Source organism: Paramisgurnus dabryanus, chromosome 4 (assembly GCF_030506205.2).
Source record: "Paramisgurnus dabryanus chromosome 4, PD_genome_1.1, whole genome shotgun sequence".
NCBI classification, from domain to species: Eukaryota; Metazoa; Chordata; class Actinopteri; order Cypriniformes; family Cobitidae; genus Paramisgurnus; species Paramisgurnus dabryanus.
In genome coordinates this window covers 4,926,346-4,987,293 of record NC_133340.1, presented here as the reverse complement: position 1 = coordinate 4,987,293, position 60,948 = coordinate 4,926,346, and the positions used below count along the sequence as shown (strand labels likewise).

The following is a 60,948-nucleotide window of genomic DNA, read 5'->3' as shown; positions in this document are numbered from 1 at the left end:
TTTAACTAAGTTTTGAGTGCTTTTATGTCACAGAGATGCATTCCAAAAAGTTTGTAAACCATTGCCATAGAGGAACAGTGCCTATAACACCAACATGTCACCAGCACCACCTAGTTAAGATTACATATGGGAATGGCTGAACCATTACATTACATACAGTTGTTGATATTTTAATATAAAATATTTGAATATGTAAATTCATCCCCACTACTTTTTTTGTATTAGTAAATTAACATACCATTAGATTAATAAATGTTGTTTAATGCATTGATCATTGTTAGTTAAGATTAGCTATAGTAATTCATTAACTAACAACAAATACAACATTATTGTCGAGTTACTCTCTTTTAATTTAATACCATTATTTTTCCTTAAGGACTTTTAGTTAATTCTATTTACACTTAATTATTGAGAGACACAATAAAAGAATAGTAATAAAGTATTGTAAGGGTTTATTATTTATTTATATTTAATAATATGTCAGCCACTGAGGGCCCAGCCGCAAAGTCTATTACAACTTTGCACTGCATATTCAGATTTGAGGAACATGGTCATTTATAATTTGTCTTTAATTGAAATCATTACAATAATGGTTAAAATACATAGTCTTCTTAACTTGTGGCTGTATAGTGTATTTGTCCTCTATGCATGTGAATGCTGTTTTGCACAATTTGCACATTTCCATAAGGTTACAATAAATTACACAGGTGGATAATATTAGAATCTAACATTTTTTATGTTTTCTGTAGATAAAGTGCTTAAAGTGTGAATAAATAAGTTATTATAAACACATTCTAATTTTGTCCCCCAAAAATAAAACATTTACTTTCAAATAAATTAAATTTGGAAAACAAGATCAACAGTAATGTTTACATAATTTGTTACTATTACTGTTATTATAATTATATTATTAATAATTATATACAATAATTAATTTACATAATATTACATAACACATAATTATCAAATAAATAAATCCTTCAGTAGTAAAAACATCACATTAATCACAGTTCTCTAGACATCCTGTATGCCCAGCAACACAGGACAGAATATCTTTTCAATGCAATACATTTTTTATATATTTAATTTTTTTAGAGGTTGTGAATATAGTAGCGAATGTTGTACGACCGCCGTCTATCCCAGCGTCTTCTCACTCCTGCACAGCAACCACAGAGCAAACACTAAGGATAAAGAAAATGTGAGAGTGAATGTTGTGTACTGGAATTTGAATCAACAACATCTAACAAGGCATAACCAATGCCTAATCGTTCAATATTTATTTCATTGTTAATAATACTTTACATACTATCATTATGAGACTTACACAAAGGAGAATCCAGCAAGGTATAAGCATGATGGCTATAGCACAGGGAACAATTATAGCCACAACCCATGCTGCACTAGTGCTGTTGTTTCGCCCAGTTGTGGCCACCACTGTGGGGTAAAAGGTGGTTGTAGCAGGTCCAGACGTGACGCTACCATTTATTTTGAGAATGAGTTCTTTAATAAAGGGGCTGGGTGATTTAATGTCATTGTCTGAGAAAACATACTCCACATCAGCCCGGATCACAGTGGAATTACCCCTGTAGAGGGAGAACATTTGTACAGTTAGAACCACATATACAAACAAAAACCTACACTAATATTTCAGATTTTTTATAGACCTGAACACGTGTAAAACATTGATGGTACTTTTATAATTTTTGGCAACTTTATAGAATTTTTTTGTGCTTGACTACAACATCGACACTCAAGTGATGCACAATTCTTATAAAATAAGGTTCTGCATCAAGACTTACGTGAAATTGGCTTGTTTGAACTGATAAGGAGTAGCTGTTGGGGAACTTAGGATTTGATTTAGCTGAAAATGAAGCAATAAATACAGATTTAGAATAATGTGCTTAAAGAACAATTTTTGTATTGGACATTAATATATTTTTATCAACAATGAAATAAAAAATCTCAATCCTACCAGTTTATTTATAGATTTCTGAATTAACTCGAGTGTTTGATTTTTCAGCACCGGGTTCTGAGCAATTGTCACATTGTTGATTATATATCCAAAATTGAGGGCAAAGACTTTTTCAGATATTCCTTAGGGAAAATTTAATAAAAATTAATTATTAGTTACCCAGTCACTAAATATAGAAATTTGAAACAATTTTCTTTTTTAGTAATAGAGGCTATTAAAGCCCATTACAGGTCCACATATGGTTCAATATTTAACAACTTTATTCATTTATTTATTATACTATTTGCATTTAAATGTTACAATTACAACAAATAAGAGGCTAAAACCTGACAGGAACAAGGAACAAAAGAAGAGAACTCACTCTGATAGGTGACATCCACAAAGCTTACAGGATCACTCAGTTGTGGGACATCTCGTTTGGTTCTGAGACGTGCATCTAATAGAGAGTAAGCTAACTGTAGAACAGTACTCTCATTTGGAGAACTCTTCACTGTGATAAACACCAGTCTAATGTAAATAATCACTTCTCCCAGCCTGCAAAAGATATTAAAAACAAATTTAAGTAAATAATTAGGTAAATCAATTGTCTCTTTAAATTGAAAATTTAAAGAAGAATCGATGGTCTTACGAAGTTGTGTTTGTCACCGGAGTGTTGGTTGTTGTTGTGCCTGCAACATACCATAATGATTAATGCAAGAATCATGCTTTCAATTGCAGCATATGATGATTGTGAAGCAAGATGCTTAAAAAACAATAGGCTTTACATTTAATTAAAAAAGTATTTGAATGAACAATTTAGACATACCAGGAGGTAAATGAAGATTATTGAGGAAACTGACGGGTTTTATGGTATCTTCAGCCTGGAAGTCATATTCCATACTGCCCTCAATCTTGTTTTGTGTGCTCCTGGAACAAAATCAGTGAATGATTTGTAAGTTTTGTGTTTTCTAATAACTGTTGTTAAATGGTTTTGTGTACACATGCTCAATTACTGTAAGACATGCAACGAAGACAAAGTATAAATAAATATAATGATATAATCAGTGGAAGTTAACACTTACGAGAAGTTGGAGGAATTGGGTTTAAAAATGGCCTTGCCAGGCTCATTCAGGAGAGTGTTCAGCTGCAGGGGAAAATCAAATTATTTATAAAACTTTGGGGAAGATTGGCATTAGACCTAAACTTTTTCACATGGAAAAGTGTGACTGCTTACCGCATTATTTGTAGTATCCTGCACTAGCTGGAATGTGTTGTTTCTGAGCTCAGGTTTTTCTGGCATGCTGATGTTACTCAGAACAAATGTCAAAAGAACTGCATAGGAGGTTTCTGAAGTTTCTGTATAGACAGACACATAGAGCCAGTTTTAATTGTGCGCAAGTATTTACAAAAAGTTACCACTTTAATATTGTGAAACCCTTTAAACTCAAAATAAAAATTCTTACTTGTATAACTGACATTAACCAGCTTCACTGGTTCACTGAGTTGTGACTCTCTGGAGTTTTGGAGATCACTGATAGCTTTGAGGACCAGATCCTGACTGGGCACTGGAGATGAGGAGTTGAACTGCAGTTTGCTTGTAACCACTGCTGACCCAAATCTAGAAAAAAATTCATTCCATTTCATAAAATTATCATTACATTTTATAGTTTTGGTATACAATAGGAACTCTTTGACTGTTTGAAAAGCTAGTAGAGAGTCAAAAATCAACACTTACACAAAATTTACAGGTGAGCTGCTTGTTTTTAGTGGTGATGCTGATGTAGTGGACGATCCTGCGATCATAAACAGATGAAACAGATTGATTAAAGGGGTTTTGATTGTGTGGTTTATTCACTGACTTAATATATTTAAGCTTTTTAAATGATAAAAAGATATACTGTATGAAATCTGACTTACCCTTGAGTGACTGGAGCTTTTGTATGAAGCTGACTGGTAGTATGGCATCTCCATCTCGGATGATATAATTCAAAGAGCCATTAATTTGGTTTGGTGTGCTCCTGAAAGAAAAGCAGAAAATACATTTGAAAAGAGCTTCAGTTCATGTGTACAAAAACATTTCCTAAAATATTTTATCGAACATGTTTTTAGATTTGTTGTTTTAAGATTCTGAAATGTTATAATCTCTTGCATGAGAATTAAACAGATTTGTCGTCATAGATCAGAGTAAATTAAAATCTTACAGGAAACTGGAGGAGTTGGGTTGCAGAGACGCCTTGCCAGGCTCATTCAGAAGAGTGTTCACCTGCAGGGAATAAAACCAAACCATTCGTCAAACTCTGAAGAAGACTTGCAGTGGACAAACACTCTTTTATTGGTTTAAATGTGAATGCTTACCGCTACATTAACAACGTCCTGGAGATGTGTAAAGGTGCTGTTTCTTTGTTTAATGTCCACTGGCATGCTGACGTTACTCACAGCAAATGTTAATTTGACCTTGTAGGAGTTTTCTGAGATTTCTGTAAAAAGGAATATACATTTTTATTTTCTCTTACCAAGTTTTTATATTTTCTCTCATACATTTGATGCTTTCATCTAACAAAAGTTTGAAAACTAATTTGATGACACTTACTCTCGTAGGTCACATTCAGCAGCTTGACTGATTCATTGAGTTGTGACTCTCTGGAGTTTCGGAGATCACCGATAGCTTTGAGGACCAGATCCTGACTGGGCACTGGAGATGAGGAGTTGAACTGCAATGTGCTTGTAACCACTGCTGAACCAGATCTGCAAAGGTAACCACTTTCATTACGTCCAGTTCAATGTTTAATAATACAGATTCAACTTTTTAACTTGTTTGTGAATTGATTAAAGTGAAAATCAAAACTTAGACAAACTTTACATACATCACAGGTGAGCTGCTTGTTGCCAGTGGTGATGCTGATGTAGTGGACGATCCTGCGATCATAAGCAGATGAAACAGATTGATTAAAGGGGTTTTGATTGTGTGGTTAATTCACTGATTCAATATATTTAAGCTTTTTAAATGATAAAAAGATAGATGAAATCTGACATACCCTGGAGTGACTGGAGCTTTCGTAGGAAGCTGACTGGTTGTATGGCATCTCCATCTCGGATGATATAATTCAAAGAGCCATTAATTTGGTTTGGTGTGCTCCTGAAAGAAGAGCAGAATATACATTTGTAAAGAGCTTGAGTTCATGTGTACAAAAACATTTCCTAAAATATTTGATCAAACATGTTTTTAGATATGTTGTTTTAAGATTCAAAAAATGTTATAATCTCTTGCAAGAGAATTTTACAGATTTGTCGTCATAGATCAGAGTAAATTTAAATCTTACAGGAAACTGGAGGAGTTGGGTTGCAGAGACGCTTTGCCAGGCTCATTCAGAAGAGTGTTCACCTGCAGGGAATAAAACCAAACCATTCATCAAACTCTGAAGAAGACTTGCAGTGGACAAACACTTTTTCATTGGGTTAAATGTGAATGCTCACCGCTACATTGACAACATCCTGGAGATGTGTAAAGGTGCTGTTTCTTTGTTTAATGTCCACTGGCATGCTGACGTTACTCACAGCAAATGTTAATTTGATCTCATAGGAGTTTTCAGAGATTTCTGTAAAAAGTAATATACATTTTTATTTTCTCTTACCAATTTTTTATATTTTCTCTCATACGTTTGATGCTTTCGTGTTACAAAAGATTGAAAACTTATTTGATGACACTTACTCTCGTAGGTCACATTCAGCAGCTTTACTGATTCATTGAGTTGTGACTCTCTGGAGTTTCGGAGATCACCGATAGCTTTGAGGACCAGATCCTGACTGGGCACTGGAGATGAGTTGAACTGCAGTTTGCTTGTAACCACTGCTGAACCAGATCTGCAAAGGTAACCACTTTCATTTAATGCAGTTCAATGTTTGAGAATACAGATTCAACTTTTTAACTGTTTGTAAATTCATAAGAGTAAAAGTCAAAACTTAGACAAACTTTACATACGTCACAGGTGAGCTGCTTGTTGTCAGTGGTGATGCTGATGTAGTGGACGATCCTGCGATCATAAGCAGATGAAACGGATTGATTAAAAGGGTTTCAATTGTGTGGTTTAGTCACTGTTTCAAGATATTTACGAATTTTAATAGTGAAAAGATTATAAAACTGACTTACCCTTCAGTGACTGGAGCTTTTGTAGAAAGCTGACTGGTTGTATGGCATCTCCATCTCGGATGATATAATTCAAAGAGCCATTAATTTGGTTTGGTGTGCTCCTGAAAGAACAACAAAACATTAAATAGGTAAGAAGCTTAAGTTCACGTGTATGAGAAACTTTTATCAGCATGTTTCAACATTTTAATGCATATTTTTACAAAGACATTTTTGCTAAATTGTCTTTAGACAGCAGTCAATTTAAATCTTACTGGAAACTGGAGGAGTTGGGTTGCAGAGACGCTTTCCCAGGCTCATTCAGAAGAGTGTTCACCTGCGGGCAATAAAACCAAACCATTCGTCAAACTCTGAAGAAGACTTGCAGTGGACAAACACTCTTTCATTGGGTTAAATTTGAATGCTTACCGCTACATTGACAACATCCTGGAGATGTGTTAAGGTGCTGTTTCTTTGTTTAATGTCCACTGGCATGCTGACGTTACTCACAGCAAATGTTAATTTGACCTCGTAGGAGTTTTCAGAGATTTCTGTTTAAAAAGGAAATACATTTATTATTTTCTCTCACCAAATTTTGAGTACTTTCTCATACATTTGATGCTTTCATGTTACAAAAGTTTGAAAACTAATTTGATGACACTTACTCTCGTAGGTCACATTCAGCAGCTTGACTGATTCATTGAGTTGTGACTCTCTGGAGTTTCGTAGATCACCGATAGCTTTGAGGACCAGATCCTGACTGGGCACTGGAGATGAGGAGTTGAACTGAAGTGTGCTTGTAACCACTGCTGAACCAGATCTGCAAAGGCAACCACTTTCATTAAGTCCAGTTCAATGTTTGAGAATACAAATTCAACTTTTTAAATGTTTGTAAATTCATAAGAGTGAAAATCAAAACTTAGACAAACTTTACATACGTCACAGGTGAGCTGCTTGTTGTCAGTGGTGATGCTGATGTAGTGGACGATCCTGCGATCATAAGCAGATGAAACAGATTGATTAAAGGGTTTTTTATCATGTGGTTTATTCACTGCTTCAAGATATTTAAGAATTCCAAATAGTAAAAAGCTTAAAGACTGACTTACCCTTGAGTGACTGGAGCTTTTGTAGGAAGCTGACTGGTTGTATGGCATCTCCATCTCGGATGATATAATTCAAAGAGCCATTAATTTGGTTTGGTGTGCTCCTGAAAGAAGAGCAGAAAAACATTTATAAAGAGCTTCAGTTCATGTGTACAAAACATATTTACTAAAATACTTTATGAAACATGTTTTTTAGATATGTTGTTTAAAAGCTTTTGAAATTTTATAATCTCTTGCATGAGTATTAAACAGATTTGTCGTCATAGATTAGAGTTTATTTAAATCTTACAGGAAACTGGAGGAGTTGGGTTGCAGAGACGCTTTCCCAGGCTCATTCAGAAGAGTGTTCACCTGCAGGGAATAAAACCAAACCATTCATCAAACTCTGAAGAAGACTTGCAGTGGACAATCACTCTTCCATTGGGTTAAATGTGAATGCTCACCGCAACATTGACAACATCCTGGAGATGTGTTAAGGTGCTGTTTCTTTGTTTAATGTCCACTGGCATGCTGACGTTACTCACAGCAAATGTTAATTTGACCTCATAAGAGTTTTCAGAGATTTCTGTTTAAAAAGGAAAATATATTTATTATTTTCTCTCACCAAATTTTGAGTTCTTTCTCATACGTTTGATGCTTTTGTGTTACAAAAGTTTGAAAACTAATTTGATGACACTTACTCTCGTAGGTCACATTCAGCAGCTTGACTGATTCATTGAGTTGTGACTCTCTGGAGTTTCGGAGATCACTGATAGCTTTGAGGACCAGATCCTGACTGGGCACTGGAGATGAGTTGAACTGCAGTTTGCTTGTAACCACTGCTGAACCAGATCTGCAAAGGTAACCACTTTCATTAATTCCAGTTCAAAGTTTGAGAATACAGATTCAACTTTTTTAACTGTTTGAGACTTCATAAGAGTGAAAATCAACACTTAGACAAACTTTACTGTACTTACGTCACAGGTGAGCTGCTTGTTGTCAGTGGTGATGCTGATGTAGTGGACGATCCTGCGATCATAAGCAGATGAAACGGATTGATTAAAAGGGTTTCAATTGTGTGGTTTAGTCACTGTTTCAAGATATTTAAGAATATTAAATAGTGAAAAGATTATAAAACTGACTTACCCTTGAGTGATTGGAGCTTTTGTAGGAAGCTGGCTGGTTGTATGGCATCTCCATCTCGGATGATATAATTCAAAGAGCCATTAATTTGGTTTGGTGTGCTCCTGAAAAAGAACAGAAAATTAAATGGGTAAGAAGCTAAAGTTCACGTGTATGAGAAAGTTTTATCAGTATGTTTCAACATTTTTTTATGAATATTTTTACAAAGACATTTTTGCTAAATTGTCTTTAGACAGCAGTCAATTTAAATCTTACTGGAAACTGGAGGAGTTGGGTTGCAGAGACGCTTTGCCAGGCTCATTCAGAAGAGTGTTCACCTGCAGGGATTAAAACCAAACCATTCATCAAACTCTGAAGAAGACTTGCAGTGGATAAACACTTTTTCATTGGGTTAAATGTGAATGCTTACCGCTACATTGACAACATCCTGGAGATGTGTAAAGGTGCTGTTTCTTTGTTTAATGTCCACTGGCATGCTGACGTTACTCACAGTAAATGTAAATTTGACCTCATAGGAGTTTTCAGAGATTTCTGTTTAAAAAGTAATATACATTTATTATTTTCTCTTACCAAATTTTTTATATTTTCTCATAGGTTTGATGCTTTTATGTTACAAAACCTTTAAATCTAATTTGATGTCACTTACTGTTGTAGGTCACATTCAGCAGCTTGACTGATTCATTGAGTTGTGACTCTCTGGAGTTTCGTAGATCACCGATAGCTTTGAGGACCAGATCCTGACTGGGCACTGGAGATGAGGAGTTGAACTGCAGTTTGCTTGTAACCACTGCTGAACCAAATCTGCAAAGGTAACCATTTTCATTTAATGCAGTTCAATGTTTGAGAATACAGATTCAACTTTTTAACTGTTTGTGAATTCATAAGAATGAAAATCAACACTTAGACAAACTTTACATACGTCACAGGTGAGCTGCTTGTTGTCAGTGGTGATGCTGATGTAGTGGACGATACTGCAATCATAAGCAGATGAAACAGATTGATTAAAAGTGTTTCAATTGTGTGGTTTAGTCACTGTTTCAAGATATTTAAGCATTTTAAATCATAAAAATATAATGAAATTTGACTTACCCTTGAGTGACTGGAGCTTTTGTAGGAAGCTGACTGGTTGTATGGCATCTCCATCTCGGATTATATAATTCAAAGACCCATTAATTTGGTTTGGTGTGCTCCTGAAAGAAGAGCAAAAATTTAATTGGTAAGACGCTAAAGTTCACATGTAGGAGAAACTTTTATCAGTATGTTTAAAAAAACAATTATGCATTTTGTTTAATTTCCGTCAATGTTTTGATATTTTTACAAAGACATTTTTGCTAAATTGTCTTTAGACAGCAGTCAATTTAAATCTTACTGGAAACTGGAGGAGTTGGGTTGCAGAGACGCTTTCCCAGGCTCATTCAGAAGAGTGTTCACCTGCAGGGAATAAAACCAAACCATTCATCAAACTCTGAAGAAGGCTTGCAGTGGACAAACACTCTTTCATTGGGTTAAATGTGAATGCTTACCGCAACATTGACAACATCCTGGAGATGTGTTAAGGTGCTGTTTCTTTGTTTAATGTCCACTGGCATGCTGACGTTACTCACAGCAAATGTTAATTTGACCTCATAGGAGGTTTCAGAGATTTCTGTTTTTAAAAGGAAAATACATTTATTATTTTCTCTCAGCAGGTTTTTTATATTTTCTCATAGGTTTGATCCTATCATGTTACAAAAGATTGAAAACTAATTTGATGACACTTACTCTCGTAGGTCACATTCAGCAGCTTGACTGATTCATTGAGTTGTGACTCTCTGGAGTTTCGGAGATCACTGATAGCTTTGAGGACCAGATCCTGACTGGGCACTGGAGATGAGGAGTTGAACTGCAGTTTGCTTGTAACCACTGCTGAACCAGATCTGCAAAGGTAACCACTTTCATTAAGTCCAGTTCAAAGTTTGAGAATACTGATTCAACTTTTTTAACTGTTTAAGACTTCATAAGAGTGAAAATCAACACTTAGACAAACTTTACATACGTCACAGGTGAGCTGCTTGTTGTCAGTGGTGATGCTGATGTAGTGGACGATCCTGCGATCATAAGAAGATGAAACGGATTGATTTAAAGGGTTTCAATTGTGTGGTTTGGTCACTGTTTCAAGATATTTAAGAATTTTAATAGTAAAAAGCTTAAAGACTGACTTACCCTTGAGTGACTGGAGCTTTTGTAGGAAGCTGACTGGTTGTATGGCATCTCCATCTCGGATGATATAATTCAAAGAGCCATTAATTTGGTTTGGTGTGCTCCTGAAAGAAGAGCAAAAAATTAAATAGGTAAGAAGCTAAAGTTCACGTGTATGAGAAAGTTTTATCAGCATGTTTCAACATTTTAATGCATATTTTTACAAAGACATTTTTGCTAAATTGTTTTTAGACAGCAGTCAATTTAAATCTTACTGGAAACTGGAGGAGTTGGGATGCAGAGACGCTTTGCCAGGCTCATTCAGAAGAGTGTTCACCTGCGGGCAATAAAACCAAACCATTCGTCAAACTCTGAAGAAGACTTGCAGTGGACAAACACTCTTTCATTGGGTTAAATGTGAATGCTTACCGCTACATTGACAACATCCTGGAGATGTGTAAAGGTGCTGTTTCTTTGTTTAATGTCCACTGGCATGCTGACGTTACTCACAGTAAATGTAAATTTGACCTCATAGGAGTTTTCAGAGATTTCTGTTTAAAAAGTAATATACATTTATTATTTTCTCTTACCAAATTTTTTATATTTTCTCATAGGTTTGATGCTTTTATGTTACAAAACCTTTAAATCTAATTTGATGTCACTTACTGTTGTAGGTCACATTCAGCAGCTTGACTGATTCATTGAGTTGTGACTCTCTGGAGTTTCGGAGATCACTGATAGCTTTGAGGACCAGATCCTGATTGGGCACTGGAGATGAGGAGTTGAACTGCAGTTTGCTTGTAACCACTGCTGAACCAAATCTGCAAAGGTAACCATTTTTATTTAATGCAGTTCAATGTTTGAGAATACAGATTCAACTTTTTAACTGTTTGTGAATTCATAAGAATGAAAATCAACACTTAGACAAACTTTACATACGTCACAGGTGAGCTGCTTGTTGTCAGTGGTGATGCTGATGTAGTGGACGATACTGCGATCGTAAGCAGATGAAACGGATTGATTAAAAGTGTTTCAATTGTGTGGTTTATTCACTGTTATAAGATATTTAAGCATTTTAAATGATAAAAAGATGATAAAATCTGACTTACCCTTGAGTGACTGCAGCTTTTGTAGGAAGCTGACTGGTTGTATGGCATCTCCATCTCGGATGATATAATTCAAAGAGCCATTAATTTGGTTTGGTGTGCTCCTGAAAGAAGAGCAAAAAATTAAATAGGTAAGAAGCTAAAGTTCACGTGTATGAGAAAGTTTTATCAGCATGTTTCAACATTTTAATGCATATTTTTACAAAGACATTTTTGCTAAATTGTTTTTAGACAGCAGTCAATTTAAATCTTACTGGAAACTGGAGGAGTTGGGTTGCAGAGACGCTTTCCCAGGCTCATTCAGAAGAGTGTTCACCTGCGGGGAATAAAACCAAACCATTCGTCAAAATCTGAAGAAGACTTGCAGTGCATAAACACTTTTTCATTGGGTTAAATGTGAATGCTTACCGCTACATTGACAACATCCTGGAGATGTGTAAAGGTGCTGTTTCTTTGTTTAATGTCCACTGGCATGCTGACGTTACTCACAGTAAATGTAAATTTGACCTCATAGGAGTTTTCAGAGATTTCTGTTTAAAAAGTAATATACATTTATTATTTTCTCTTACCAAATTTTTATATTTTCTCATAGGTTTGATGCTTTTATGTTACAAAACCTTTAAATCTAATTTGATGTCACTTACTGTTGTAGGTCACATTCAGCAGCTTGACTGATTCATTGAGTTGTGACTCTCTGGAGTTTCGTAGATCACCGATAGCTTTGAGGACCAGATCCTGACTGGGCACTGGAGATGAGGAGTTGAACTGCAGTTTGCTTGTAACCACTGCTGAACCAAATCTGCAAAGGTAACCATTTTCATTTAATGCAGTTCAATGTTTGAGAATACAGATTCAACTTTTTAACTGTTTGTGAATTCATAGGAATGAAAATCAACACTTAGACAAACTTTACATACGTCACAGGTGAGCTGCTTGTTGTCAGTGGTGATGCTGATGTAGTGGACGATACTGCAATCATAAGCAGATGAAACAGATTGATTAAAAGTGTTTCAATTGTGTGGTTTAGTCACTGTTTCAAGATATTTAAGCATTTTAAATCATAAAAATATAATGAAATTTGACTTACCCTTGAGTGACTGGAGCTTTTGTAGGAAGCTGACTGGTTGTATGGCATCTCCATCTCGGATTATATAATTCAAAGAGCCATTAATTTGGTTTGGTGTGCTCCTGAAAGAAGAGCAAAAATTTAATTGGTAAGACGCTAAAGTTCACATGTAGGAGAAACTTTTATCAGTATGTTTAAAAAAACAATTATGCATTTTGTTTAATTTCCGTCAATGTTTTGATATTTTTACAAAGACATTTTTGCTAAATTGTCTTTAGACAGCAGTGAATTTAAATCTTACAGGAAACTGGAGGAGTTGGGTTGCAGAGACGCTTTCCCAGGCTCATTCAGAAGAGTGTTCACCTGCAGGGAATAAAACCAAACCATTCATCAAACTCTGAAGAAGGCTTGCAGTGGACAAACACTCTTTCATTGGGTTAAATGTGAATGCTTACCGCAACATTGACAACATCCTGGAGATGTGTTAAGGTGCTGTTTCTTTGTTTAATGTCCACTGGCATGCTGACGTTACTCACAGCAAATGTTAATTTGACCTCATAGGAGGTTTCAGAGATTTCTGTTTTTAAAAGGAAAATACATTTATTATTTTCTCTCAGCAGGTTTTTTATATTTTCTCATAGGTTTGATCCTATCATGTTACAAAAGATTGAAAACTAATTTGATGACACTTACTCTCGTAGGTCACATTCAGCAGCTTGACTGATTCATTGAGTTGTGACTCTCTGGAGTTTCGGAGATCACTGATAGCTTTGAGGACCAGATCCTGACTGGGCACTGGAGATGAGGAGTTGAACTGCAGTTTGCTTGTTACCACTGCTGAACCAGATCTGCAAAGGTAACCATTTTCATTTAATGCAGTTCAATGTTTGAGAATACAGATTCAACTTTTTAACTGTTTGTGAATTCATAAGAATGAAAATCAACACTTAGACAAACTTTACATACGTCACAGGTGAGCTGCTTGTTGTCAGTGGTGATGCTGATGTAGTGGACGATACTGCAATCATAAGCAGGTGAAACAGATTGATTAAAAGTGTTTCAATTGTGTGGTTTATTCACTGTTTCAAGATATTTAAGCATTTTAAATCATAAAAATATAATGAAATTTGACTTACCCTTGAGTGACTGGAGCTTTTGTAGGAAGCTGACTGGTTGTATGGCATCTCCATCTCGGATGATATAATTCAAAGAGCCATTAATTTGGTTTGGTGTGCTCCTGAAAGAAGAGCAAAAATTTAATTGGTAAGACGCTAAAGTTCACATGTAGGAGAAACTTTTATCAGTATGTTTAAAAAAACAATTATGCATTTTGTTTAATTTCCGTCAATGTTTTGATATTTTTACAAAGACATTTTTGCTAAATTGTCTTTAGACAGCAGTGAATTTAAATCTTACAGGAAACTGGAGGAGTTGGGTTGCAGAGACGCTTTCCCAGGCTCATTCAGAAGAGTGTTCACCTGCAGGGAATAAAACCAAACCATTCATCAAACTCTGAAGAAGGCTTGCAGTGGACAAACACTCTTTTATTGGGTTAAATGTGAATGCTTACCGCAACATTGACAACATCCTGGAGATGTGTTAAGGTGCTGTTTCTTTGTTTAATGTCCACTGGCATGCTGACGTTACTCACAGCAAATGTTAATTTGACCTCATAGGAGGTTTCAGAGATTTCTGTTTTTAAAAGGAAAATACATTTATTATTTTCTCTCAGCAGGTTTTTTATATTTTCTCATAGGTTTGATCCTATCATGTTACAACAGATTGAAAACTAATTTGATGACACTTACTCTCGTAGGTCACATTCAGCAGCTTGACTGATTCATTGAGTTGTGACTCTCTGGAGTTTCGGAGATCACTGATAGCTTTGAGGACCAGATCCTGACTGGGCACTGGAGATGAGGAGTTGAACTGCAGTTTGCTTGTAACCACTGCTGAACCAGATCTGCAAAGGTAACCACTTTCATTACGTCCAGTTCAAAGTTTGAGAATACAAATTCAACTTTTTAAATGTTTGTAAATTCATAAGAGTGAAAATCAAAACTTAGACAAACTTTACATACGTCACAGGTGAGCTGCTTGTTGTCAGTGGTGATGCTGATGTAGTGGATGATCCTGCGATCATAAGCAGATGAAACAGATTGATTAAAGGGGTTTTTATCATGTGGTTTATTCACTGCTTCAAGATATTTAAGAATTCCAAATAGTAAAAAGCTTAAAGACTGACTTACCCTTGAGTGACTGGAGCTTTTGTAGGAAGCTGACTGGTTGTATGGCATCTCCATCTCGGATGATATAATTCAAAGAGCCATTAATTTGGTTTGGTGTGCTCCTGAAAGAAGAGCAAAAAATTAAATAGGTAAGAAGCTAAAGTTCACGTGTATGAGAAAGTTTTATCAGCAAGTTTCAACATTTTAATGCATATTTTTACAAAGACATTTTTGCTAAATAGTTTTTAGACAGCAGTCAATTTAAATCTTACTGGAAACTGGAGGAGTTGGGATGCAGAGACGCTTTGCCAGGCTCATTCAGAAGAGTGTTCACCTGCAGGGAATAAAACCAAACCATTCGTCAAACTCTGAAGAAGACTTGCAGTGGACAAACACTCTTTTATTGGTTTAAATGTGAATGCTTACCGCTACATTGACAACATCCTGGAGATGTGTAAAGGTGCTGTTTCTTTGTTTAATGTCCACTGGCATGCTGACGTTACTCACAGCAAATGTAAATTTGACCTCATAGGAGTTTTCAGAGATTTCTGTTTAAAAAGTAATATACATTTATTATTTTCTCTTACCAAATTTTTTATATTTTCTCATAAGTTTGATGCTTTTATGTTACAAAAGTTTGAAAACTAATTTGATGACACTTACTCTCGTAGGTCACATTCAGCAGCTTCACTGATTCATTGAGTTGTGACTCTCTGGAGTTTCGTAGATCACCGATAGCTTTGAGGACCAGATCCTGACTGGGCACTGGAGATGAGGAGTTGAACTGCAGTTTGCTTGTAACCACTGCTGAACCAAATCTGCAAAGGTAACCATTTTCATTTAATGCAGTTCAATGTTTGAGAATACAGATTCAACTTTTTAACTGTTTGTGAATTCATAAGAATGAAAATCAACACTTAGACAAACTTTACATACGTCACAGGTGAGCTGCTTGTTGTCAGTGGTGATGCTGATGTAGTGGACGATACTGCGATCGTAAGCAGATGAAACGGATTGATTAAAAGTGTTTCAATTGTGTGGTTTATTTACTGTTATAAGATATTTAAGCATTTTAAATGATAAAAAGATGATAAAATCTGACTTACCCTTGAGTGACTGGAGCTTTTGTAGGAAGCTGACTGGTTGTATGGCATCTCCATCTCGGGTGATATAATTCAAAGAGCCATTAATTTGGTTTGGTGTGCTCCTGATAGAAGAGCAAAAATTTAATTGGTAAGACGCTAAAGTTCACATGTAGGAGAAACTTTTATCAGTATGTTTAAAAAAAACAATTATGCATTTTGTTTAATTTCCGTCAATGTTTTGATATTTTTACAAAGACATTTTTGCTAAATTGTCTTTAGACAGCAGTCAATTTAAATCTTACTGGAAACTGGAGGAGTTGGGTTGCAGAGACGCTTTGCCAGGCTCATTCAGAAGAGTGTTCACCTGCAGGGAATAAAACCAAACCATTCATCAAACTCTGAAGAAGACTTGCAGTGGACAAACACTTTTTCATTGGGTTAAATGTGAATGCTTACCGCTACATTGACAACATCCTGGAGATGTGTTAAGGTGCTGTTTCTTTGTTTAATGTCCACTGGCATGCTGACGTTACTCACAGCAAATGTTAATTTGACCTCATAGGAGGTTTCAGAGATTTCTAAAAAAAAATACATTTATTATTTTCTCTTAGTAGATTTTGATTACTTTCTCATAGGTTCGATCCATTCATGTTACACATCCTTTAAAACTAATTTGATGACACTTACTCTCATAGGTCACATTCAGCAGCTTCACTGATTCATTGAGTTTTGACTCTCTGGAGTTTCGGAGATCACTGATAGCTTTGAGGACCAGATCCTGACTGGGCACTGGAGATGAGGAGTTGAACTGCAGTGTGCTTGTAACCACTGCTGAACCAGATCTGCAAAGGTAACCACTTTTATTTAATGCAGTTCAATGTTTGAGAATACAGACTTAACTTTCTAACTTTTTGTGAATTCATTCAAGTGAAAATCAACACTTACACAAACTTAACAGGTGAGCTGCTTGTTGCCAGTGGTGATGCTGATGTTGTGGACGATCCTGCGATCATAAGCAGATGAAACAGATTAATTAAAGGAGTTTTGATCATGTGGTTTATTCACTGATTCAATATATTTTAAGTATTTTAAATGGTAAAAAGATGATGTCTGACTTACCCTTGAGTGACTGGAGCTTTTGTAGAAAGCTGACTGGTTGTATGGCATCTCCATCTCGAATGATATAATTCAAAGAGCCATTAATTTGGTTTGGTGTGCTCCTGAAAGAAGAGCAGAAAATACATTTATAAAGAGCTTGAGTTCATGTGTACAAAACATATTTACTAAAATACTTTAGCAAACAATATTTTTAGATATTTTGTTTAAGCCTTCTGACATTTTTTAAATCTCTTGCATGAAAATTAAAAAGATCAGAGTTAATTGAAATCTTACAGGAAACTGGAGGAGTTGGGTTGCAGAGACGCTTTGCCAGGCTCATTCAGAAGAGTGTTCACCTGCAGGAAATAAAACCAAACCATTCATCAAACTCTGAAGAAAGCTTGCATTGGACAAACACTCTTTCATTGGGTTAAATGTGAATGCTTACCGCAACATTGACAACATCCTGGAGATGTGTTAAGGTGCTGTTTCTTTGTTTAATGTCCACTGGCATGCTGAAGTTACTCACAGCAAATGTTAATTTGACCTCATAGGAGTTTTCAGAGATTTCTGTTTAAAAAGTAATATACATTTATTATTTTCTCTTACCAATTTTTTAATATTTTCTCATAGGTTTGATGCTTTTATGTTACAAAACCTTTCAATCTAATTTGATGTCACTTACTGTTGTAGGTCAAATTCAGCAGCTTTACTGATTCATTGAGTTGTGACTCTCTGGAGTTTCGGAGATCACCGATAGCTTTGAGGACCAGATCCTGACTGGGCACTGGAGATGAGTTGAACTGCAATGTGCTTGTAACCACTGCTGAACCAGATCTGCAAAGGTAACCACTTTCATTTAATGCAGTTCAATGTTTGAGAGTACTGATTCAACTTTCTAACTTTTTGTGAATTCATTCAAGTGAAAATCAACACGTACACAAACTTAACAGGTGAGCTGCTTGTTGTCAGTGGTGATGCTGATGTAGTGGACGATACTGCAATCATAAGCAGATGAAACAGATTAATTAAAGGAGTTTTGATCATGTGGTTTATTCACAGCTTTAAGATATTTAAACATTTTAAATTATAAAAACATGATGAAATCTGACTTACCCTTGAGTGACTGGAGCTTTTGTAGAAAGCTGACTGGTTGTATGGCATCTCCGTCTCCGATCATATAATTCAAAGAGCCATTAATTTTGTTTGGTGTGCTCCTGGAAACAGATCAGAAAATACATTTATTAAGAGTTTCAGTTCTTTTGTAGAAGTAACATTTATCAAAATATTTAGCAGACATTTTTTCAGACATAATTTCTTTAAGATTCTGAAATGTTAAATCTCTTGCATGAGATTTAAACAGATTTGTGAACATGGATAAGAGTTAATTTAAATCTTACAGGAAACTGTAGGAGTTGGGTTGCAGAGACGCTTTGCCAGGCTCATTCAGAAGAGTGTTCACCTGCGGGCAATAAAACCAAACCATTCATCAAACTCTGAAGTCTTGCAGTGGACAAACACTCTTTCATTGGGTTAAATGTGAATGCTTACCGCTACATTGACAACATCCTCGAGATGTGTAAAGGTGCTGTTTCTTTGTTTAATGTCCACTGGCATGCTGACGTTACTCACGGCAAATGTTAATTTGATCTCATAGGAGGTTTCAGAGATTTCTGTTTCAAAAGGAAAATACATTTATTATTTTTTCTCAGCAGATTTTTCTTTTTCTTCATTATTTTCCATACTTTAGATGCTTTCATTTTACAAATGTTTTGAAAACTAATTTGATGACACTTACTCTCGTAAGTCACATTCAGCAGCTTGACTGATTCATTGAGTTTTGACTCTCTGGAGTTTCGGAGATCACCGATAGCTTTGAGGACCAGATCCTGACTGGGCACTGGAGATGAGTTGAACTGCAGTGTGCTTGTAACCACTGCTGAACCAGATCTGCAATGGTAACCGCTTTCATTTAATGCAGTTCAATGTTGGGGAATACAGATTTAACTTTCTATCAGTTTGTGAATTCAGAAGAGTGAAAATCAACACTTAGACAAACTTTACTGTACTTACGTCACAGGTGAGCTGCTTGTTGTCAGTGGTGATGCTGATGTAGTGGACGATCCTGCAATCATAAGCAGTTGAAACAGATTGATTTAAAGGGGTTTCGATCAGGTAATTTATTCACTGATTCAATATATTTTAAGCATTTTAAATGATAAAAAGATGATAAAATCTGACTTACCCTTGAGTGACTGGAGCTTTTGTAGGAAGCTGACTGGTTGTATGGCATCTCCATCTTGGATGATATAATTCAAAGCGCCATTAATTTGATTTGGAGTGATCCTGAAAGAAAATTTGAAAATAGATTTTTAAGAATTTCATGCTTATGGTAAACTTAGATCAACATGTTACAACGTTTTTAATGTAAGTTGTTAAATTTTCTGAAATATTATGATCTTACTGGAAACTGGAGGAGTTTGGTTGCAGAGATGCTTTGCCAGGCTCATTCAGAAGAGTGTTCACCTGCAGGGAATAAAATCAAACCATAAAATTCTGATGAAGACTAGCATTCCACTCATATTCTTTTGTCGGTTTATGTGAATGCTTACCGCAACATTGACAACATCCTGGAGATTTTTTAAGGTGCTGTTTGTTTGTTCCTTGTCCACCGGAATGCTGATGTTACTCACAGCAAATGTTAATTTGACCTCATAGGAGGTTTCTGAGATTTCTGTTTGCAAAGGAAATTTGTTTATATATATTTTTTCAGCATGTTTTATATTTTCATATATTTGGTACTTTATTTTGTCAAAATTATATTATACTACTTACTCCCATATGTGACGTTTAACAGCTTCACTGAATCGTTGAGTTGTGACTCTCTGGAGTTTTGGAGGTCACTGATAGCATTGAGGACCAGATTCTGACTGGGCACTGGAGACAAGGAGTTGAACTGCAGTGTGCTTGTAACCACTGCTATCTCACATTTGCATGTTGGCATATTTGGATGTGATGTTTCATTTGATGTTTGAGGGATAATGACTGGTTCTTGTAATGTTTTTGTTGTTAGATATGTATATGTAGCTCCTGATGAAGTAAACACTGTCCCTTTAGGTGTACTTTTGGGTATTGTTCCTAGCGTTGAGGTTAAAACTGGAGATGTTTTGGAGAATGATGTTGTTTTGTGCATTGTTGGTGATTTGTTTGTGGTAGAAGGTGTAGGGTTGGTTACTGCAGTTGAAGTGTTTCTGGTGGTTGGAGATGCAGAAGAGGTTCGATGTGCAGTCTGTGTAGCTGAAGACAGAACAGGGGTTACAGATGTTGTTGCTGTAGCAGTTTTGATTGTTGGCATGGAAGAATGCATTGTCTTGAATGCTGCAGATGTAGTTGGTGCCATTGGTTTTGTGGTTGGAGATGCAAAAGAGGTTTGATGTGTAGTCTGTGTGGGTAAATGTAGAACTGGGGTTGCAGATGTTGTTGCTGTGGCAGTTTTGGTTGTTGAGATGGAAGGATGCATTGTGGTAGGGGATTTAGTTGTTGTCTTGGTTTGATCATTTTGATGTGATGTTCCATTTGATGTTTGAGGAATAATGATTGGTTCTTGTAATGGTGTGGTTGTTGGAGATGCATGTGTAGTTCCCAATGAACTAAGCATTTCTGAACCTGTAACTTTATGTGTACTTTTGGGTACAGTTCGAGGAGGTAGATGTGAGGTCAGAACTGGAGTTTTGTTGGAGAATGGTGTCTTTTTGGGCATTGCAGTGGTTGTGTAAGTAGTTAAAGGTGAAGTCTTGATTGCTGCAGATATAGTGGTTGCAATTGGCTTTGTGGTTGGAGATGCAGAAGAGGTTTGATGTGTAGTCTTTGTGGGTAAATGTAGAGGTGGGGTTACAGTTGTTGCTGTAGCAGTTTTGGTTGTTGAGATGGAAGGATGCATTGTGGTTGGGGATTTAGTTGATGTCTTTGTTTGATCATTTTGATGTGATGTTCCATTTGATGTTTGAGGAATAATGATTGGTTCTTTTACTGGTGTGGTTGTTGGATTTGCATGTGTAGTTCCTAATGAAGTAAGCATTTCTGTACCTGTAACTTTAGGTGTACTTTTGGATACAGTTCCAGGAGGTAGATGTGAGGTTAGAACTGGAGTTTTGTTGGAGAAATGTGTTGTTTTGGGCATTGCAGTGGTTGTGTAAGGAGTTAGAGGTGAAGTCTTGATTGCTGCAGATATAGTGGTTGCAATTGGCTTTGTGGTTGGAGATGCAGAAGAGGTTTGATGTGTAGTCTGTGTGGGTAAATGTAGAACTGGGATTGCAGATGTTGTTGCTGTGGCAGTTTTGGTTGTTGAGATGGAAGGATGCATTGTGGTTGGGGATTTAGTTGATGTCTTTGTTTGATCATTTTGATGTGAGGTTCCATTTGATGTTTGAGGAATAATGATTGTTTCTTTTACTGGTGTGGTTGTTGGATTTGCATGTGTAGTTCCTAATGAAGTAAGCATTTCTGTACCTGTAACTTTAGGTGTACTTTTGGATACAGTTCCAGGAGGTAGATGTGAGGTTAGAACTGGAGTTTTGTTGGAGAAATGTGTTGTTTTGGGCATTGCAGTGGTTGTGTAAGGAGTTAGAGGTGAAGTCTTGATTGCTGCAGATATAGTGGTTGCAATTGGCTTTGTGGTTGGAGATGCAGAAGAGGTTTGATGTGTAGTCTGTGTGGGTAAATGTAGAACTGGGATTGCAGATGTTGTTGCTGTGGCAGTTTTGGTTGTTGAGATGGAAGGATGCATTGTGGTTGGGGATTTAGTTGATGTCTTTGTTTGATCATTTTGATGTGAGGTTCCATTTGATGTTTGAGGAATAATGATGGGTTCTTTTACTGGTGTGGTTGTTGGATTTGCATGTGTAGTTCCTAATGAAGTAAGCATTTCTGTACCTGTAACTTTAGGTGTACTTTTGGATACAGTTCCAGGAGGTAGATGTGAGGTTAGAACTGGAGTTTTGTTGGAGAAATGTGTTGTTTTGGGCATTGCAGTGGTTGTGTAAGGAGTTAGAGGTGAAATCTTGATTGTTGCAGATATAGTGGTTGCAATTGGCTTTGTGGTTGGAGATGCAGAAGAGGTTTGATGTGTAGTCTGTGTAGTCTGTGTGGGTAAATGTAGAACTGGGGTTGCAGATGTTGTTGCTGTGGCAGTTTTGGTTGTTAAGATGGAAGGATGCATTGTGGTTGGGGATTTAGTTGATGTCTTTGTTTGATCATTTTGATGTGATGTTCCATTTGATGTTTGAGGAATAATGATTGGTTCTTTTACTGGTGTGGTTGTTGGATTTGCATGTGTAGTTCCTAATGAAGTAAGCATTTCTGTACCTGTAACTTTAGGTGTACTTTTGGATACAGTTTCAGGAGGTAGATGTGAGGTTAGAACTGGAGTTTTGTTGGAGAAATGTGTCGTTTTGGGCATTGCAGTGGTTGTGTAAGGAGTTAGAGGTGAAGTCTTGATTGCTGCAGATATAGTGGTTGCAATTGACTTTGTGGTTGGAGATGCAGAAGAGGTTTGATGTGTAGTCTTTGTGGTTAAAAGTAAAACTGGGGTTACAGTTGTTTTTGCTGGAGCAGTTTTAGTTGTTGACATGGAATGATGCATTGTGGTTGGGGATTTAGTTGATGTCTTTGTTTGATCATTTTGATGTGATGTTCCATTTGATGTTTGAGGAATAATGATTGGTTCTTTTAATGGTGTGGTTGTTGGATTTGCATGTGTAGTTCCTGATGAAGTAAGCATTTCTGAGTGTGCATTTGTGGTTTCTGAAGATTTAAGTGTGGTTGTCACAGGTGATGTAGGTACTGATGATTTTTGCACAGTGTTGGAGTTCATTGTTATCCCTGTAGAAGCCTTTGGTCTTGTAGTTGTAGATTTCTTATGTTGAGGTGTGACCGGTGGGTTTGGCTTCATGCCTTTATGTGATGTTGGATGGCTAGTTGAGGTTTCAGGGGTGACAGTCACTGTTGTAGAATCTTTAGTGGTTATTTTTGCAGATGGAATTGAGCTTGGAGTAGTAGTCAGAGGTGTAGTTGTTGCTGAAGATGTGGTCATGTGTGTTGGTGTCACAGATGTCACTGTCGAATAGCCATTGGTTACTTTAGGAGTTGAAGCAGTAGTAATTGCTGAGTGTGTATTTGTAGTTTCTGAGGATTTTAGTGTGGTTGTTGGGGTCACATTTGATGTAGATACTGATGATTTTTGCACAGTGTTGGAGTTCATTGTTATCCCTGTAGAAGCCTTTGGTCTTTTAGTTGTAGATTTCTTATGTTGAGGTGTGACCGGTGGGTTTGGCTTCATGGCTTTATGTGAGGTTGGATGGCTAGTTGAGGTTTCAAGGGTGACACTCACTGTTGTAGAATCTTTAGTGGTTATTTTTGCAGATGGAATTGAGCTTGGAGTAGTAGTCAGAGGTGTAGTTGTTGCTGAAGATGTGGGCATGTGTGTTGGTGTCACAGATGTCACTGTCGAATAGCCATTGGTTACTTTAGGAGTTGAAGCAGTAGTAATTGCTGAGTGTGTATTTGTGGTTTCTGAGGATTTTAGTGTGGTTGTTGGGGTCACATTTGATGTAGATACTGATGATTTTTGCACAGTGTTGGAGTTCATTGTTATCCCTGTAGAAGCCTCTGGTCTTTTAGTTGTAGATTTCTTATGTTGAGGTGTGACCGGTGGCTTTGGCTTCATGCCTTTATGTGAGGTTGGATGGCTAGTTGAGGTTTCAAGGGTGACAGTCACTGTTGTAGAATCTTTAGTGGTTATTTTTGCAGATGGAATTGAGCTTGGAGTAGTAGTCAGAGGTGTAGTTGTTGCTGAAGATGTGGGCATGTGTGTTGGTGTCGCAGATGTCACTGTCGAATAGCCATTGGTTACTTTAGGAGTTGAAGCAGTAGTAATTGCTGAGTGTGTATTTGTGGTTTCTGAGGATTTTAGTGTGGTTGTTGGGGTCACATTTGATGTAGATACTGATGATTTTTGCACAGTGTTGGAGTTCATTGTTATCCCTGTAGAAGCCTCTGGTCTTTTAGTTGTAGATTTCTTATGTTGAGGTGTGACCGGTGGGTTTGGCTTCATGCCTTTATGTGAGGTTGGATGGCTAGTTGAGGTTTCAAGGGTGACAGTCACTGTTGTAGAACCTTTAGTGGTTATTTTTGCAGATTGAATTGAGCTTGGAGTAGTAGTCAGAGGTGTAGATGTAGCTGCTGATGATGTGGGCATGTGTGTTGGTGTCATAAATGTCACTGTCGAATAGCTTTTGGTTACTTTAGGAGATGAAGCAGTAGTAATTGCTGATTTCAGTGTGGTTGTTGGGGTCACAGCTGATGCAGATACTGATGATTTTTGTACAGTGTTGGATTTCATTGTTATCTCAGTTGAAGCTTCTGGTCTTGTAGTTGTAGATTTTGGAGATGTAGGTGCTACTGATGGGTTTGGACTTGTGTCTTTATGTGAGGTTGGAAGGCCAGTTGAGGTTTCGGGGGTGACAGTCATTGTTGTAGAATGATGAGTCACTTTTGATTTAGGTTCATGTTGTGATGTAGAGTTTGTGATTTGCACTATTGGTGGTGTTGTGGTGGTGGTGGTCATAGTATTGACTAAAATATCTTTAGCTTTACCTGAGGTTGGATCAGACGCTTTGGTAATGGAAACTTTTTTTGTTTCATATTGTGTTGTGATTGGAGCACTAGCTGCTGTTTGAGGTGATACTACTGGACTTGCTAAGGAAGGATCTGTGATTGCTGATTTCATAGTAGTTATGGAATGTTTAGCTGTGGTTTGGGGATATGCTGGTTTAATTGTTTGGTTTTGAACCTGCAATGTGGTTGGTTCAGTAGGTTTATTAACCGTTTCCGAACTAGAATTTGGACATTGTCTTGAGTGTCCACCATTGGGTCTAGAATGTGAGTTTGAATTTGGACAGTTGGGCCTAGGTCTAGAATGTGCATATGAGCCTCCAAAAATAATCCCCCATAAGCATACTGTCAACAACAAAAAAAAGTTTGATTCAGTTAAAATTCAAATAAAATACTGCATATTATGTATTGTATATTTATTGTTTGATTAGGACCTCATTCTTTGTGGATCACTGAAATAAACTGTATTGTTGACAGTTTTACACAGTCCAGAATTGTTTTGTTTTTTATTCTTATTTTTAAGAGTCGTTTTAATAACAGTAAAACTATCAGCTCAGACATGCGAAGAATCATGTTTAATTATTATTCAAAGGTTTGAAGAACCATTTATTTCATATTTATATTCTAAAAAATATTTTTCACCACAAAGTTTTTGAATGTTAAGTGTTCTTTTTTATGGCATTGTAAAGCACTTTTTACAATATTACAATCATATCAGCATGTCCAACTGAGATCAATTTAAAGTCAGTTTTGAATTATATTAGGGAATATACAGAGAATAGGGCCCTTTTTTCAAATTTACTTAACATCTAAATCCAAGCATAGAGTTTGTAGAGTATACTTACTTGTGAAGAGCAACGCTGCCCTTCTGCCATCAGATTTTGAAATGAAGCTCCTCCTAAAATTAAAGATCATAATAAATTATTTAGTTAGATTATTTACGGATGGTTACTGATTTTCTTTCACCCTAAAAATGAGATTTACATAACCTATGCTGTTTGTCCTGTAGTCTACCAAAATGTATAACATTTATATACAGCTATATCCTTTGTTATGAATAGCACATTGCTTATAATTTTATGGCATTGCACAACTACATCTATTCTGATTTTGCCAGGTGGTTGATGTCCTAAGGGCAACATTATGTTGAACATGGGATAAAATTTCAATCAACCAATCAGATAAATTCACAGTTTGTTTTAAGTTTGAGCTTAAAACCAAGATTAGCTGCTTATAGACCATTGCTTTTCACTTATAATTTCCCTCTGAATTAAGGGTTCAGTTAAGGTAAAGCTTGGGCTTTGGGGTGGGTTTAGGTTTTATTTACAAAAATTTGTTCTTGGTCAACACAATATTTTGCCCTGAGGACATCTTCCCTTGGCCAAATCAGGTCGAGTGCACAACTACCCTATGTTATCCTGAAAAAAAACCCCATAGAAATCAGCAGAATAAACAAAACCCTTTTTGTTTTTAGTTTTTGTGTTACCAGCAAGCCACGTCTGAGCGTTTATGGCTTTACCTGTCCTGCAGAGGGCGCACACAAACATGTAAGTACAACACAACTACACAAAGCCCGTCAGTGGCTATTACAATCTGCACTCTTAGAAAGGATGTGTTAGTTTTTAACACATTTGTGTTATTGTGTGTTGATTTTGTGTTAAAGTTACTTCAAATGTATTAATAATAACACAGTGATTTGCACTTAATTAACACTGATTGTGTTGTATTTAACACATCCATTCTAATAGTGGGTTTTGCTAAGGAAATTATTTTGTACCTCTTTTTCAAACATGACTTTCTAGTGCGCATAAAAATTACTAATAATATGATAAGATATCATAGATACTAGCAAGCCTCAAAGAAATTTTATTTAAATCTTTAATATCAGGATGAATGTGTATGCCTTTGGAATAAGAACAAAAGAACTTATGCATATTAATAAGGCAAACGAAAACAGCAAGCTCAACAACATGTGTAAAAAACTGCCAAAATGCAAATCACAAATGCAAAATCAAAATACACGTCAAGTAACGGATGTGCATTTTTTGACTTTTAGTGATGGCAATGAAAATCTCTATTGAGATGAGACAGTATAACTGTTATAATCTTTTAGCTCAATGGTGTAGTTACAACATTAACCAGCAGAGGGATATGGACAAACTCAAACACACAACATATTCTAATTCAACATCATTCAACGGCCAAAGCTGAAAACATAACCGAAAATCACATAACCATTACTGACTTCGAGTTAACGGAAGTGATACTGAGATGTTCGCAGAAGAGTACTGAGATGTGCCAGGTTAAACAGACATAGAAAAATTTGATGAGTACTGACTAGAGCAGACACAGAGAAGAAATTAACAATACATTTTTGTGAACTTTGCTTATTTGTCTGTTAATAATAATAAAAACCCTGTAAGCAACATCAACTTTCCTTCTGACTGTCAGTAATATGCATACACTTTTCCAGCTGTTATAGCACTGATTTATGAGGACTGCATCTCATCAGGTGTAGTTATGAAATATTGTCTAAAGCTAAAAAAGCAATGTTTAACTTGATTAGCATTCATATAAATGTAAATTATATTTATATAAATATTTTGTTATAAGTATTATTATAATTATATTGTAATATCAATATTTATGTATAATTAAGTTTTCTTGATTAGGTTTGATTGATTGTCTAATGTGACTTTAAAAATAAAATGTATTTATGTAGTCTCTACATGACTAATTGAATCTTGGTAACACTAAACTGACTTTCATTTGGTGCCCAAACACTATTAAAATAATAATATTTTACAAAATTGCTTCACACCTTTTTTCTTTTTTTACAATTTCTGATAATACTGTCTAGACATTTTATTATTTGTTTATAAAGAACAAGATTCATTTTAAGATTTATCAGAAATTGAAAAACAAACAGACTATTCTGACTATATATACTGACATAACGGGCTGTGATAAACTAAGAAAATGCTTTAAATAATTTAAATAGTGATCATTCACCTACCTTCTTGCGCCGTTCAAAGTCATAACCATGTATGCCAAAAGTATCGCAATATTCTCTCGTGATTTGTCTCTTTAGATTCAAAGTAACTGACTGGGGAAAAAAAGGGTGATTTGTATATATCAAAGGTGTGTTGACGTTTGTTGGGTGTGGAAACAGGTGTAATTGACCAATCCCTGTATCTTGTAATACAGAAACACATTGCTGTTATTCCCTATAAACAATAAGGGGTGTAAATTGAACAACCTGAATGTTAAGAATTTGATTCTACCGAAGAATAAAAGGTGTTTTGATCACAACAGATCTGTGAATAACCAAACACGGTTTTATAAAATGAAACTTTTGGTGCTGACATTAAACTTGGTCCTTATTGTGGAAACTTGCAAGTTAGTTGTTTTTCCAAAAGCGTGTGGTTTTACAATTAAGAGGTTATATTATGACTACATTGTCAAAAAAGATACTTTGGAAATTGGGTACAATTATGTACCCAAAACAAGTTATGAAGGTACAAACTAGAACTACAAAACGGTCATCTTACAGGAACCACCCCAGTGACAGCCAATTTTGTGCCTTTTTCCCCAAATATGATTTGTAACTTTTTTCTGTTTCTGTTACATTTGATTAGTGCACTAAATGTTAAGTTGTGAAAACTAAATCATCATATACTCTAATCACATTTAATGTCTTCCTGTTACCTCAAAAGCACAGAGAGTTTTCTAAACACATCTTAATGTATATGAAAATCCATACAAGATTTTTACATAATTTTCTTTTTAGAATCAGAAGGTGTATATATAAATTATCTTAATGATTTACACATATATTTTTTTATATTCAAAGACAGATTTGCTTTATTTGCTTTGTTATTACGCCACACACCAATCTTAAAATAAAAAATAGATTTTAAATAATTATTTTTGAAAGATTCCTTTAGGGTGTGATCATCTCTGACATCCCAATGCACAGAAGAATATATATTATATAAAAACAAGATAATTGAGGGTGTGCCTAACTTGCTTTATGCAACACATTCATGAACATATTCATGCACACAAATCTTTTGAGATGGACAATACAGTCATTTAATTAACGCGTATCAAACAAAACAACGGCATATCTTCACCAACTTGTTTTTTTATTTGTCTTCCGCGTAAAAAGAAACGTCAGTTATCTCACCTTATCATGCAAAAGGGTTCCAATATGTAAATGGAGTCTACATTTGTTAACACAGTTGATCAGTTCATTTAAAAGATTTTACAAAGTACATACAGAGTAGGCTAACACATTTTTATTGTGACTCTCACTGTCCCAGAGAATACTGACACACCATTAGCCATAAGTTAAAAGAATCTAATCTTGTAAACTAACAATAACTTTTTATTGTAATTTAAAGCAGTTTTGAGCTTTAAAGGCCTGCAATTAAGAGATTGTAATTTTAAAACCAGTAATATCACCTTAGGTTACTACTTATGTTTTTTAATTCATTCAGTCTCTTTTCTCGTGCCAGGTTGAAATTTGTCACAAATGACGTAACTTAATATATCAAATTAATATTTAATTCCCAATTTTATAAACGTGTAGCTAGAAGCTATCTTAAGATCGTGTCATTTGTCTTTTGTCTCATTAGTTTTTTTTCTTTGTCTTCTTGCTATTATAAAACAATTAAAGTATTTTGTCCATTACGTTTTTGTCCCTAAACAGTCATGATGACATTTTTTCCACTCTTGAGAATTATCTTTTTTAGCTTGTGTGCCATTAATGCTATAATATCTACCTTATTTTTGACGTCAATGCGGGTGCCGGCATCTTTAAGCTCCTTTGTGTAAAACTTCCGGTGAGCCACTAAAGCTAATGGTAGTCGTATTGTGAGGGACACGAGTGTGCCGTTTTGACGGGCTTGTTAATGATTATTATGAAATCCAGAAAGACCGGCATAATTTGTGCAGTTAGGGGTTGTCATAATAGCTGATACAAACGCAGTAAATCTCTACAAAACATTTGTTTTGACCATAATCTAGCACAAGAGCTGGATGTGTATGTGGCGCACGTGCACCCATGATCTGTATACACATCCATTCAGTAAAACCTTTCATAGAAATTGCCAGTGAACAATAAATACAATAAATGTTCAAAAAAGCTCATGTCTCTGTGATGTAATATTTTTCATAAAACGAAAACAACACTAATTTTTTTTATAGTTTATTATGGTTTGTTTAAATAAGTTACAATGTGTTGAATGAGAAAGATACGCGTGATAAGCTTGCCATAAAAACTCCAGGAAGTCAATTAAAAATTGCTGTTTAAAAAACCTCACACCAGGACAGTTGAGACATTTTAAACATACGCCTGAAAAGTTTAAAAACACAAATTCTTGGTCTATTTCATGTAAAAACACTCCCACTGTACAGGTCAGGGATGGAATTTAACTTTTTTGTCCACCGGCCACTGTGGCTGGTGGTTTTTAAAATCTACCAGCCACTCAATGTTTTTACCAGCCACTTTCTTGTTTTTAACCGACAATGTGTAACTGCATGTGAACATTTTCTCTATCTCTCTTATAAACACACAAACCATTAACTGATATACATTTCATTAAATGAGTGTGGCAGATTAAGTTAAACAAGCACCTTTAAGATGTTTTCTTTTTATATGAAATATAAGAGCAGAACATTGTTAAGGGGGTCACACACCAGATGCGCAGCTCAGCACCATGTCGAGTCGCGTCTAGGACAACTATCGTAGCTGTCAGATGGCGTCTACTTCAAAATGCAAAATATACATTAGCAGCTAATGCTAATCGTTAATGATTTCAGAACAAATATGATGTTATTTAATGTTAAACTATGTGAATGGCGCTCTGTGGCGCGACAGGGATTTGAGCAACTTCCTGAGTCATAGCTGCGCGGCGCCGTGTGTTTGGTTTTTTTAGAATGCCGCGGCGCTGAGCTACGCGTCCGGTGAGCGACCACCTTTAGAGTTGTCTCATCAGCCTCGTACACACTGCAAACTACTTTCGGGAGTGACAACCGCATTTAAATGCAAGAGTGAATCCTCTAAATTTTCGTTTCATGTACATACGGAAAAAGACTCATTTCCGGAAATGTGATGATTGACACATAGATAAGCATAGCCAGGTTCTGTCGTCTCGCATGCTTATCACTTTGACCAAAATAATTTAACAGCGTTTTGTTTTGCAATAAACCTTCATCTTGGCGTTGTGTAATGCACGCATTTGTATCCTGCAGTGTTGCCAGGTCCTCGTCCTTTTTGTAACTTACAGTATATACCGTTTTGGTGCTTAACCGTTTATGGGTTTTGGCCCATGAAGGGATCAAGTTTTTGGTGTTATTAAAGTGTGAACATGTCAGTATGAATATTTTGTGAATATCACGTTTAAACACTTCATTAACGACTAGTTGTTCAGTTTGGTTATGGGCACATTATGCAGAGTTTCTGTAAATGCAGTTGTCACTACCTGTATTTTGCGGGAGTTAATTCGGTTGTAGAATGCGGTTGTCAGTCTCGTAAATTACTGAACTGTGTGTGTACAGAACAGGATTAAGCATTAAAAGGTGAAGTGACAACCAAATTAATATGCAGTGTGTAGGGGAACATTGTAAACAACCAATCGCGGGATTCCCCATTGTCTGCTTTTCACCATCGTTCTTTAAAAAGTTTTTGACCTTTGACTCTTTGTCCACTGGCTCCTCCTGAGATGTTTTCTCTGCAGACCTCTTAAAGGCGCTCTAAGCGGATATGTGTGACATCACTTTTTGTTGATTTTTGAACTGTTTTCCAACAAACAGAGCGTAGCTAACTCCTCCCCCTCCCTTCCGTGCTTTCATGAACGCTCCCAACCCCCACCCCCAAATCCCTCTTGTCGTTTATTGGCTGGAATACTTTGTTATGGTTTCTGGTGGTAGGTTTGGCCACTTTGTTTTTTTTCTGCAGTTTGCGGAGCCTGGGCTGTCTACAGAGATCGCGTTTTTTACAGTTTGATCAACAACAGGCAGCAAGCAGATAGTGAGGAGATGTTTACTGTATGAAACAAAAAATGTTTTATGGTCTAAAACGCGTGAATTCGCTTAGAGCACCTTTAACCCCTCCGATGTAACACCACATTTTTTGAAGGTGTGCCTCCTTTATTTACCCGCCACGGTGGCCGGTAGGTGAAGCGAGTTTACCCGCCACGACACAAAATCACCTGCATCTGGATGGTGGCAGGTGGTAATTTCCATCCCTGGTTCAGGTACTGGTATGTATTTATGCTTTGATTGTTGCGCATTGACCCGTCACCCCCGAGCAATAACATGAAATTATTGAATATATCTTAATATAATATATCAGGCCACTTCTTCATTTCATCCTCACACCGGGTTATACATGGCAGGTGTAGTAAATATTTGCCATAACTGTTTAAATTATGTTTTATGCCACTCTACCAGGCGGCTATTGAAAAGGAGGTCTCCAAAAAATGGGAATATGTCACATCACTTAAGCCGTTTCTCAATATGCGTTCTTGTCTGTACTTGTGTTCTTGTGGACTTGTGAAACGTCTTCAGTCGCGGCCCAAGTACTGTTCCAATTCAAACTTCGCATCAAGCCCAATAAAATTCACATAAAATCCCCGGATGTGTTTTTGATCCGCCCATTTTATCGAGGATGCATCAGAGGAGACTTGTGTGGACTTATGACAGAAAGTTTCCCAGAATGCATTTCACGTCAGGAGTTCGTTCTTCCGAGTCTGAACTTGCAAGTTCGAACTACGAAGGACACAAGTCTGAGTTCGGCGTACTTGGTTTTGAGAAACGGCTTTACTTCCGCATTCGAATATAAAGTGGTAACCATTTGCCTGTTAAATGCTTTATTCTGATTGGTTGAGAAATGCTCCATGGGTGGTCTATGCATAATTTTTTACACTCAAACCTAACCTGTCAAATATCTTAAAGTAACCACCAGAGCAATGTCTGTGGTAACCATGGTATAAGCAAAATAATTGACTCTATAACTGTATAACTACTTTGCGTCATGCCGCATTACCACTTTGGATGTGCATTATTTCTGAAAAATTCAACGGTCGTCATTATTTATTTCTTACATAATGTAAATAAGTTCTACTTGCATGTAACATTATACAAAAGTTGCCTTTTTTGGAAAGGACTATGCCAAGGGGTCAGGTGCTACACGCCCAGTGAATTTCACAGCCAATAATAATTATTGGTTATCGTAAGTTATGTTGTTCGTTGTAATTGTTCAAGTTTCTGAACAAGAGACAGGATTTTGTTGACTTATATGGTTTAAATATAGTTTGTCATGTGTGCCTGTCTGACGTTCGCTTAAATTTATTGGTCTTTCTTCTTACACCATCGTCCTAATATGCCCAACCCAGAGTGGAATCTTAGTAACGTCACATTTGATTCTGAACATTAATTAAGCATAATTATTTCTAAGCATAGGGTGTGGGTCTACGTTTAACACATATTTTACCTGGGATGGGCGGCCAAATGAATGTGTTAAAAGTTACAGTTTCACTTTATAAACATTTGAGCGGCCTTTTTCTGAATAAAAAACATGATTAAAAAAAGAGAGATGAATTGTAGATAGACTGGTACACAGAAAGAGTGCAGTCATACAAATGTATGTGTTTAAATTGATGTTATCAGCGTGCCCCACTGACCTATAAATACCTTTAGTAATATGTAATTTTCCCACCATCAAGTTTGAGGTACCACTTTCATGTTTGCATATGTCTACAGTCATGTCAGCATGGCTCAACTCAGATCATTGTTACAACAGTAATTTACCTCGTTGCCCAAAATCTATGATGTCATTATAGCAGTTTTGCATCACTTTTACCAACATATAAAATGCACATACATAGAGAAAGGAAGCACAGTGGTTCAGTGGGTAACACTTTTGCTTTACAGCTGGTCCCTAGTTTGAGTCTAAAAGCTTTTGTTATACTCAATGCATCGGCATGACTCTGCATCCGAAAATGACCGACCTCAGGTGATTCGAACTGAGCAGTCAAGCCTGTGATGTATCTCTTTGCAGTTGGATAGACTTTTTATCTGACACTCTTAAAGTAAAGTTTGATCTCAATTACTCAAGTCATCCCCTGTTGTTTCAAAGAATAGTACCACAGCGTGTCAACTATAAACATCTCGTCTGTTTGTTAAGTGGTGCACCCAGTCAGCGGAGTCTTGCAGTGTGGAGCAAAGTGCGACTATAAACATACAGTAGCTTTAATGAACCTGGCTGCCTTTCTGTTCAGAGTTTGCATACAGTACATGTATTCTCTCTCTGTTTCTGTGAGTTTCCTCTGTTTTTTAAAAGACGTGCCAGTCAGGTTGAATTGGAGATTCTAAATTGCCTGTAGGTATAAGTGAGAGTGTAAATGTCTGTGTGTGTTATTCCTCTGAAGGGGACATTTGTTTTTTAGATCAGTCTATTAAAGATTAAATTATTAACAGACTGTGGAGGATTTAGCAAATTGGGGGCCCAAGGCAAAAGTATGAATGGGGCCCCCTTATCCGATCTATAAAAGAGGACGAAAACTTTTTTACTCCAAAAGAAAGCAGAGAAAACACAAAGTGTAGCACTACACAAATCGATAGAGAATAAGTTAATGGGGAAAAAACAGCCACAAACAGTAAATGAGGGAGAAAAATTTTTAAATCTGATGTTGCACAAAAACTAGCAATGCATCAAAGCCAATGTTGTCACTAATCTTTCACATGCCCAAACACTGTTATAAAAGGTGAAAAAAATCCAGTCTACAATCACTTTTTATATTCAAAATATGTTTTTTTGTATCTTTTCTTCACAATTTGCCCACAGTCTATTGTTGAGTTTTTTAAAAATGTTCAAAGTATTTTCCCCAAATATGTGTCAAAATAAGATTTTTCATCAAAAATCATTCCATTAGCTGAAACACAGAGAAATTTGTGGCCAAATTTCACCCTATAGTGGACGAAAACATCCCCAACATAACATAAGGCAGGGCTCGAGGTGTACATGAACATTTGAGAGAGGTTGCACTGGCGCCACCAAGTTGTACAGCTGGTGGCGCTGGGCCTCAATTCGGTGGCACTGGTCACTGGATGGTGTAAAAACAAACAAAAAAACACTAAAACTAAGTCCAAACATGTTTAATGCATTAATAAATTCATAACAAATACAAATAATTGTATTATTTATATACATATTTTTTTTTACTTTACCATACTCTTAACTTACAATCAACTTTTTATTACTTTGTTGTTAAAGCTTTAGGCTACTTTAACATAGATTTGAATAAAGAAATCACATTCTTGTGCTGTTATAACTACAAAACGTCCCCATTCACTCTGAAGATATCATTTTGCCAGGACTTGTAAACTCTAATCTGAGGTACTGAGCACAATGTTTTACGTCTTTTCTCACTTCTAGCGTGAATATGCAGTGTATAGCGCTATGTTTCAGCTTTCATTGACCAAACTAAAGCAGCTGATCTCCTCCTCTTTCATTAGTTTCATTTTGCGAGCGTGTGGAAGTTGCGTGAGATAATTTCATCAACTGCGCTGAAATTTCATAGAAAGCTCTTGCATGCACATATAAAAACACTGTTCAGCATGTTTACTTACAACACAAGCACTGGACTATGACATAATATTAGTTCGCGTCATTTTAAACCCGTAATTTCTCCCGCTCGCGTTTTAATAAAGCAGAGGCACTCGGTCACAGTCTCCACAGACCACTCAAAGTAATCAGGGCAGAAGCGGTCGAAAGTGGACAAAAGAGACGGATTTAGAGAGGTGATATGCACCTGAGATAGGATAGAAAGGCAGGGCAGCAACTGGAAGAGTGACTGGATGTGCCGCAGACGTAATCGCATGGGCATTATATTAATTTAATTATATTTAAATTTCACAGTCGCACCAGTGTGACCTTTAATAAAAAATAGTCGCATAGGCAGGGAAAATACTTGCAAAATGTGACTATTTACTCTCAGTCTGGAGCCCTGTAGGGTTAAATTAGTTTTTTCTGTAGTAACGTTATTTACTTTTTATTACTTTTTTAATTTTTATCAGTGTAGGGCTAAGGCTATTACTAGCAAATTTAGGCGGTTGACTCACCAAAGCCCCATTTTCGTGTTTATATTTGTATTGATTTGTCTCTGTTTGTGTACTTTCCCAGTCCCTGTGTTTATACAATTTACAATACTTTTGAAGTGTTCATGATGATAAGGGTTTTATTTATTAATGTATTTATTAGGTTGGTTGGGGGCCCCCAAAAATGACCACTGGGGCGGGGCCCCGAGGGGCCGCCTACCTATGCCTCTATGTTAAGACCGCCTCTGTTTACAGTTAAGTGTGTGTCTTGTGTCGCCTTGAGTAGCACCTTGGTCCTGTAGAAGTGTTGCTTTGTTTCACAGTGTACACGCTGTATATGGTTGATATGATAAAAAGCTACTCTGACTGACTCTGACTGTTTAATTCACTCTAAAAATTTGTTATTTTAACCCATAGTTGAGTATTTTTAAGCCAACATTTGTTTTTTTCCATATTTGTCCCAAATATGGATTGAAACCACTATTCATTTTTTTGAGTGTTTGATTTATTAATTCAGACAATAATGTGACTTGATTACGTTTTTTATTACTGTACATCGATTGACCCCATAAATTTCAGTTCTATCTGCCACTGCCACCTAAGCCCATAAAGATCGATGTTTCTTGAAAATCATTTTTCATGCACTCTAAAATATGTTGGATTCTTTTAACCCATGGTTGGGTCAAATATGGACAAACCCAACTTGGGTTTGGATTATAAAATGAACCTGTAATGGGTTATTGTCACCCAACCATAGGTTAAAACAAGCATAACAAGCATTTGGGTTAAAACAAATAAGAGACCATCATTGATGCAGATCATCACGTCTCAACACTAAATTCCTGGGGTTATCAAAACACATTTCAGGTTAGTTAGAAAGGCCATGCTGACAAAAGAGGAGAATTAAAATAGCTTGCTAATTACCCATCATAAAACATTACGTACTACCACATTTCAGAAATGTTTTTTTAATTGGACATGTTTGGATTCACTGCTCAATTTGGTTCTTAGAAACAATTATATTTCTGGTTACTAATTTTGTTTCTGTGAAATGATTTCAGTTTACTCCTCCCAAAGCACAACTGGATATTCTCGCCTATCATTGAGGCAAAAGCATAGTTGATTTCAAACACACCTTTTTCTTGCTTTTGTTTCAAAATGTATAGATCTATGTAGGCAAGATGTATGTGCCAATTTCACAATTTTTTTCCCTATTTGCAAAGTTCAGGTCAACTCTTTCAAGTTTTTACACAGTTACAATGTCTGCGAACCAAAATCAGGGTCTCCTTTGTTGGTTGTAATAATACCATTATAGGTTCCTATGACAAATAAAACAATTAGTATTGCTATTATTTATATAATACATGTAAAACATATAAATATAAGCAAACAAAGATAGGTAATTATAAGTGTAACATTTTCAAATAAATGTACAGTACAGTAGAGGCCAATACAGAGATTAACATCAAACAGCATTTTAATGGTTAAACATATTTATTCCACTGTCTGATATTTATTGCACTGTACTTGTGACACCAATCTCTGACAGGCATCTCATATATCTTTGTTTTGATAGAGATTGATGCTGGTTCTGTCTTAAGGCAGTTGATGTAGCTGACATCTGTTTAAAGAGACATCGCTGGAAGATCTCACTCTGGGATTTTATTCATGAGGTAACAGTAATGTTTGTCAGACATTGCCTCAAACCATCCATACAAGTTTAAAGCTGCCAACAAGTTCACATCAGCCAAATTATGTTTTGATTAACAGATTTTGATGAATCTGACAAAAAGAACAACTGATGATGATGATCTAAAAACACATTTGCTATTTGAGAAATTAAGCAGGCTGCCTTACAGCAGGCTGAATTACACATGCAGACATCCAAAATAAGTGTTTAAATTATTTATTACTTATTCAGAGTGGTAATAGATTTTCCAAGGTTCATGACCTTTGTGACGTCATAGCGTGTGTTACATCTTCCTATGCCCCTATAGGCATGTATAGGCAAGTCACATACTGTATCAATTGTCGTTCTATACACATTTCTGTACACTACTTTATATTCCTGTAAACCCAGTTTGTACACTTTAGGCCTGTTTTTTTTTTATTAGTAAATTCGCTGCAAGCTAATATTTTCACATGCACTGTCGTGGGCAGGTTGCAACAAATGTTTGTGGTAAGCAGTTGAGACGTAGAGTGGAACATGACTAGTTCAGATTTTTTGTGTAGAATCAGAGCAGTAAATATATCCATTTACAAACTAATTTGAATTAAAATCCCAATATTCTTAAAATGAACACATTTGGATACAATAAGATTTTCAGCACAAATGTAGCACTATGCATAGTTCCTTAAAAGTCTTTACCATATAGAAGAATAAACATGAACCAATAATTTGAAGATATTGCTCAATCAAATTTAACAAAGCTAAAGCAACAACTGTGCAGAAATAAATTAATAATCAATTAAACAATATTAAAAACAATATAATAACGTCTTTCTTTCCAAATAAGATTGTTGGCTATTGAGAAATGTATATAATTATTTTCTTCAAATGTTGAAAATCCGTGCGCATTTTAAAAGTTAAGAGTGTGACGCGTTAAAGTTTTATGTTTTATGATGGTTTTGATATGACAATATTACAGTAAATGCAGTCATTAAAGGTTTATAATGAAAGGCCAAATTTATGCTTTATTGTTGTATTGTTTATAGCTCAAACTTTACTATATAAATTAAATTAATAATTTGAAAAAAAAATGTATAAAACTGACTGACTTAAAGTGAGCGAGCAAAACAGAGATGGATAAAGATCTCCATATCTTTTATTCACTGTATTACCATGTGTGTTGAAATATTTAAATGCCTACACCAGGCCCGGTACTATGCTTGCTGGACGGGGATGGGGGGGTTCTTGGTGAGTCAGAAATTTTGGGTGGGCAGCCATAACACTCAATTTAAAATGTATAAAACAGATCTGAAGGTTTTACTTTATTTGCCTCCCTCAAACAGAAAATACATATTTTTTCTTATCAATGCCAGCTAACGCAGAAGGAATTAAAGGCTATAGGAGACTTTTTCTCAAGGTATTTTGCAGAGTACCAGCTGCCCGCGACCAAATTATAAAAGTTTTTAATGTCAACATTGTATAGATATGATAATGCAGTAACAATGTTCAATATGTGGCATAAATTCACCTAAAGCCAAGGTATGGCAGACTCTGGTGACAACATTCAATCTTACTACCTCGAAGTGACAGTCCCATAGGCTATATTTTCATTAATTACTGACCCTATCATACACGCTGCTACTGCAGCAAACATGCTCAAATATCACAACAAACCACGCTTTAAATAATCTTTTAATGAGAACAAGCAATTTGACAAATTGAAATGCATGACAAATTCGTCAAAACGTTATCCTGTTTGAGAAACAGCACCAGACAGAAGCACAAGCCCTAAAATATTGTGTGTGTTGCGACAAATCCAAAGATAAATCACACTGCTTTGTTCATAACACAGCAAATTAGATATAATAATACAATGTAACATTATAAAACACCCCATTTTACCTTACAAGGACCTTCTGGAGTGAAAGCTTCTCCTGAACTTAAAAACTGGTAGATTTTTGCTGAATAAGCTGACTGGAGACTTGCCATTTGCTGTTGTATTTTTATAAATAATGAGGAGAGTCTAAAAAGGGATTAGGGCCTATTTTGGGGATGTTTTACTATAAATATAATAGTTTCATATTAATATGTGTTGTGTTTTATGCTTATGTAATAATAAATTCATGTATATTTTAAAGATGCGTTATCGTTGTAAAGAATAGTTGTACTTTTCCTGTAAGTTAAAGGGGACATATCATGAAAATCTGACATTTTTCATGCTTAAGTGCAATAATTGGGTCCCCAGTGCTTCTATCAACCTAGAAAATATAAAAAAGAACAACCAACTAACTTAGTTTACATCAACTATTTGTTGCAAGCATGTGAAAAACAGGTAATTGAAATTTGATCTTATTATAATAATACTGCCCCTTTATCTGCAACTATCCAACCACGGCATTTAGTGCAGATAGAGGGAGAGAAGGAAAATAATTAATTGAGAATTGGTGGGCGGTTGCTAATATAAATAGTGTTTACCAACAAGAGATGCTATTTGTGTGGCTGGACATTTTTGGCGGGCAGATGGAAAATCTGAGGGTGGCAATTCCCCTCTTAGCCCCCCTGTAGACCCAGCTTTGGTCTTCACTTTAGCATTCCTGAAAAAGTTGTACCTGCTGTGTTGATTGTATCTTTTAATGGTTTACATCTTTCAAATTATAGAAATTTCCAAAGATATGTGACATGTTTAGCTTTTTGTTTTTGAGTTGTTGTATTTGAAGAAGTTTTCTGTCAAATAATACAGTGTCCCTCCCACAGTACACTGGAATTTTTAGGGGTTAATAATAAATGTGCTTAACAATACTATAGAAGAACATTTTGGCTGAATGGTTTCATAAACATACTTTAACATTTACACAATCTTTCTGTTTCACATAAGGTCCTTTCAATGAAAGGAAATGGTTCTTTTAACAACATTTGACTGAATGGTTCTTTGGGGAATAAAAAAAGTTCTTCTATGGCATTGCTCATAAACACCAGTTTTGGAAACAAAAGTTTGACAAGAATATGGATCTTGATTGGAAATTGATGTAAATTTTAAAAATGGTCAATTGATTATGAAATTTATTCACTGATTGCATCACATGACTCCAAATACCTGATACTCAAGACATATGTCGACAACTCTTTATGTAATTATATAACATAATCATATTACCAGAAGTCTAAGTTCACAGTGCATTAAGTTCATGATCCAAGCTGTCTATGATGTGCCTATCTAACCTGCATGCCTGGTCAAGAGTAAAGGGCGATTTATAGTCGTGCGAAGGTCCTACGCCGTAACAAAATTTCTAACAGCACGTCGGCTCTACGAGGACCGTAAGCGCTGTGATTGGTCCACCAGAACCCCTCCCGTCAGGTAAAAAAAACTGCGTCATAGGTATTTCCGTTTGAGACGGTGAAAACAAAGATGAGCCAAGTTGAGGAGTGATTTAACTCAAACTGCAACATAAGTCGCTGTTTATTTACTTCCATCATTGCTGGTCTTCTCAAATTATACACAACAAGTTGCTATTTCTTCTTCGTTTGTGGGTTAACTTGCTTAGCCTCTTCTTCTGTGACGACTTCTGCTGCTACTGTGGTTACACGCGTGATTATTGCAAACCAGCGGTTTCGCGTGTGTTTGCACGGCGACGCAAAAGTATAAATGAAAACCGACGCGGAACCTACGCCGTCGCGGCTACGCCGTAGGACCTACGCACGACTATAAATCGCCCTTAACATTCCAATAGGGCTGGGCAAAAAAAATAGATTTTTCGATTAACCGTTCGTTTTTTTTTTTGTGGTTGAAATCAGCCCAAGAATCGGAATTGAACCGAGAATCGAAATCGAATCAATTTGATAGCTTGTGAATCGAAATCTAATCGATCTGGAACATCTGCCAGCCCTACATTCCAACTTGTCCACGCTGTCCCGGACAGACATTGCATCTCGTGTTCACACATGTTGTTTTTACTGTGCTCAAAATGCTGCACCGTACCATGTGACAACTCCACGTGACAACCCCAAGACTAGTTTTTTGGTCCAGGGTCACATATGCATTTTATTTCTCAATTGTTTGCATTTACTTAAGACATATTATTCTCATCAGTACAAGCATTATTTTTAAATAAATGTGTGTAAATTTTTCCACTTAAGCGCACGCAGACATGAACGAGAATGAATTACTTGCTGCCTGATGCAAACTGTCTTCAATCTGTCCCTGGCATTGTTTCTGTTCTGACCATTTCTGTGATTTTTATGTTAAATAATGAGGTCTCTGCACGCATAGTACTTGCTTCTAATGCACAATGTCCTTGAGTATACTGTAATAAAAGTGCTAACGTTGTGTTACAGACTTGTGTAGGGCCCCCTGATACTGCGGAGCCCCAGGCAATCGCCTTTATCGCCTGTTGGACGGGCCAGCCCTAAACAAGACAGTAATTATGATAATACAAGGTTTGATTTGGTGACTTACACACCCAACTCAGAAATCTAAAAAAACATGATGAAGAAATTGACATAACTCCAAACACACTTTGTCCATCTGAAAATACATCAAAACATGTCACCAATTTGCAGGAGTTCATCTTCTGACAGTAAGAGAAAAAGACCTAAAGCATAAGTTGATCAATCCTGTGTAACTATGTGAAAGGCTTGTCTTACAGTTAACCCTACATTTGATTGTGCCCCACCACTTTGTGTGGGTGCATACATTCCAAACATATAACATCAGCCATTATGTAATTGTAATATGGCCTGTAGGTTTGTTCACCTATGACATAATTACTTTTAAGTAAGTTTACTCATGTATAGTTAAACAGTGCAATTTCACCACAGGGAATACATTTCTTGATACCCATATCACTTGAAAGAACTTTCTTGCTCATAGTTTTCTGGTATTTTATCCATTAACTTTTTGAATTTGGTAGCTAATCAGCTCCCATGAACTCATGGGATAGAAAACTGTGCAACCAATGCATACTTAGAAGTCTTGGCAGAGGCAGTACAGTAAACCACCCAGGAATTTGTTTCTTACATACTGTTTATCCATACTGTATGTTTTCAGACATACAGGTGCTACTCATGATGTCTAATGATTTTGCCTAGAAAATAGTTTGGAAGTCGGTTCCAGGTGAAGGATGACATCAGACTTGCATTTTCCATAATACATAGTTCCATAGTTTTCATTTTCTTTATTAAGGTACAGTACAAACTGAAACTATTTTTTTAAAAGAACAATTTTCAAAACAACAGTTAGTGTTAAAGGCGGAGTCCATGATGTTTGAAAGCCAATGTTGATATTTGAAATCACCTAAACAAACACGCCCCTACCCCAATAAAATCTGGACCTTCTGTTGATAGACCCGCCCCACACATACGCAACCCGGCATTTGATTTGATTTGATTGGCTATAAGTGTGTTTTGGTAGTCGGCCCGTCTCCTTTTCCAAACCGTTTTTCAAACATCGTGGACTCCGCCTTTAAGTGTTATTTTCCTTGGCACTAAGCACATTTTGAACTTTTTTGAGGAGATAAAAGTCCTGAAGTCATTAGATAAGAACTAGAAATAAGGATTTAATTCCATTAAGGTTTAAGAGAAGCTGCAGGTTTAGACTAGGAAATAATTATAAAAGGTTCTTTGGGTAACCAAAAATGATTATTCTGTGGCATTACTAGCCTCTTTCACACAGTAATTTCGGTAAATTACCATGAATTTACCAAAATGACTTTACCAGTAAATACAAAAATGTGCTGTTCTAAACTGCTGCGTGGCAAGCTCAGTGTAATATTTGTTAACAATGGTGGGTAATGACTTCATATCCACTGTCCATATTTTTTTGTTTTCACTTCTATGGCAAACACTGACAGTCGTGCAGTAACCATACATGAGCAAGAAAGTGCATAACCAAACATTGTATTAGATGACTTCAAACGGAACAGCGGTAATGTTTACACATAGGCTTAACAGAGGGTGTGTGAAGGACTTGGGCAATTCGTCAAATAGATGGAACAAGCAGACATTGCCATTCTGTTGCTTGTAATCCTTAATCTCTGTTCACACACAGAATTTACCAGTAAATTACTGGTAATCTTACAACCTCTCTTACTGGCAAATTGGCAGCACTGATTTACCAGAAAGGTTCTGTTAACGCATGATCTGTTAACGGAGTTTCCCTAGAACAGTGATTCTCAACCAGTGGGCCGCAGCTCACCAGTGGTCCCCACAGCGCTATCTGGTGGGTCGCATAGGCAGTGGTAGACTACTGATAAAGAAAATCTTTATAAAAGTTATATTTGCATCAAATTTTCTCATGAATTTATACGAATTAAAAAGCTAATTCAAGATGATGATCTAAAGCCCATTTATGTATCAGATAGAATGTATGTTCATTCAGATTCAGGAACACTACTGTGTGTAAAAGGGGTCGCAAACAGCACGTCTGCATTGTACCACATTCAAGAGTCGAACACTGGCGGCATGTACAATAGCTGTCCGCGGCACTCCAGTGTGTGATACCCTGAAAGGAAGCAAATTCCTCACCCCAAGTCAGTTTAAACGCATTCAGGGTATTCTCTACTTTAGCACCACTTTTTGAGGCTCAGGATTTCTCTCTTTCGCATAATTTTTTGACGTGCAAGATACTTTCAGTTGTTTGGCTTATGCATCAACTAAAGAATCATATTTCATATTATCAAAGTAAAAAACACATTTAATACAGCCACCGAAAAATTAAGAGAGCACTACAGTTTTGTCTTTTATAATCATGTCTACATGTAGTCTATTCTTATTATTTCAGTAAAGTGTCTGTTGACTTCCAAAAGCGAACCTCAGGAGTGACAAAGTTACCCCAACCCCACAGCAATGTACAAGACTGCTAGCATGAAAGGACATAAATAAAAATCAGGGTTATTCCATCAATTCACTTTTGAATTGTTCCTAAAATAAATGTTAAAACATTAGCAATGTGTTGTTAAAAATTAATTTGAATTTGTTTTCTTTGCAGTAAGCCTGAAAATCAGATGAAAATGTTTTTGGTAGTTGATAGAATGAAATTATATTTTTTACTTAAACACATACCTGTAAATAGTACATTTAGATAAACTGAAATGGTCTCTTAATTTTTCTGTGGCCACTACTTAAGATAAAGTCTAAGCCGAAAGGTCCACCTTTTAAATCTTCCACTTTAAATGTTAATTTTTTTCTGCTCAAAATGACACCTACACAGAAAAAAAGGTACAAAATTGTTATTTTTCTGTCGCTGGGGTGGTACCCTAAAAGGTACCTTTTTGTACCTTTATGGGTATGAAACACATTGAAATGGTGTACCATATGGGGTACAATATTATACCCTAAGGACCAATTGTGTACCTTAAGGAACAATTTTGTACCAGTTAAATTTTAGCAACATTAGCAACGGAGATACATGGAGTCTGCTCCTGTTATCATTTCATACTTAAAGTTTACTTTCTTTTGTGGTGTTGCTGTGCGTATATATATATATTCAATTAAGTGACATCTGTCAGTGTTGTAAATATGTTTGAGTTTTATTTGGTTAAATGTAAGCCTACCTCATTAAAGCTTCCATAATAACCTTGGGAAAGCAGCTGTAATCCACACAAAATCTATAATTCAAAGGTTTATTTTCAATTTAATATGAATGTCAATCTATTTAAATATATCTTTATGCCATATTTGTTTAAATGTATGTTTAATTGCATGTTTGCAAATCTGATAATAGCGCATCACGGTGCTTCGACTGACGCACACTCATTTGTAATCTGACACCGCTTACCAGCTGCAGTAGCAGAGTCCAGCAGATTAATCTTTAATACTGCCATATTCAACTTGTAGCTTGCAGTTTATACTTTGCTATATTGTAACTGCTTACTCCTGTAAGTTTAAACCTTTTGTTAATTAATATATGTTCAGTACTAAGATCATTAACTGTATTTATTGAGACCTGAATCCAGAATCAGGAGCAGGGTCTGCACAAAATAGTTTAAGTTATGAGAGGTGGCTTCTTAAAAGAGGATGCTAAAAAGAAAAAACAAACCAGAACCTCAAAAATACCACAATAAGTAAGCAATAAACCTGCTCTGGGGCATCAGATATAATAACTGTCTCACTCTCATTTCACTGTATTTTAAACGTTGTTGTCTGGTTAAGGGGTACTCAGCTTGAAAAAATCATAAAAAGGGGTACTTCAGCCAAAAAAGTTTGAGAACCACTGCCCTAGAGTATCACAGGGCTCGATTTTATCTCCAAGGCTTTTCTTTCTATACCTACTTCCTTTGGATTCTATTTTTAGGAAATGTGACGCATCCTTTCAAATTTACCTGCCAAAGAAGAACCCATTGGCATTAAACAACCTGCATACATATCTAAATGAAATAAAATCGTGGCTATTCACAAATTTCCACTTTTTAAATTATGATAAAATGGAAATCAAAAGCCTTTGGCCCCCTAAATGCCAGGTCTCACCCTCCAACCTGACCTCCAGTCATTTTATCCCGCTACAGCTCCCCAACTGGACCTTCGATAAACAAATTAGTTTAGTCACTGGTTTCATTTTTTTTTTCACCTTTGCTCGCTATCCAAAATAAAATCTTTTCTTTATGAGTGCTCCTTAGAGACTGCTATTCATGCCTTTATTACATCGGGGCTGGGTTACTGCAACTCCCTCTATTACGGCATCTCAAAATCTCATTTCTCGCCCTACAGTAGTCCAAAATGCTACTGCGAATGTACACCCCTTCTAAGATCATTGCATTGGTTGCCTGTGGTGTTCCGTATTGAGTTTAAAATCCTAATACTTGTATACAAATTCATTTTAAATTTTGCTCCCTCATACTTGTCAAACCAATTTCATCTTTATATTCCTTATAGGACCCTTCATTCTAAGGATAAATTCCTCCTTCAGATTCCCCAAACTCGATTAAAGATGACAGGAAATCAACCTTTAGCAGTGGCTGGTCCCACCCGAATAAATTACCTCCTGTCATTTAAAATTCTGTCATCATTTACTCACCCTCATGTTGTTACACACCTGTATACATTTCTTTGTTGAACCTGTATACATTTCTTTCTTTCTGATGAACACAAAGGAAGATAATTTGAGAAATGTTTTTAACGAAACCGTTTGTGGACCGCATTCACTTCCATAGTATTCTTTTTTTTCTACTATGGAAGTGAATGGCACATTGGTAGGTTCCTACCTTCTTTAAAGCGCTTTATAAATAAAATGAACTTAAACTGCAACTTACCAATAAAGACTGTAAGTGTGAAAGGGACTACTGTGAAGAACCCTTTGCGGCGTATTTGAATGTATAAATCACAACTACACAAACAGCCCTAGCAACTTCTTATAGGTTATCATCTTACATAAGGTTATTATAGGGTTTCACATAAAACAATGGTTGTATGTTTTATTGCGTAACATAATATTTGTAGATAAATTACAGTATTTAAATGTGTGTTTAAATTTAATGGTTCATTAAGTTATGTTAATTTCGTCTACAGTCTCCTAACTATCAGATTTCCAAGTTATAGACTGAGCCACCTGCTGTAAATTTTGCAGGCTCCACCAACTGAACAGCTCCTATATCAGATACAGGGATTTCCAATGATTTAATAAAGAGGTGTTGTCATCTGATCACAAGTCAATAGAAAACATATTATGCTGCCAAACCACACCTTCATAAAATGATATTAGAAAAAATTAATAATCATAATGACACTGCCCAGGTAAAGAATGTTCTTTTCTGTTACAACTTGTCTGGACGCAAACAATGATGCACCACATCCATTCATTGCTTGCTTCTCTGTCATTGAGCAGAAACTGCCATCATGAGTGACGCATCACATGTGCTGTGAGTAAGTGGGAAGGTTGACTTAACTTACAAAGGCTGATTACAAGGAAAGACGGAGATTTCGTAGGAAGAGTTTAATTTCAAATCTGGCAAAAGTTTTCAACTTTTCAACAGTTTTAAACCCTTTAGGCTTAATTATAATTATCCCTGAAACGGTGTGGTCTAGTTATTTTTGCGACTGACCTTATTGCATATTAATTTCTAGAAGTTTCCCTTTCAAATGTAAATTTTTGGGAGGAGATTATTTAAATGATTCACCAACGCGATTTGCTATTGTTTGTGCGTGTGTTATGACTGGAATTTGCGCCATTATTTAACAACAAAAAAGCTTGTCTTAAATTACTTTTCGTTGAAATGGCTCCAATTATTGCTTAAAAAAAAGAGGCATTACAGAGAGCAGAGAACGCTTGATACAATGCAGAGATTTGTTTTTACATGTAAAAGTTTATTTGGAATGCCAGAGGAATTTATTATTCAAAAATATTGTTTGCCAATTCATATTAGTTTTTATTTGCTGAAGTAAATAAAAAAGGAGTAACTAGGAGAAGTCACACAATTGCAGACATTTCAAAACTTCTTGTAAACCTCCATGGTTTGTCCTCCAGTTGTTTTCTTTGTTAGCTGGGATTACACTCCCGAATTTTCTGCTGAGATGTTCGTGGTGCTGAACTCAAGATCAGCTCTTCTTATTTGCTCTCCTAGTAGATTGTTGGTCATTATGGAAATCAGCTGTTGCGCCTGTGTTACTTAATTTGTGCTTTTTAAGTAAATAACCCGCAGATATTACCACTCCCATAATTTTTTGGAATTGCGCTTCCTCGCTAATTTGCCCCGTTTAGTAAATCTGTCCCTACGACTGTTACTGCTATTGTTAATGTTAATGCTCAAAAACAGACACCCAGTCAGAAACTGAACAGCGTGTACCTATCACAATATCACAAGCTTTGTACAGTCATAAGCTATGTTTTCATTCAAAGTTGGTAATTTTACTTATATGATAAATATCACATAAAACTTTTGTGAATAAAGCAATTTTTTTCCATTCAGTAATTGAAGAAGAGACATATAAATATATTTTTGTGCATTTTTTTATGTGCATCTTGGCATATCCAAAATGGCATACAAAGCTGGATGGAAACATGGCTACAGTAACTCTACATGTTGTAAATATAGCGTACAAGGGAAAAGTTTAAATAATGTGAGAAAATTGCTAAATTTGGGTTTAAAAAAACATCTCAGGAGGCCTAAAACAGCCAAGAAGGATTTACGTGCTGAACTGTTTTCTCACTGATGCAAGGCAATCAGTTTACGCCGATGTATTTATCCAATCATCACTGTTGACACCAATATGCAAATAAAAACACTTAATCTGTGGGGTTTAGTAACGTCAGATTATGAATACAATACATTATTCCTTAACCTTTGGTTAAGTATATGGGCAGCTTTGAAAGATAAAAGATTTTGTTTAGAATGTCCCAGGCTTAAGTTTAATAAGCCAGAGAGTTTAACTAAACCATACAACCATACTTAATTGCATAATTACTAAATAATTGATCAATAGAATCAACCTAAACATTCACACCCTAAAGAAAGACACTGACGACCAGACTCAGCCTCCTATTGTATGAATGGCCATTTTCAACACATATAAAATGCTAAAAATAGCCAGCAAGGCGTCATATAATAGGGGTGGGGTTTATCATCTTGACAACAAATCTGGTTACCATAGGTACTGATTTTATCACATTTATATTATAATATCGAAAGCAAAGAGTTTTACTACCGAGTCATTTACAAAAAGGAAAAACTTCTGGATAAAGCCCAGAAGTTTGTCAGAGTGCGTGTCTTGTTGGTAAAGAAAAAAATGACCAGTGCGTAGTTTTAAAAAGTTCAGTTTTCTGGACCTGACCTGCCCTTTGCGACTTGTCAGCCTTTAAACTGTATTGAAGCATGGGAGCCACAGAGGTCCATTTTTGGTAACAGCTGATGGTATCACACCAGACCCTGATAGGGACTCTGCAATCAGATAAAAAACACACAAAAGAGAGGAGAACTTGGAAGAAAGGCTAAATAATATTTGTATCACAGTCTCTGACGTATAGAGATTAGCTATGTTCAAATAAAGAAGTAACTATTCTGTCTTTTCTGTCTGTAAACGCTTAGTACTGTATGTACACACTCCACCAACCTAACTCCAGGAACCTGTACAGTATGTACAGTATATGGTCGAAAAGTCTGATCACAATCCATTTAACTTAGTCATAAGGAAACCGCCCGCTGCAGCACCATCACACCTGGATAGAAGACTTTACAATTCAACAAATATGACATCATAAAGACGCTGCCCAGGAAAAGTATTTCCTATTGTCACTTATAAAAGGATGTCTGTTGATACAGTGGATGAACGTTGCATTGTACAACGGGGATTTTAAGCATCTTCACTGGATGCAGGTTATGTAAATCTTGTTAAACAAATGTGGCATAGCCAAGCATATATTACATCTGTGACTTTGTACATCCTACATTCAATTTTTTATGTGAGCCAGCATATAAACATACATGACAACACGTACATGACAAAAACTTAACAAAAAAGTATACTGCACTTACTGTTAACCTATAAACCTTTTTTAATATATAAATATAATCTATGCAAAATGTCCTTTATATTGTGTAATAATCTGAAATTTAGTCTAAAATCATGAATTTTTACTTTGTGTATATGTGTATATGTTCCATTTTCAAAAGACTTCTTAAAATATATGATGCTTGTGAAGATAAGCGGAGAACTTATGTCAAACAAATAGAGATCAAACATTGGTAACACTTACACTAAGATTGTATTTTTATTGAGTAATGCATTATCTAACATGAACTAACCATGAACAATACTTCTACAGCATTTATTAATCTTAGTTCATGTTAATATCAGCTTTTAATATATTTTTTTTATCTAAAACATGAACAACTGTTGGCATTAAAGTCTGTGTAAATTCCGATACCAAATGTTTTCAGTTTATGACACCACAGAAAAATGTGTTATTAACCATCTAGCAAAATTTGAATCATTTCAAATTCTTGGAAAATAGGCAGGATCCTCTGCTATCAAACGTTGGGTGCGTCTCTGCTGTAAGCGTTGATTCTGAAACGACGCCCCCTTGCGGGACTTTTAAATACAACCTGAAAGGAGACTCTTAATTGTGTTAGGGGCGGGGAATGGCTCAGGTGCGTCATTAAGCCACCGTTTTAGCCTGAATAATCCTGAACACAGAAATAAAACAGAAACTGTTTTACGTGTAACTCCACAATTCATTATTACATAGTCTTTGTAATGTGTTTCAGCAATACATGTGTGTATAGAAACAATTCTCTGAAATGACTGTACACAAACTTTAACAAAGATTAATTCATGTTGAAAAATTATATCGCTCATTGATAGTTCATGTTCGCTAATGTGCACCCACTAATGTTTATAACGTTGTTGTGAAGTGTTATCCAAGCATTTAAAAACGCCTGTACTAATTGTGCTTAGATTAATGTGTTTAAAGAAATGTATGTACTCATTACCACATTGTATGGTCTTCAATAAATTCATGACATGGTATGATTTACAAGTAATGTACAAATATTTCCATTGGAATATCATGGAATATCATCATTCCTGTTTGTTACTTTACTCAACCTTGCTTTTTGGAGCTGCATGCATTTCTTACACAGTCCTCTCTTCTTATCAACTAAATACAGGTAGAATGTCTTAAAGGCTCTCTAAGCGAATATGTTCGACATCACTTGTTGTTGATATTTGAACTGTTTTCAAACAAACGGAGCGTAGCTAACTCCTCCCCCTCCCTTCCGTGCTTTTGTGAACGCGACCAACCCCCACCCCCAAATCCTTCTTGGCGTTTATTGGCTGTAAAACTTTGTTTTGTTTCGTGGTGCAGGTTTGGCCACTGTGTGTATATTGAAGTTTGTAGAGCCTGGGCTGTCTACAGAGATCGCGTTTTTTTACAGTTTGATCAGCGGTCAGGTAGCAAGCAGATAGTGAGGAGATGTGTGCTGTATGTAACAAAAAATGTTTTATGGTCTAAAACGCGTGAATTCGCTTAGAGAACCTTTAAAGTAAGAAAAAAATGCAGCTGTTGCACATGAGAGTGGGGCACAACCTAACGCTTTTTGACTTTGGCTCTATCATTCAAAAAATATTTAAATTTGATTAATAATTATTTTAAACAATCAACACACATTTCTGGTACAAATGAACACTTACCGTTATTGCACAATTACACCAAAAGTGAAAGGAGTGCAAATGTTACAACTTACCCTATAGGTGGGGTTCATTGTAACAAACAGGGTTTGGTGTAAAACCTGCAAAAAAATTTAGTTAAACCATAAATAATTCAATCAAATTCTGTCTACATACTAAAGGTGGATATTGTTTATATATCTGCCTAAAATAGATAAAAATTCATACATTCATCCCTCCATGATCCTTTATGTAATTGGGATGGGCACGAGTACCCGATTGCTCGAGTACTCGAACGTGGCATCAATGATCGATCACAAAAACGATGATCATGTGGGTTTACTTATTTATTTATTTTTGTGGTTATGGCAGCATGGCTTCTGGGTGCGTGTTTGACATTTGTGTTGAGTTACGCAGACCGGCGTATGACATCAGTAACATTACCATGCATGATTCAAAAACAAACAGATAAAGTCTGTTTGGTTTAAAAGGATGCAGTGATTTTGGGATTCACTTTGGTAGGACGAAAATACAGTCAGTCAGATGCAAAATGTACAGCGCTGTCACAAGTTCCCTCATATCATCTCAAATTTAAATGTCAAGAGAAACCAGAGAGCGATACAAGCATATCTTGACTGAGAAGAGGTGAGAGGACGACACGACACAGCTAATCACTAAAATGATAGCAAAAGACTTGAAGCTGATTATTGTTATGAAGCTTGTGCTTTGGGTGGACGTGTTTCAAAGTGTGCTGTTATTGTGCACATTCACAACGGGAGTTAAACTTTCTGTACATATCTTGGTTTAAGTCTTATATGCACAAGATATACGCATGTTGTATAATACATTTATGTTGTGTATAAGGCTTAATATTATGTAAAGTGCATCATATAGTAAGCGCATCTTGTGTTTATTAAACAAATTGTGTTTAGTTTAACTTCATCACGCAGCTTTTCCTGTTAGAAGTTTCTGTTAAAAACATTTAATTCATTAATAATCTAGTATGTGTTCATTTTTCTGTCATAGTTTCTTCAAAATTAAGTTTTATTTGAGTGTTTTTAATAAAAATATTTTAATTTTCACCATGACGTATAAACCCCGCCCGCAGTTAATCGAGTACTCGTTTTTCAGACCTATGGATTAATCGAAAATGGAAAAATGACATAAATGCACATCCCTATTATCTAACCAACGTTGTATTATGCATGATGCATATAAATTGTTTTTTTTTCTTAAAAGGCTTCACAATTAAGACAAAAAAGCATAATTCCAAATATCAAAAAAAAAAAAGGAGTGCTGCTCGGACTCAAAAAATATGTAAAAGTCTGTTAAAATCGAGGTGCTATTTGGATAAGAGAATAGTAGTATAGCAAAAAACAAAGAACTCCAAGGCACTCTCTAGAAAAGTAAAAAGCCTTTATTAATACGGCTTGGTCATAATAAACCTATAAAAACTCTGACGCGTTTCGGCAAAAACAAGCCTTCGTCCCTGACATCCAAGTACTGGGAATCTGTGAGTGCAGATGGAATGGGTCTGGCATGACATCTCTTGCCAGTGGAGAGAACCATGACCACACAGAGGGAGTTGCTATCATGATGTCTCCAGTAGCAGCCAGAGCCCTTATGGAATGGGAGTTTCCTCTAGAATCATGACAGCAAGGTTCAACTCCAAGGGAAGGAAAGTTACATTCATCCAATGCTACTCGCCTACTAACGATGCTGACAAGGAAGCAAACGAAAACTTCTACAATTCCCTCCAGACAGTATCCAACGAGTAACCCAAGACAGACATCATATTGATGGGTGACCTGAATGCCAAGATAGGAAAAGACAACCTTGGAAAAGAGTTGATTATGGGAACTCAGGCCCTTGGAGAAATGAATGAAAATGGCGAGCTTTTCACTGACTTTTGTGCTTTTAATGACCTAGTAATTGGTGGCAGTGTATTCCAGCATAAAGACATCCACAAAGAAACCTGGATCTCACCAGACGGAAACACCAAAAACCAGATAGACTACATCACAATCTCTAGGAAATGGAGAAGAAGCCTGCAAGACACAAGATCCCAAAGAGGGGCAGATGTAGCCTCAGACCATCACTTGGTGATTGGAACTATCAAAGTCAAGCTACGAGCCTTCAGAGACATAGCCAACCGACCTCACATCAAGTTTAACACCCAGTGGCTGAAAGAGAAAGACTACAGAGACACCTTTTTAGCCTCCCTGAAAAACAGATTTGAAGCCTTGAACTTGGTGACAAAAAAAACATCATTGGAAGAACACTGGAGCTCCCTAAGAGACACATTGACAGACACGTGCCAAGAAGTGCTGGGCAAAAGAGAATGGACAACCAAGGAATGGCTCTCTATTGACACAAGGCAACTGATAAAGAGCAGAAAAGACATCAAACAGCAGATTAACAGCAACAAGAACGAAGAGGAAAAGAAAGTTCTTCGAGATAAATATACCCAAATAAACAAGAATGTTAAGAAAAGTGCCAGAAAAGACAAGAGGCTCTTTTATGATGCGCTAGCAACGGAGGCAGAACAGGCAGCAGGAAAGAGGGACCTCAGTACTCTGTATAAGGTCACTAAGACTCTCTCGACTAAGAAGACAAATGTGGACAAATCGGTTAAAGACAGAGTAGGAAACCCCATCAGTAAAGAGAAAGACCAGAGACAACGATGGGCTGATCACTTTAAAGAACTCCTAAATCAACCCCTGCCATCAGAAAGGCCAGACATCCCTCCTGCAGACTTACCACTCAAAGTCAACACCAACCCACCTACGAAAGCAGAAATCCTAAAAGCCTTGAAGATCTTGAAAAATGGGAAAGCAGCCGGCCCAGATGGAATTCCCCCAGAGGCGCTCAAGGCAGACCTTTCAACCACAGTCAACATGCGATTGTCATGTGCATTTCATTAGTAAAGCCGGTTCCTTAATTAGTAGTTTATCGCCATTACCGGTTTTTAGATGGAGCGGCATTTAATACACAAAGCCGTAGTTCACTGAAAAGCTGGGCAAAATCGCATTCATTATTGCAGGTAACACGTCCGTGAAGGCGAAATCGCCCCGATTGTACAAAATGTTTATTGTACACTTACTTTACAAGCACTGATTTATAAACTTCTATGCATACTGCACACATTATCTTATATGGCAAAAAAATATATAATTCTCTGGCCAAAATCATATTTTAAATATATTCTAAATAAGTTAATTTTAAGTTCATTTTAAAGAGTATATGTTGAAGTAAAAACATATTTAATTTTAACAAAACCAGTGAAGGTACGTGATTGGGATTTTTTCCCTTTTTGGGGTGACATCACAAGCTGTCACTTGGTAGCAGAGTGCAGGGATCTAGAGGGTACGTAGGTTTGTATAAAGGAGTGAAGGTACGGGGTGCTGACCCAGTGCTGGATTTCAAGGCCAGGAGGAGAGCTTTTAAATTTGTAACCTGACATAGGGTGGCATGCACCCTCTTTGGCTCATTGAATACCACTGTTGCCACTGCATTCTGGATCATCTGTAGGGGTTTGGTTGTGCAGGCTGAGAGTCCGGGCAGTAGTGCATTGCAATAGTCCAGTCTGGGCACGACAAGAGCCTGGACTAGAAATTGTGTAGCATGCTCAGACAAGAAAGGTCTAATTTTCCTAATGTTGTAGAAGATTAATCTATAAGAGCAGGTGGTGCTGGCAACATGCTTGTGAAACAGCTGATCATCAATGACCACTCCCAGATTTCTGGCTGTCCTGGAAAGCGTAATGGTCAAAGAACCTAGTTGAACAGAAAGACTGTGATTAATCTTAAGGGGGTCGCACACTGGACGTGAAGCGCAGTGCCGCGTCGCGTCTATGACAACTTGGAGGTAATGTTACACACCGGACGTGCACATTAAATAGCGCAAGCTTAGTCAGAAAGCGTCTACTTCAAAAATGCTAAAAATATGTTAGCAGCCAATGTTAATCGCTAACGATTTGGGACAGATATGATGTTATTTAATGTTAAACTATGTGAGTGGCGCTCTGTCACTCACAGAGTCAAAGCGGACAGATGCGTATGTGTACATTCATAGAAAATAATGTGTTCTGTTTTTAGATTCATGGCGCGATGCGACATGGCACTGCACTGCTTGTCCGGTGTGCGACCCCCTTTAGGGTCAGAAGGTATGACAAGCGGTTCTGTCTTTGCAAGGTTTAGATGGAGATGATGATCCTTCATCCAAAATGAGATTTTGCTCAGGCATGCTGAGATCCTCTCATGATCCTGCCAATCTGTTAGAGTTATTCATAGTTGTTCATGGTCATGTGGCAGGATTGTGGTGGTACCCATGTTTTGTGTGGTAGCACATGGCCATTGTTTGGGCTGTGTGCTGCTGTGTCTCATTTATGTTCCCACTCCCTTATCTCCTTGTTAATTATTCATTATTGGTTCCCCTCTCCTGCCCTTCCCTCATTGTCTCGTTTAGTTTTCCCTGTTTAAGGCCCCAGTGTATTCTGTCCTGTGCTGAATCGTTTTGTATGTCCTGAGCCGTTGTTGGTGCTTCTTGTGTCAAAGAATCTAGTGAGTCTCGTAGTCTTGTAACAGTGTATTGTCTAGTTAAACGTCATGCCATTTTAACCCGTTTATGTATGTCTTTTGCCACCTCGTGGGCTTTTTGTTGTGAATAAACCCTGTTGAGTTCACCTTTACCTCGCACTAGGGTCCGGTTCCTCAGAAATCTTGACAGATGCAGGCAGAAACCATGGGATCATCAAGCTGGAACAACAAGTGGGGTTAAGTGTCAACCGCATAGCAGTGGTAGGTAAAGCCATGTTTCAGAGTGACAGAACCAAAAGTGGCAGATAGATCCAGTAGGATCAGTACAAATGATTTGGAGGCTGCCCTTGCCTGCCTTAGGGCTTCAGTGACTGAGAGCAGTGCAGTTTCTGTGGAGTGACCGCACTTGAAACCAGACTGATTGCTGTCCACGTGGTTTCCATTAAACCAGAAGTGAATCCCATAACAATCAGTCCCTACTCTTATAGGGCAGGATAAAGTGAATAGCTTTGACAGGAAGAGTTCCAAATGATGTAATTGCGACCCTAAAGGGCACTTGGGAAGGCAAAATCGAATAAACAGTCACTCCATAAAGAGAAAATGATGTTGGTTTTCATTGCTCCTTTCACCAAATGTATTTTCTGAGACACAATTGCGCAACTCATCTAGAGTTTAAAAGGACCCGTGTTCATAAAACATTTTAGCGCAAAGAGTTGCTCCTATTGACAACATTCTAAGGAAATTCCTAAGTTTCCCCTTAAAATTTAAGAAAAGGTCCTAGTAAAGAAAAAATAATTCAAAAGCATCTTAACCCTTAAAAAAAGGTCTTGATCGTGAGTTAATAAGACACAACACATTGTGCAGGGATCATCTTTGTGACTGATCTTATTAGAGATTTGCTAACATCTCTGTATGTATTGAAAATGTAAAATCAGTGCCCTCATGAGGTGTGATCAATGAACTGCGGGATGTTTTATTCACCATAAAGAGCATATCTCAGATTAGAGCACCCAGTGACTCAAAATATATAAAAATTTTGTAGAAACTTTTATTTTAAACTTTTATTTTAAATTTCTTTAAAATATAAATACGTTAGTGAGGACTACATGTCTTCATCATATAGAACAATTTTACTAATTATTTGCATTATGTAAACAGATGGTGGCATGTACAATTACTTCTAGATATGAGTGATGTTAATCTAGCTGATGAATGATGTGAAAGTCTGAGGTTACACTGTGAGCCAAAGTGACTGCAGCATTGGCTTTACTGTAGATGCATCTCCCCCTTCATTACTTGCAATGTTTCCCACATACATATAAACCACATGACAATAAATTACGAATTTGCTATGCAAACAAAGTAAATAAGCTGTAACTTGATGGTTAATAGTTATACTATTTGCAAACTGGGGTTTAGTTAATTTCAATATTTAGAAGAAACTTGATTGAAATCTTTGATTTGGTAGTTACCAAATGTAAAAAAAAACAAGACTTACTGTCACATTTTCGTCAAGCCGCATCTCTGACGGATCCGAGATGATCATGTTTCCCCGCCGGTGGCAAACCCACAGACCTCATGTGGTTCTTGCTTCGGCATCTCATGTTCAACTGCATCATATCGCCAAGATGATAATCCTCAGGTCTAATGTGAACGCTACACACCACCATGTTTTTCGAAGCACATGAAGATGTGAAGTCGTGTCTCTTCACCGGCACTAAACGCACTCAGACACAGAATATAGCACGTCCTTATTCTTTATAGGAAACTTGTAGACTTGCTGTCCTGACAGGCTGGAGTTTATGCAACCTCGACAAACACAATGGGCTCTATCTTACACCCGGCGCAATGCGCGACGCAAGTGTCTTTCGCTAGTTTCCACCCTAATTTTCACGTTTAGCGCTGCGTTGTTTAAATAGCAAATGCATTTGCGCCCATGGGCGTTCTGGTCTGAAAACGAGGTGTGTTCAGGCGCATTGTTGGCGCGTTGCTATTTTGAGGCAACTAAAATAGACTACGCCATTGACCAACAAAAACCTGCTCTAAAGTCTAAAGTCAATGGCGCAATGTGTTTTTTTGTTATTTAAAGAGCGCATTAGTAAAATGCGCCTAAACGGGAGGACAACGCGGGTTTGCTTATCACAAAGTACATGAATGCGCAGCAGCACAAAAATGCTTTTAAATATGAAAGATTAAAGGATTGAATGTAAAAGATTATTATTGAGTCTCTTGGACATAAATGAGGACTAATTATGAGACGTTAGAAGGCGCAAAGAGCTGCTTCACCTGCAGCCTGGTAAGTAAATAAATGCTTTGCTTTGAACAAATGCGTCTGTTTTTAAATGTTTTTTTTTTTAATGCTACCTCACGGATTTATTGTATATGATGACTCTGTACCTGTGGATATGGTGAGATGAGAAACATTTTTAAGTAATGCTTAAAAAACTCTTAGCTAAAAAACCGCTGTCCAAAGTGCTGAAACGTGAGGAGAGACGTTTGTAAATTCTTTATCTCCTGTTTGTTACAAATAAAGTATTTTTAGAGTACAAACCTTATCTTACATACTTGTAAATTATGTTTTGATGATATTGGATAGCCATACATTAAAAGCAATTACAAGCCTGCTTTTGACTTCCATGACTAAAAGAAAACGGGTTTTAAAGGTTTTAATAAAAAGAAATTACAATTTCAATACAAGTGAAAAACAACACAATTATTTAACATTAATCTTAAACTGGGGATCTTCTTCCTCCGCTTAGTTTTTCAGTTTACAAAGTTCGTCATCTAAATAGGGATTAGACATAGCGCCAGCGCAACTGGCTTTTAAAGGGGATGAGAGCTGAGTCTCTCATTGGTTTACTGCACGTTACGCCCAAAATACTCCCATTACAATAGGACCAACCCCTTTCGACCATGTGCTCGGCGCACAAACCATTTTTCCCGTCGTTAAATTAGCAAAAGTGGATTCGGACACGCCCATTTAGACGTTGCGCTGTGCGCTTTAGACAATGCGCTTAGATCGTTAAAATAGGGCCCAATCATTTACTGTGACCATGATCATTTTAAAATCCAAAACTACTGAAAATACGCTGACTTACGACTGCTCCTGAACTGAGCCATGTAGATCAGACGACTCCATCTTGTTACGTCAAATGACGCAATGTTGAAAAAAAACGAGTTTGTACCTTTTGTACTAAATTTATGTGCTCAGAGTCTTAAAATTAATTTTTTTTTAATTTTGCATTAACTTTCCATATGGTATTTTCATGCATTATATATTTATTTATGAAAAAAATTTAACCTGAGATATTTACTTTAAAAGGCTGCAGTGCTAAACCCAGCCATTGGCATCTGAAGCTCAATCCACTTAATTTATTAAAATAACTATTGAGATCAAAATTATCTCATGTTTTCATAAACATTATCTACTGTCAAAACATTGATATTGTAATGGAAATACAATCACCCTTTAGTTGTTTAAAAGTGGTGATATTTCATCATGAATGATGATTACTTCACATTACTCGACATTGGATAAATATCCCTATACAATGTTAGCACAGATGTAAACATGATGTAAGGCAAAAAAAAATTCTTTTTCAAAACTGCTGTAACTTTTCTTACACCCGGCGCAATGCGCGACGCAAGTGTCTTTCGCTAGTTTCCACCCTAATTTTCACGTTTAGCGCTGCGTTGTTTAAATAGCAAATGCATTTGCGCCCATGGGCGTTCTGGTCTGAAAACGAGGTGTGTTCAGGCGCATTGTTGGCGCGTTGCTATTTTGAGGCAACTAAAATAGACTACGCCATTGACCAACAAAAACCTGCTCTAAAGTCAATGGCGCAATGTGTTTTTTTGTTATTTAAAGAGCGCATTAGTAAAATGCGCCTAAACGGGAGGACAACGCGGGTTTGCTTATCACAAAGTACATGAATGCGCAGCAGCACAAAAATGCTTTTAAATATGAAAGATTAAAGGATTGAATGTAAAAGATTATTATTGAGTCTCTTGGACATAAATGAGGACTAATTATGAGACGTTAGAAGGCGCAAAGAGCTGCTTCACCTGCAGCCTGGTAAGTAAATAAATGCTTTGCTTTGAACAAATGCGTCTGTTTTTAAATGTTTTTTTTTTTAATGCTACCTCACGGATTTATTGTATATGATGACTCTGTACCTGTGGATATGGTGAGATGAGAAACATTTTTAAGTAATGCTTAAAAAACTCTTAGCTAAAAAACCGCTGTCCAAAGTGCTGAAACGTGAGGAGAGACGTTTGTAAATTCTTTATCTCCTGTTTGTTACAAATAAAGTATTTTTAGAGTACAAACCTTATCTTACATACTTGTAAATTATGTTTTGATGATATTGGATAGCCATACATTAAAAGCAATTACAAGCCTGCTTTTGACTTCCATGACTAAAAGAAAACGGGTTTTAAAGGTTTTAATAAAAAGAAATTACAATTTCAATACAAGTGAAAAACAACACAATTATTTAACATTAATCTTAAACTGGGGATCTTCTTCCTCCGCTTAGTTTTTCAGTTTACAAAGTTCGTCATCTAAATAGGGATTAGACATAGCGCCAGCGCAACTGGCTTTTAAAGGGGATGAGAGCTGAGTCTCTCATTGGTTTACTGCACGTTACGCCCAAAATACTCCCATTACAATAGGACCAACCCCTTTCGACCATGTGCTCGGCGCACAAACCATTTTTCCCGTCGTTAAATTAGCAAAAGTGGATTCGGACACGCCCATTTAGACGTTGCGCTGTGCGCTTTAGACAATGCGCTTAGATCGTTAAAATAGGGC

At 36.5% G+C, this 60,948-nt stretch overlaps 1 protein-coding gene across 2 annotated transcripts; it reads right to left on the bottom strand.

Moving 5' to 3' along the window:
• Positions 1 to 435: 435 nt before the first annotated feature.
• On the bottom strand, positions 436 to 27,835 carry LOC135746689 (uncharacterized). Of its 2 annotated transcripts, XM_073814224.1 has the most exons (47): positions 27,748 to 27,835; positions 25,577 to 25,629; positions 19,896 to 25,076; positions 19,673 to 19,794; positions 19,525 to 19,586; positions 19,306 to 19,406; positions 19,134 to 19,185; positions 18,859 to 19,010; positions 18,612 to 18,733; positions 18,461 to 18,522; positions 18,177 to 18,277; positions 18,001 to 18,058; positions 17,746 to 17,897; positions 17,509 to 17,630; positions 17,355 to 17,416; positions 17,082 to 17,182; positions 16,908 to 16,965; positions 7,858 to 8,009; positions 7,621 to 7,742; positions 7,467 to 7,528; positions 7,181 to 7,281; positions 7,013 to 7,064; positions 6,740 to 6,894; positions 6,504 to 6,625; positions 6,350 to 6,411; positions 6,099 to 6,199; positions 5,931 to 5,982; positions 5,661 to 5,812; positions 5,426 to 5,547; positions 5,272 to 5,333; positions 4,987 to 5,087; positions 4,816 to 4,867; positions 4,542 to 4,696; positions 4,307 to 4,428; positions 4,153 to 4,214; positions 3,869 to 3,969; positions 3,687 to 3,744; positions 3,415 to 3,569; positions 3,186 to 3,307; positions 3,034 to 3,095; positions 2,778 to 2,878; positions 2,601 to 2,640; positions 2,334 to 2,506; positions 1,973 to 2,094; positions 1,800 to 1,861; positions 1,325 to 1,583; positions 436 to 1,181 (listed from the first exon to the last, which is right to left on the bottom strand). In XM_073814224.1, the coding sequence occupies exons 1-47, from the start codon at positions 27,774 to 27,776 to the stop codon at positions 1,092 to 1,094; spliced, it is 9,744 nt and encodes a 3,247-aa protein (XP_073670325.1). In that variant the 5' UTR covers positions 27,777 to 27,835; the 3' UTR covers positions 436 to 1,091. The 2 variants fall into 2 exon arrangements, with proteins under 2 accessions (XP_073670325.1, XP_073670326.1); XM_073814225.1 differs by lacking the exons at positions 5,426 to 5,547; positions 5,661 to 5,812; positions 5,931 to 5,982; ... (5 more) ...; positions 7,181 to 7,281; positions 7,467 to 7,528.
• Between the last annotated feature and the right edge of the window lie 33,113 nt (positions 27,836 to 60,948).

What these genes read in the sequence shown, in the direction of transcription:
- LOC135746689 (XM_073814224.1), bottom strand. Translation starts at nt 27,776, where the DNA reads ATGGTTATGACTTTGAACGGCGCAAGAAG. An exon ending in AGCTCACCTGTTAAGTTTGT is followed by an intron (nt 8,010 to 16,907) that starts GTAAGTGTTGAT and finishes TTACCTTTGCAG; the next exon opens with ATCTGGTTCAGCAGTGGTTA. An exon ending in CCCAACTCCTCCAGTTTCCT is followed by an intron (nt 5,088 to 5,271) that starts GTAAGATTTAAA and finishes CTCTTCTTTCAG; the next exon opens with GAGCACACCAAACCAAATTA.